The sequence below is a fragment of the Vigna unguiculata genome, chromosome 3, assembly GCF_037176805.1.
Source record: "Vigna unguiculata cultivar grain cowpea cultivar isolate G323 ecotype 2 chromosome 3, ASM3717680v1, whole genome shotgun sequence".
NCBI classification, from domain to species: domain Eukaryota; kingdom Viridiplantae; phylum Streptophyta; class Magnoliopsida; order Fabales; family Fabaceae; genus Vigna; species Vigna unguiculata.
Window position 1 is genome coordinate 67,317,702 of NC_140794.1, and position 72,089 is coordinate 67,389,790.

General features: G+C 28.1%; 6 protein-coding genes and 2 non-coding genes across 8 annotated transcripts; 7 read left to right on the top strand and 1 right to left on the bottom strand.

Annotated features, from left to right (window-relative positions):
- The first annotated feature begins 287 nt into the window (after positions 1-287).
- On the top strand, positions 288-4,294 carry LOC114174914 (UPF0481 protein At3g47200-like). Its single transcript, XM_028059646.2, has 2 exons — positions 288-427; positions 1,810-4,294. Exon 2 carries the CDS (start codon positions 1,852-1,854, stop codon positions 3,094-3,096), a length of 1,245 nt encoding a protein of 414 aa, XP_027915447.2. The 5' UTR covers positions 288-427; positions 1,810-1,851; the 3' UTR covers positions 3,097-4,294.
- A 394-nt stretch (positions 4,295-4,688) lies between these two features.
- UBC32 (ubiquitin-conjugating enzyme 32) lies at positions 4,689-6,959 on the bottom strand. The gene is made up of 5 exons (XM_028060201.2): positions 6,732-6,959; positions 6,106-6,237; positions 5,911-5,995; positions 5,498-5,661; positions 4,689-5,349 (listed from the first exon to the last, which is right to left on the bottom strand). Exons 1-5 carry the CDS (start codon positions 6,837-6,839, stop codon positions 4,909-4,911), a joined length of 930 nt encoding a protein of 309 aa, XP_027916002.1. The 5' UTR covers positions 6,840-6,959; the 3' UTR covers positions 4,689-4,908.
- A 4,650-nt stretch (positions 6,960-11,609) lies between these two features.
- LOC114175843 (heme oxygenase-like, multi-helical) lies at positions 11,610-13,324 on the top strand. Its single transcript, XM_028060672.2, has 3 exons — positions 11,610-11,886; positions 12,186-12,403; positions 12,757-13,324. The coding sequence occupies exons 1-3, from the start codon at positions 11,731-11,733 to the stop codon at positions 13,070-13,072; spliced, it is 690 nt and encodes a 229-aa protein (XP_027916473.1). The 5' UTR covers positions 11,610-11,730; the 3' UTR covers positions 13,073-13,324.
- Positions 13,325-14,469: 1,145 nt separating this feature from the next.
- On the top strand, positions 14,470-14,541 carry TRNAH-GUG (transfer RNA histidin (anticodon GUG)). The gene has a single exon. It is a non-coding gene; the product is annotated as a tRNA-His (tRNA).
- A 1,799-nt stretch (positions 14,542-16,340) lies between these two features.
- TRNAH-GUG (transfer RNA histidin (anticodon GUG)) lies at positions 16,341-16,412 on the top strand. The gene has a single exon. It is a non-coding gene; the product is annotated as a tRNA-His (tRNA).
- Positions 16,413-16,765: 353 nt separating this feature from the next.
- On the top strand, positions 16,766-17,226 carry LOC114176733 (uncharacterized). The gene has a single exon (XM_028061867.2). The coding sequence runs from the start codon at positions 16,834-16,836 to the stop codon at positions 17,095-17,097; it is 264 nt and encodes an 87-aa protein (XP_027917668.1). The 5' UTR covers positions 16,766-16,833; the 3' UTR covers positions 17,098-17,226.
- A 2,013-nt stretch (positions 17,227-19,239) lies between these two features.
- On the top strand, positions 19,240-19,890 carry LOC146888029 (uncharacterized). Its single transcript, XM_085671075.1, has one exon. It carries the CDS (start codon positions 19,322-19,324, stop codon positions 19,649-19,651), a length of 330 nt encoding a protein of 109 aa, XP_085527201.1. The 5' UTR covers positions 19,240-19,321; the 3' UTR covers positions 19,652-19,890.
- Positions 19,891-43,682: 23,792 nt separating this feature from the next.
- On the top strand, positions 43,683-44,246 carry LOC114179293 (uncharacterized). Its single transcript, XM_028065579.2, has one exon. The coding sequence runs from the start codon at positions 43,759-43,761 to the stop codon at positions 44,068-44,070; it is 312 nt and encodes a 103-aa protein (XP_027921380.2). The 5' UTR covers positions 43,683-43,758; the 3' UTR covers positions 44,071-44,246.
- The last annotated feature ends 27,843 nt before the right edge of the window (positions 44,247-72,089 follow it).

The window sequence follows — 72,089 nt, forward strand, 5'->3', positions numbered from 1 at the left end:
GATGCAAGGGTTGATATGCTGACTCCTATAATTAGTGTGAACAATTCTTAAACTATATCTTAAGTAATTACTAATAGGTTTCTGCTTTACCTTCAGCAGGTTGTGCTTTCTTTTTGTTTTGTACAGTTCAGAATGTACGTGACTAGTTTTGTTCCCCCTTTCCTTATTCATTGGTTTTTCCATTTCCTTTCTGTTACCACACTTCTCAAGTTATCTAGGATTCTAACAAGTTTTGATCAATCTATGTATATATAGTAGCAGTAGCCTCGGTAGTTCCGAAACTATTATTGCTTTCGGGGCTGTTAAGATATCGATTAATGCAGCATTCTTGCATTGCCTTCAGAGGTAGACAAAGCCAGAAACAGAGATACAGATTGGGAAGAAACAAATATTCAGATAATTGATATAAGAGCTCACAGATATACAGGTCTAAGTTTTTCTTTTTGTTTCTTTTCTAGTTTTTTTATCAAGTTTTTTCCAATATTTTTTCGTAATTAATTTAGTACCAGTTCTCCAGCAATGGGTAACTGGAACTATTAAAAAAATGTATAGCAAGATTGTTGAAGTTAAGAAACAAAAATTTGGGAATGGGGTTGCTGATTTAATTTTCAGAGTTAACTTTCTGTTCATGTGGTTTGATTGATATTTATGTCATTCATAATAATTTTAAGGACACAGAATGTAATATTATTCAAGCAAAATACAGATTATGGGATGATGTTAGCTTACACGGAAGTGAAGACTTAACTTATAAATGGCCAAACTATAGTTAAACTATTTGTGTGAAGATAAATTGGATTTCTGAAAATATAATTTAAAAATAAAGTAAATTTAAATTCATAGAATGTGAGTGCAAGTACATACAAAAAAAAAAAGAGTAAAAAGTGTATTTAGTATTAAAATGTGAGAAATATCATTTTTTAATATTTTAATACCAAAATATACAATGAATATAAAACTAAGATGTGTGTTTATAAACATCAAAATATTTTTAGTGGAGTTGGACGAGCTTTTTTCTTTTTTAAAAAATATCATAATTTATTAAAAAAATAAAAAAGGGAAATACAAGTAAGAATATAAAATATTTTATAATCTTATGGGGTTGGACAAGCTTTTATTCTTTTTTAAAAAAGTATCATAATTTATTTAAAAAAAATAAATATGAATAAAAATATAAAACATTATATATATATATATACATATATATATATACATATATATATATATATATATATATATATATATATATATATATAGTAAACCAGAGTTTATATGTTTTTAATTCATATCTATTTAATGTTTATAAGTTTATGTAAATTTAATATAATATTAAAAAAAAAATCACATCAATACATTCCAAATCTGTTAATCTTTTTATGTTATAACCTTTTTATTTAATGTGTAATATTCTAAATATTTATTTATCTTTAATTTTGAATTTAGATTATTTTTATAAAAATATCATCTTTAAAATCAAAATCAAACCCAAACCCATTTGTGAACAACAAAATTTTGTGTTTAGAAAATATAGATATAACTTGCAACTGAATTATGGAATTTCCCCCCTCCCTGATTTCCCCTAGCTCTTATCTTTTGCCTTGTACTTTAGGTTTGCAAATTTAATCGAAATTACTTCCTTCTTCTTTTCTTTCAAATTTGAATTTGACACGACCCTCTTTTGGTGCCTCATGTATATTCGAGAGAAGCATGTGCATTTGCATCTTCAATTTTTTTTTTCTTAATAAAACATGTAATATGCAAGTAAGGATTATTGTATGAATGACACAATCTCTTTTTTTACTCCGACAGTGGATTTGATAAAGAGAAAGAACACTTTTCCGCTATCTTGTAATGGAAACAATCACTGACAAATCCAGGGATCAGTTAGGAAACACGGATCATAACCCTGTTTCAGGTGAGACACAAGCAGATAAAGATCTTGTATCATCGATCAAAGAGAAGCTTGAAGCGGTTTCATCTTTGAAATCCATCTTCAGAGTCCCATTGAAACTCGTAGAAGCAAACGAGAACATGTACATCCCTGGCACAGTTTCTATTGGTCCTCTCCATCATGGCAAGGATGGTCTAAAGTACATGGAAGATCGCAAGTGGCATTACCTGTTCACACTGCTGAATCGACAACCAAACCAGTTAGAGTCAAGTTTGCACGAATGTGTGAATGCACTGAGCGATTTAGAGAAGCCAGCACGGAATTTTTATGCAGAAGAACTGAACCTGAGAAGCAACCAGTTCATCGAGATGATGCTAGTTGATGGGTGTTTCATCATTGAGCTTCTCTTGAAATATGCTCTAAAGGGTATAAGACGTGGTGGTGACCCCATATTTGTCACGCCAGGGTTGCTCAATAGGGTGAGGTGTGACCTTGTATTGTTAGAAAACCAAATACCATTCCTCGTTCTTCAAAGGTTGTTTCAAATTGTACTTGTTCAAGTACAACATGACCAGACCCTGACCCTCTCCGAACTTACCTTTCGATTCTTCAGAAGAATGTTGCCGGGGGATAGGGAATTTGTGAACGGGAAGTTTAGCCAAGAGGGTTACCATTTTCTTGATCTGATTCGCCAGTGTTACCTTCCAAACTATGCAAGAGTAGTGTCCAAGAAAAGTGTGTCTCAAGGTGATCTTGAGTCAGCAACAAAGCTCAAGAAGGATGGGATTAGGTTCAAGAGATCCAAAGCCAAGTGCTTACTAAACTTGAAATTTGCAAATGGGGTGCTTGAAGTTCCTCCCTTCACACCCCATCATTTCACGGAAATGCTATTTTCCAATATGATAGCATTGGAGCAGCACCAAAATGATAGTCAACCTTTCACATCTTATGCCCTTCTGATGCAAGCCATGGTGTGCACTGAAAATGATGCCAAGTTGTTCCACAAACTAAGGATCCTGATCATGAATAGTTACCCTGAGAAAGAAGTTTGTGATCTGTTGAAGAGGCTTTGCAGAAAAGTGGATTACGAGGAGGATAAATTCTATTTTGCAGGACTGATTGAACAAATTTTGGAGTATAAACGAGCCCCGAAATCATGGAGGAAGATATTGAAATGCAATTGGCTTAAAACTCGTACTACATGAATCACATGTTGCAAATTTGGAGGGCGTTGGTTTTTACTTGCATATATCAATCAATATGTTGCATTATATCTTGGAGTGCTAATGCGGATAATGTCTTCTGAGGTTTTCAAAGAGATGCCTAAAGTTAAATAAATATTTCTTTTTCGATTACCGAAAACAACATATACTTGAAAATAGATACCCTTAAACAAATATATAAAGAACCAGAGTTAATGTCAAATATAATTGTAATTGTAAGCAAACACATAAAAGTTAATAAGCACGCACGTCCACGCCCCATTTGAAATAGATGCTTTCAATCTTTATATCTTTGTGAAACTTGACTTTGGTTTCCCTACTTTCAAGGTAATAAATTTAATACTTTTCATTTTTGTTAATAATCTAGTATTTAATTTTTTAAAAGATGTATTGATTAGTATTTATTTTTTTGCAAGCTTTTCCGAGGTGAGGAGAAAATGTATCAGAACCAAGAGAAGTGCCACCTGTCCCAGTTCATCCATTCCATCCAAATATGAAAGTAGGAAGAGGGATCTTAGCACGGAGTATGCTGATGCAATGCAGCAGTTTTTTTTTTTTTTTTTTCTCTTGAATTAATGGTCATGGTAAAAAGTACAATGTTGTTTCCTTCTCGTTCAATGTAACGATAGCTGTGGATGTTCTTAAAACAGTTAAATCGCACCACTTCTCAAGTGTCATCAAGTGTGGCGAATTTAAGCTCTAAATAAGACGTTCTTGGTTAGGGATGATTTTGAAACGAGGACAGAGAGTACAAATTATTTCGTGTTTCGATTGAATAGATTTTGTTTGTTACTCAATGTTGTTGAATGTGTGATGATTTCTCATTTGTGTTGTTTATTTTGTTTTTAATTAATATTGCAGTGTAGTTGGTTTTGTTAGTTATCACTAACCATACAGTGGATGAACTCTAGTTTGAGCATAAACAATTTTTGAAAACGGTTTGTTTCCTTTTTTTTTCTGTGTGTTCATATATTTGATTTTTGTGCCTCTTCTTACAAGGTAATTGTCTTCTATTTGGTATATCCTTATCTTGCTGGCTGATCCGCTGCTATAGAAGCTTCTAAAAGTTAAGCCATTGATGGAAATTCTTGGTGGATTTAGGGTTGCATTTTACTATGAGAGAAAAAGAGTAGGTATCACGTCACGTGTGGCTAATGGTGACTATTTCAGAGTTACCTTGGTTAGCTTTGGAAAACAAGCTGAGAACAAGAATGTGATGGAAACAATGGTTGTTTCTGCTAGATTAGGAAATGGGAACAAGCCGTGATTCCGAGAATCACCTACTCTGTAGTGTGAAAGTGGTTGTTTCTTGACCATGTAAAGCAAAGATTATCGATAGTGTTCCTTTTACCTAACCTAATTGTCTATTTAGACATGTAAGCTGGGTTCTTTTCAATTGCTGCATAGAAAAGAAGATAAGCCTATTGGCTTATAACCAGTTTAGAAAAAGAGGACATTATCGATAATCCTTCTCTAAAGGAGTCATTAGGAAATACAATAAAGCATGAACATGTTTATCCAACGTTGTCACTGATGAGTACTTTTACGTCAGTATGCATAAACTAGGATAGTCATAACCAAACAATAAAGCATCATTAACTACCACATCGTAGACCTTTGCTCACGAACTCAAAGCTGTAGTATGTACTTATATTTATATTACAACAGTTACAAGAGATACGTACACATGAAAGATCATAAAATATCATTTCAGTAAATAAATGCTAGACTTCCCTGTAAACTACCATCGCGCCAAGAATCTTGATCTTTAAGCCAACATGAGCAATAATTCATCTAAGATTCATCCATGAAAACAGCACCATGTCCTGTAGATTTAACGAACTTCTTCAGCAAAAGAACCACAATTGCTATAGTAAGTCCAATAGCAGCCAGTGTGAACAATCGGTCGTCTGGTTTTGGAGCCCTTGTCTCTGGTTTCAGATTTTGAACCGTTGCATCTGACTTTTGGAGCAACTGGTTTCTTGGGACACTAGATGTATTCTCCATTGAAACTTCAACTCCTGCAAGGTTAGGATTAGCATTGACAGGGTGTTCTTGTTCTTCAACTATTCTGTCACCTGCTTTATCTGGAATCCCCTCTCCTGCAGGTAAAGGCTCAGGATTTTTCAAATTCACCAGGGTCTCAGCCTCCTCTATGATGGATTGTCCCTCAGAAACTTGTGAGGGACCACCTTCTGGAACAGGGGATGATTTGCTTAGCATATACTCGTGTATCTGGGATAGAAGTGTGCTGAATCAGTACAAGATATATTACAGAAAGTATGCACCAGAAATAGACAACATGCAACATTTTACCTAGTACTACCAGAATAAAATAGCAATGCAAAAATGCACCGGACAAGAAAAATGAACAACATTTTACCTCATCAATCAGTTTTTGACGTTCAGGAGTCCCAAATTTTGGAGGTGCTTCACGGGATTTAATGGCTAGGGCACGCCTGTCTTCTTTCTTGTAGTTTAATGAGCCCAGCGCGCCATTTGGGTTGGAAGGCATGAATGCAATCAGCGCAACTAGCGCAGTCCTCACTGCCAATATAGATTTGCATCAACTCGGTGAGAACATTCTTCCATAAAAAGCAAAGAATGAAGCTCCAATATTTCAAATCAATGGCTTTTAACAAGGATTACAAGATATGTTTTAGATGATGGGAGGAAGAGAAGCAAAATTATGTTCCCTCCCTCAATTTTCGTTCCTGTTGGAATTAGCAACAACAAACAAAGAAACAAAGAAACAAACAAACTCTAGTTTAAGGAGGGGGAAGAAATAAAACTTACCACTCCATGAAGGTTGCCAGTGCTCAGGGTGATGATTTGATATGCTCAAGCAAATCTTGGTTTGGGTCTCAAAACGACCACTGGGCTGAAATGATAACATTGTGAAATTTGGTTTCATGTCAGCAAATCAAACAAATTTAGATAAACATTTCAACGTAAGAATCAACTAAGTACAAAAGGAAACAAACATCTTACTGTCAACAACATAAATGAAGGAGGTTTGAAGGGATATTCTGAAGGCAACTGAATCCGTCCATGATAAATACCACCCTCAAATTCAGTGTCACGAGGTCCCCTAATCGCAAATTGCCATTCAAATATATTTTCCTGAAGAAAACACCACACTGAAGTTGCTCAGAAAACACTTTCAATGGAATAAACCCCTTGGTAACCTAATTTGATATACGAGTTGATTTTTGTTTATGAAAAGAACTCATTTTATTTTTCTAATTCTTTTTTTTTTCTCATAAAAATATTTATGAAACAAAATATCCTTACAAGTTTGTTTCTTTTTCAAAAAATGGTCCCTCTCTTTGTCTTTTCAAAAAGGACCACAGGTCAAATTGTTCACAATTATCCGATCCGAAAAAAAGAAAAATTCACAATTATCCGATCCCAAAAAATTATCTGTTCACAATTACAAAACCAAAATTTCAACAATATTTTTAATTAAATTGCAACTGGTAGCAAAATGACCTGATCCTGCCGTCAAACAATTTTTTGAACTGAATACCGAAAAGTAGAGACGATGCAATGGAAAACCCTAAGAACAATTGAACAAAAGGGGAATGAATGAAAAATTGAAAAGGGAAAAAGAGAACCTCGAGAGGGAGACTGATGTAGTCATCTGAAGGGTTTGATTGCATCTCTTTCAACTCTTGCAAAATCCTTTTGACGGCTGGATTCTTGAGGTTGTGTTTGTCGGCCATGGCGTACACCCAATTCTTCTGTGAAATCGAACAACAACAAACGGCAGTGCTACGGGAAATATACTATGGTCTATTGTCTTGTGTTGTTTTGTTTTTTATATGTGATTAGGAGAAAATATCAGAATGGATATTGCAGATGAGAAACTTTGGTTGGCTCCTTGGGGACACGTCATGATCTCTGTATTTTTCCTACGTGGCACTCTTTCATTGGATTTGATGGAACTGATGTGTATATTCTCTTCTGTTGACTTCGGAACCCCAAAAGTCTTTCAAAATTAACTAAACATGAACTCACAAAAACAATTAATAATTTTTTAATCAGTTTATGTAACTTAAAATCAAATCAAATTTGGAAATGGTATTACGAATAATTTGTATAAAGTAATTCTAGTTTATAAAAGCCTATTTTTGTTTTTCAAGTTTAATCTCATTTCTTTTCTTGATCATAAAATCTGATCAGCAACGATTTTGGTAATCAGTGCACTTCGGTTTTAAAATGATTTTTTTTATTGTAGCTTTTTAATTTGGTGTTTAAGTGTGAATATATATATATATATATATATATATATATATATATATATAAGTGTGTAAATTTAAATATTATGAGAATTTGTAAATGTAAAACTATTTGAACTCATCAATGTTCATAATTATATTTGCGAATTCTCACAAATTAATATTAATAATTTTTTTCTTTATGGAATAAAAAAAACTTATAATTATAAAACAGTGGTTGAGATCTCTTGTCAAAATTATAGATATCTAAGTCATATACAAAATACAAATATATTTTCAAAAAACTTAAGTATTTGTGAATTTATATACATTTGTATATTTTTTGTTAATCGCATTTAAAAATGTTTATATAAGTACTGACATGTATTTATATGAAAAAAAACTTGTTGAATAAGAAATTAAAATTACTATGATATCATAAATTATAATCCTAACAACCCGGTAAGATAGGATTTATTACAGAAGTTTTTGAATCTAGAAAAATAATTTTATCACTGATGATGATCCTACATAGCTTCCATAAATTTGCCTGGTGGAAAATATAATAATATAGCAAAAAGGTTGTAAAATGGAGGAAAATTGTCATCAATTAGCAAACATGATCTATAACTTAAGGATCCAGTAAAAGATGGGCTTATAGGTAAGGTTGACTTTGAAAATTGAGGCCCCAAACAATGGAACTACTTGGGCCTTAATCAGCGGGTGTGTGTGAAATAAAATTATTAAGTCCATTTAGTTTGTTATTATTTTTCAGAAGTTATTTTTAAAATATATCAAAATTTAGAAAAATAAAAATAGTAATTGTTTTTAAGAAAAGAAAATCCTACTACTTCCTAGTTTTCTCTGTTAGCTAAAAACTTATTTAACTTTATAAACAATTTATTGAGTTTACAATATTTCTAACATTCTTCTAATAAAACCTTAGTTCTAAGTTTATAACTTTTTATATTTGCTTATTTATAATTTTTTTTAAATTAGGCAGGTCTTATTATTGCGTAATACATATAAATCAACACCAAAGTATCAGCTTTACTTAGTGATACAATTTTCTTAAAACTTAGTTAAAAACATTTTAAGACATTGCGTAAGAATATTAATATAAAAATACAACATAATTGTAACATCCCATTTTAGCAGCTTAAAACTAATAAAATAGGATATTCTACCTTAGTGTTTAAAACATATAAGCAAATGTATAAAGTATATTAATAAGTCTTACAAATGATCAGACTATATAAATATATCAACTATACATACCAAACATTTCTAACTCTAAACAAGGGCTAACTACTTACAACAACTTCCCATTGAGAGGTGTCTCTGAAACTGCATCCACCAGTGCTCCCACCTAATAGATAGGGGTGGCAATGCGGGCCGGCCCACCCAGTTTAGGCCCGCCCCGCATAAGGCCCGCACACCGCGGGTCGGCCCGCCCTGCCCCGCACATTTTATGCGGGCCGCATACTCTGGCCCGCTGGCCCGCTTTTTTTTTTAATTTTTATTTTTTTTATGATAAAACTTTCAATGTTTAAAAATTGGGAAACTTTAAGAAGTTCACAAAATTAAGTAAAGACTTTGGAGAATTAGATGATAAATTGATAATTCAACATTTTCATCATATTCATACTATGACATACACAATGTATTCTTTAAATTTTAGCACATTAAAAGTTACATAATACTTGTCTTTTCCAGTTATACAAGAATTTGAAATGTTAATGCAAGAGTCCATAAAAGAAGTAATTAATATACAAAAGTGCAAGTTTTTTTTTTTTAAATTTTATGCGGGCTTGCGGGCCGGCCCGTGCGGGCCGCAGGCCTATGCGGGCCGAGCCCACGAGGGCTTGCGGGCTCACTATCTTGGCTCGCCCCGTGTTTTTTCTGCGGGCCTGCGGGCCAGGCCCTAATTGCCATCCCTACTAATAGGTGATCATCGTAAAAGGAAAACATACAACACAAGATAAAAACACAGAAGAAAGGTAAGCTAATGACTTTCAAAGAATTTTCTTAAACCATATAATATTGATATATCTAACAACTACAAACAAACATATATTCACACACACATATTTCTAAACTACGTCTCAACTAATCCGGATACATGCATTGAGGTCGGATCCAGTCAGTTATGCACTTGTAGTGGCATCTCATGCTCTGCAGAGCGACAAATTAAGAGTCAAAACTCTACCACATACAAGGTCAGTCTGTTAGCACCTATGGTCAAGGAAAAACCCTAGGCTAGGACCTCTTGCTCCTCTCACCACATACCCCATTCCTCTCTACTTGAGAATTAGAATGGTTATTAGAGCGTCAAGATAACTGCCAAGACAATCCCCACCTCAATGCATACACTACCACAATCACTGCTAATCCTCCTTGGGTTAGCATTAACCAATCTCAACTTAGTATCATATAAACAATCTCATATCATATACTCATCATTCATAATAATTACAAAGCTTCTATGATAACTAAAATACCACCCAATTTAACTCAAAAATACAAGTTTAAGGTTCTGACTCACTCGCCCAGCTAGTAACACTTGTCCAACCACTGGCTCACGCTCGCCCAGCTAGTACCACTCCCCCAACCATTGGTCCAGGTCTGAAAGTTTCTGACTTGGAAATTCGCCCAACAAGTAGCACTAGCCCAGCCACTGACCCATGCTAGCCCAACGAGTAGCACTCGCCCAGCGAGTGTGCGAATCTGCATAATTCTGTAGATCAGTGTTCTGCATAATTCTGCAGATCAATTCATTTGCCCAGCGAGTAAGCAAATCTACATAATTCTACATAAACTAATTTAAGCAGAATTATACCTATTAAACCAATCCATACAACTCCAAAACCTCCACCAAAGACCATTTGAGTATCGAACATTAATTCTATCAAAATATTCACACCAATTGCATCCAATTGCACCCATATCATACAATTATTCTCAAACAACAGATAAAACCTAAGTATTTATCGTTTTCAAACATCACAACTCAATTCACATATCAAATACACAAGTCAATTACATAATAATTATATAATAACATTCCTAACAAGTTTGTGAGACATAAAAGACATTAGCTTCCCTTACCCAGGATCCTGCTTAAACAATTCTATAAACGTCAAACGTTTCTAACTCCACAGGATGCTCTATCTACATATAGAAACATCACAAGAACGAATAGGACATACTATTATGATCACTGATTAGCAAAGACTCATATTGATAAATAAAACGGCACATGCAAATGGTAGAGTGATTACATGCAACAAAAAACAGAAAAAGACCATAAAGACAACGAAAACTTAACTCACACGAACAGAGAAACTGATATGTCCAAATTGAAGAGCTCACTGAGAGGATCAATCCTACTGTCTCGGTTCTTCAATCAGACGACCGAAAAAATAGAACTTTTATAGAGAAGTCAAAGAGCTCTAAAAAAGTGGTTTCTAGAAAAATAATGTGTTTTAAAATAATAAAACTCGTTTATAACAATTCTATTTATACTAAAACCTTTTTAATATTACAATAATCGAGTTTTATTATTTTTAAACCACCATCACTTCTAAAATACTTTGAGATTTTACAATAACGATATTAAAAATAATAATAAAGAATATAATCGAAATAATTTGAATGTTAAAATATTTTTAAACTAATTAAACATAATATAATACCTCGAAATACAATTTTATCAATTACAAAAGATCAAATATGATATAAAATGACATTTAAATATGTCCAGTTTTACAATTTTACTTTTACATGCAATAAGTTAATTTCAGTCTTCAACTTTGAACTAACTTTCTAACTGTTTTTATTGACACGTATATAACGCATGCAAAATTTAAGCTTTTATGAAGAAACTATTGTTTTCTTTTTGTCACAGATTAGACGAGCAAAATTGATTTTCAGCAATAGTTAATAGTTTTTCTTCCACTTTTAACCCAACCGCCACCGTTTAGATAATCGGTTCTATCTATCCCATTTTTGAGTGTACCTGAATCGGTGTGGAAAGTACTAACATTTCCAAAACTTTGGACACTTGTAAAGGCTAAGCCCATCAACATTGCCAGACGTACTTCTGCATGCCCTTCATCTTGCTTCAAGCCCCACGTGGCACCAAAAGTTTTTGCAATATAAAGTTAATAATTCAAAGTGCCATGCTATTTTTCTCAAAATAATTTTCTACGATGTTAATACAAAACTCTAATTTCAACATAAACATACACACCATGTTTGGTTTTAGGAATTTGTCGATTTCAACAAAGAAACTAATTTTAATCAAACAATATTATATCATATATTTTTTGTCCTCAAATTGTTGGAAGCTTATAAATGTGAGTTAGTAGTGAAACAAGAGTGAGAAATCGATAAGATGGAGGAAAAGGCAAAAGGGGAGGAGAAGAAGGTCGGTGTGATTGAGACATGGTTGAGGAAGCACCGTCTTCTCTTCAACGGAGCCACAAGGCACCCTCTTATTCTTAGCATTCGCGATGGTTCCATCAACATAGCTTCCTTCAAATCATGGCTGGTTAGTAATACTTCACCCTTTTTTTTTCCTTGCTTTGTTTTTCTTTTGGGAGTTACAAATGTAATTTCTTTTGGCAGATTACTGGTTTCTGATTTATATAGTTCAGGTTCCTGACATTATATTATTTACTACAATTTTGAGTAGCCCTGTCAAAAATTGTTTCGCAATTTGTGCAATGTCAGCACAATTTTGTGTTTTATCAATGAACTCGGTTTCAGAATACCTAATTTTGAATGAATTTTAGTTGATAACAAAATTTGTGTCGGAAGAAGTTTGTTGTTTATAGTTGTTGTATGCAGGCACAAGATTACTTGTTCGTTCGGGCTTTTGTCCCATTTGTGGCCAGTGTGTTGATAAAAGCTTGGAAGGAATCAGATGAGAGTGGTGACATGGAAGTAATATTGGGGGGCGTGGCTTCCCTGGAGGATGAGATATCATGGTTTAAGAGAGAAGCTAGCAAGTGGGGTATTTCACTCTCTGAAGTTGTTCCTCAGCAGGCAAACAAAAAATACTGTGGGTAGGTTTGGTAATCTTTTGTCATCATATTCAACTCATGTTCTGATCAATCTATTGTAGGCAACAAAATTTTGTCACAATTTCTGTGGGAGATTTGAGAAATGATTGAATTTTAAAATGGTCAATTATGCCAATGTTTAAATTTAATGCACTGTAGGCTAGATTTTACGGTTTAGATCCTTTCCTAGGTGTTTCCTAGGTGTACTCTAATGTAATGAAACAAAAACCTCTCCTAGACATGGATACATAGAATCTTAGACAAAACAGACATGGATACATGGAATCTTAGACAAATGTTTTGGTACTCTGGTCTCTTAGGTTGTTTGTATTGTAACGTATGAAACACTGTGACAGGTTGCTGGAAAGTCTAATGAGTCCGGACGTGGAATATAGTGTGGCTATCACAGCATTTTGGGCTATTGAAGCAGTGTATCAGGAGAGCTTTGCTCACTGCATTGGAGAAGGTTCCAAAACTCCGGAAGAACTGAAGGGGACTTGTGAAAGGTGGGGCAATGAGGCTTTTGCTAAGTATTGCCTATCCCTGCAGAACATTGCCGAACGGCGCTTGCAAAAGGCTTCTGATGAAGAACTCAAAAAGGCTGAAGCTATGTTCCTAAATGTTCTGGAGTACGAGGTTGATTTCTGGAACATGAGCCGGGGAAATGTCTGATTTTGTTCAAGAATCCATGGTATATTCATATGCTAAAATAATCAAAGCCTAGGAAAATGCTACATATGTTCTTGGGTTGGACCATTTCACATCTCAAAGTACTGCATGCAATGTTTATTTTCTAGAAAAATAGTTGTTAGCAAAATCTCAAGCATATGAATGTAGCATGAGTTTGGAATCTTACATTTTGTTCAAGTTTTTTGTCCCCCATTTATCTCAAGTTAAAAGAAGGAAAGAGGCTTTGTTTCTGAATGCTTTAGTTGGAAAACCATCACTAAACAAAAAACCAAGTTAATTTTAAAGATCGGGGTTAGGAAATTGCATATTTCAGTAGTTTGTATCAGTGTACTTTCATATTTTTTAACAGTTAAAAACTAATATATTCATAGCATGTACATAATAACCTCTCGTTTGAGTTATCAGACATGCTACTTCTCAATAACATTTTCAACAAGGGAATGAATTATTTGACAAATTTCTAACCAGCATTATAGAATTAGATCGGTTAGAAACTGCTGTGACAGTGATTAGCATTACAGTGGTAGTCCCGAAGTTGAAACAACTACACTTGTAGCAGAAAGAACATGAAGAGCGCTAATTTTTCTGGGACAAAGATATTTTTCTAATTTTCTGGGACAGATATTTTTGACTACTTATTGAAAAAAATGGATAATCATGAGATCTTATTTTATATGGATAATGATATCTGATTTTATATGGATAATCATGAAATCTTATTTTATATTATAAGACAAACTCGTCAAAATTTGAATCGCAGAAACAATTAAGCTACTTTTACTTTTTTAAGATGAGTTTAAGCATGAATTAAGAATGTATTTTGAACAAGGATCATGGATTTCTTCTATAAGAGAGTAGAGATTGCCAACAGAGTAAAGCTTTGACGGCCAAATTCTTCTCAATCAAGCTCAAATATGCGAGGAGATCGGTAGATATAATCGATTAACTTTTATAATCTAATAAATAGACTAATAAACAAACAATGAACATAGTTTCAATCAAATACTTGAATCTCGGGAACTATTTTTCGGACCAATTGCAAGTTAAACGGGATACTGTATATGGAGTTAATTTGTACCTTATCTTTTATCAGAAAAAATAAACTTGTATTTCATTTCTAAGAAATTAAATTTGAAATGTATTACAGCCACATGAAAAAAAAAACTGTATGTTTGACAGTCGAATAGAATGGTGTCGTTGCAATATTTTTTTAAACGAAATATGTTTTAAAGTGAATGAATTTTTAAAAGAATTATTTAGTACCAGATTCAACTGTATTAGTTACTATAAGGATTTTTATACTGGTTAAATATAAGATTAAACCTATTGATTTCAGTCTAGTAGAGATATTATCTTTGTAGAACCTTGCGACCAACAAAGTGGCTGTAGTTTAGTGGTAAGAATTCCACGTTGTGGCCGTGGAGACCTGGGCTTGAATCCCAGCAGCCACATTGAAATTTATTTTTCAAATTCCTAGGAATCAAATCCCTCGTATTTTTATTGGTCTCATTTTTGTAAATTAGTATCAAATCCCTCGTATTTGTATTTTTGTAAATTTAATTTTTTTATAAATGTAATGATGATACTTTTATCAAGTGATATTTCTATTACATATTTTTAACAACATTTAATTTATTTAAATTTATATTTTACATTAAACTTTATTTAAATTTTATTTTAAAATTATAAATATATAAATTAATAAATTTATATTATAATATTCAATATCAACAATATTTTAGAGTTGGCTTAAAAATAACAATTTTATAAATTCAAATTTAAAATTTTAAAATAATTTTATAAAAAATTAAAATAAATATATTTAAAATTTTAATATTAAATATAATTAATATTATTAAAATATTTAATAAAAATATCAATTTTAATAAAAATAATCATAACATTATATAAAAGTAAAATTTGGTCTAAATTTGGATTGCCCGAAACTGAAATTTTTTTAAAAAAGTTGGGACTCAAATCAAATCAATTTAACAAATATGAGGACCAAATTGAGATTCATACATTAATTTGACACGTGTCACCATATTAGATTGACACGTGACACATCACAGAAGTGACACGTGGCATAAATATTTTTTTAAAAAAAATTAAAAAAATTCAAAAAAACGAGGAGTTGACACGTGGCACCTACTTAACGGTTTTAGTTCTCTACTAACGGAAAGGACCTAATTGATACTAATTTACAAAAATGAGGACCTAATTGAGACTAATAAAAATACAAGGACCAAATTGAGATTCTGCAACAAAAACGAGGACCAACGGAGTATTTTAACCTTTAAAAAAACTATCGAGAGTTTGTTTCTAATAAATTTAGAATAAACATAAACATTCTTAGTATTACTGTTATGGTTTTAAAACAAATTTTATCTCATTAAACACGGTTTAAATTTTAAATATATTTAATTTATATAATCTATAACAATATATAAAGGAGATTCCCTTTTTGTGTCTACTTTTCAAAATACCGATTTTACTCTTTAAATATAACAATTTATTAAATTTTTAAAAATTGACCGTTAAAATCAGATGTCTCTACCTCTTCTCTTCTTTATTTATTAATGATTATTTTTTTTATTTGTTCTGATATATTTCATTTTATTTTTAATAAATATAATTTTAATATATATATATATATATATATATATATATATATATATATATATATATATATATATATTAACTTAATAACATAATATTATCACCTACTAATATAATATCACGCATATTTAAAAAATACATACATACAAGTTATCTAATATCACGCATATTTAAAAAATATATATATACAGGTTATCGCGTCTGTGTTACGCTAGTATAAAATAAAGGAAATTTTCTTAAGTATATTTTATTTTTTTTTTCTATTTATTTGATGTATTTTTATTTCTTTTTTCTATTTATTTGATGTTTGGTGCGTGAGAGATTGAAAGATAAAAAATCGGTCAAAACCAAACATTGGAATTGATTCCTAAAACATTTTACAGAATATTCTCAATTAATGTTTTCTAAGAAATATAATTTTCAGCTTATATAAACTTTTTACATATTTATTATTAACTAATTGAGTGGAATAATTAATTGACAAAACCTGCAAAATATATATTCAGTAAAAGCTTCTAGTAAATCGTATTATCACTAGCAAACCATAAAAACAAAAAAAAAATGCACCAAAAAAATTAGTTAACTAAAAATTATATATATATTTTATTTCAAAGGACATTTGCATCAACGAGTGGCTGTAGTTTAGTGGTGAGAATTCCACGTTGTGGCCGTGGAGACCTGGGCTCGAATCCCAGCAGCCACAATCACTTTTTTCAATTTTTTAGACAGCTTCATCAACCTTGCCATTCTCTTACACTTTTGTTTTTTCGTCCAAAACGCGTTATTATATGAATATATGCTTTCCGAATAAATAAGAAGAAAGGCCAACAAATTCAAACCGCATCTGTTATATCAAGAACAGGAAGAAGATGCTTAGGTGTTGGAAATTCTTTTTGATAAAAACAACATTCCATCAAACGGAACCTTATACTCCACCAAGAATATATAACTTTATCTGAGAGATTATTCATTAATTCCACTAACAAAGTGCATGCTTCTGCATTAAGTTTCAGAACAACCGTTCCTCCTTTTCATAGTGCATATATATAAAGGACTCTCTGTGATGCATTCTGACAAATAAATCAACACCTGAAAGAGAGAAATATCATACGTAAAATTTTGATATGGCAGACCTTCAACAAAAAATCGAAGCTCTGAAGGGTCTTGTTGATGTGCTAAATAGCATGGATGACGGCGAAAGTGGTCAGAACCCAACGCCACCGAACAGCGACGGTGGTTCTGCGGCAGCAGGAACAGGAAGGAAGGGGCGTTCTGTTGGAAAATTCAGGAACACCGGCGATCAGAAGATTAAAGGTCTCAGTAACCAAACTGGCTTCACCGAAGGGAACGCTAATGGAGCTATCAACTTTGGAGATTTGGAGGCTTAAGTCACTGAGATTGAAGGAATAAGGAATGTATAACCTACGCGATTATATATATGTATGAACTATGAAAGTCTTCTGAAATACGTAAATAATAAATAATAAGAATTTCGCAGTTTGCGTGTGGTTCCAATATTTTCATGATGTGTTCTTAATTAGGTTAACGGAAATCATGATCAGTTTCAAATAGCCAGAGTCTGCGACTGCCACCAACTCAACTATATCTTAATAGAATAAGCTGATATTTATAATTTTATTATTACTATTATTATTATTATTATTACTAATGTTATTTATTTTTTAAGAAAATAATATGTTTACTACATTATATGATGTATGGTATAATCACCGATATTGACTAATAATTTTAGAAATAAAAATAATGTATTTAAATTAAATATATAATTTTAATAAAAAATACTGTTCATTATTTATCAGTTGTAAGTGAACAAGTTTTTCTTTTATCATCTTTACCTTGCCCGTATAGCAAGTATAATATGGAACAATTATATTTCTTTATTCATTAACAATATTGACTCCTAATTCTATTCTTAAATTAATTTAAAAATATAAGATTTAATAAATGATATTGGAAACCAAGACTAAGCTTCGCCACCACCATGCTTGATTTTTTTTTCTTAGTTGTTATATGAAAATAAAAAAATTCTTGTTGCAAAATAAAATAATTTGTAAATTATATGAATTTTTTTAAAGACAACTTTTGACTTTAAATAGTAAGCATTAATAAAATATAATAATTCTTGAAAGTTCACATTATAACTAAATATCATACAAGTATATTAGATAAGTGATCTCACCTTTACAAACTGATTTTAACTGATTTTATGAGATTTAAAATTTATTTTCTAACATAATGTCAGAGTTATTGTTAGAGTATATATTATGATTAATTGTATGTTAGGCATGTTACTCCATTCCTTAACACCTTAAAACAAAATGAAAATCATGGTGAACATAATTCTTATATAGCACACACGTTAAAGACTTCAAATTCTTATAAATGTAGAAATCATAATTTCTAAAACGAAAATAAGTGTATTTAAATACGGTAAAAACTTATAAAAAAGTTGTAAGAGTTGTTTTTAAAATAACGTGAATAGAAGATATCCTAATGATAAAATTTCATAATATCATACTACGACTAGTATAATACCTAAAAGATTAAACTCATGAGTTATACATTTATAAAAAAAAAAAACATAAAATTCTAATCACCTGCAAATTTAGTTAACATATTTGCGAGCATCTATTGAAAATGTTCTATCTGAATTTGAAATTCATAATTCTTTTAATAAACACGTACCTAACACAAAAAGATTTTGTAGAAGAACTTGTTTTGAGAAATTAAGAACATTCATAAGTGAAAGAAATACTTTTCATAATATATATAAAAGTTAGAAATCAAAGTTTAAGGCACTTAGTTGATGAGTAGTCCATCAATATACTATGCTTTTATGATACGTGTAGTTACATCAGAAGACTCAATCTCTAAGTTCATCAAATTTATAGGTAAGCATATGATTCTTGGCTCCTACATCAAAAGAATCAATCTCTCAAAATATTATCAAAAAATATTGATAGGACAAGTACATATTCAAGCATATATATATATATATATATATATATATATATATATATTTTGGGAAAATTTCTGAGAATCATCTTATTAATAGAAAAATAAAATAAATACAAAAAAACACCTAAACAATACATCTATACCCTTTGATCTCGAGTACACTCGCACTCTCCAAAGCAATAATTTAACCCAAACTTCATCAAGTTCTTATTACAAGAGTATTAACAAATAAGAAGAGTCAAATATAAGTTTGAAGTTTCTTTGACTCGGAACAAGTAACATCATGGACTTAGAGCCCATTATATAATCAGTAACACCCACTTCTTTAATTGTCGACTTTTCAAGACATGTTATTTTCATCGGCCCACCAATATATCACAATAATTTATTAATCTTTATTTTTAACAGGTAAAGCTTGGAATGACTTCTCCCCACCATGGATCACATCAAATAATGTGGACAAACATAGAGAAACAATAATTGAAGTGAATATATTGTGGTCACTAAAATGTTATTCTCCCCGAGAGTATAAAAATGCCACCCATTCCTCTAGAGCTATCTATATTCAAGCCCAATTGGCTGAAAATAAACTTTCAGAAGCTTTGAGTTTTCGGGGTTTCGTTCACGATTTCAATGGCAGGTATTGCATTTGGAGTCAACAAGCTTGCCGGTGGCCCAGGTGATGCTCGACGCCGATCACTACAACCTCAAACTACTCCAGACACCGACAACACCGACGCCAACAACCCCGACACCAACAAAACTGATACCAACAACAACGACACCAACAAAACCGACAGTAACAGTAACAGTGACTCTTCTGAAGAGTTCATCAGTTATGTGAATTCTTCGAAGCAAGATATCAAAGGTCTTACCAACCTAACTGGATATGTTAAAGGCAACGCCAACGGGGTCATCAACTTTGGCAACTTGACTGCCTCCGATCCTAGTGTCCAACCATGAACATCCATAAATATATTTATACATAAATATATATATATATATATATAAAATCTGCATGCAACTTAAATAAGGATAACCTATGCTGCTGATGGTGCCTATAGATTGTTTTCATATGTTTTACACGTCAAAACCATCATTATAAGAATAAAAAAGGAGTATGGGTGTACGACTATTATCAAAGTTCAAAAGATGTTGTTATTCAATAAAATAAATTAAAAGGAGGTTTGCATAATTGTGTACATGATATTTCTTTTATCAGAATATATATATATATATATATATATATATATATATATATATATATATATATATATATATATATATAAAATCATAATCAAAACTGAGCATAATCACATTAAGCATGATTACATCAAAGATAATTACTATTTTTAACTCAAAATTTTAAACTATTAAATTTATAATTTTTTTATATTATAAAATACTCAGTTTTTCATTTATAACAAATATGAAATTTAGATTAACACTTATTTTCAACAACATGGTAATATATGACAAATTTCATATTATGCCATGAGTAATCCTTCTGAAAATTCATCATGAGCATGATGATATATAATAACATTTATGTAAACATTTAATGATCAAAATATTTTTTGTTTTAATTTTATTGTAGATTGTGTCACTTGGAAATTGTAAAATTGTAATATATTAATTTTCATCTCTTTAATTATATCTCACTTTGATCCCTTTAAGCACATTTTTTGCGACTGCTTACCTTATGATTCCTCATGGACTTTCACAAACAGTAAAATATATAAAAGACGTTAAGAATCTCCTTATCTTAATTGTGAACTTCTTAGATGGATTCCTATTATCCAAGATCGATTTTTAGTTAATTTTGGACAATCTTTCATCCAGTTAGTCCAATTACATTTAAATCCTAATCTTTCCAATATATTGTAGAGAGAAAAAAATCCCATGTGACAGAATGATACACATTTTTTAGAATTTCAGATAATTTGTATCGACTATTTGTAATTACTTTTAAAATATAAATAATAAGACTAATTTTTCATCAAATTTGAAGAGTCAAAACAGGTTGCTTCATTTTTCCATTTTCAGTTTGAATTTTCTTCGGTTTATACTTTATATGTTTGTGAATAGTGGTCTGAGATATTTATCGTGTTTTCATTGCAGAAATTTCATTTACATTCATCTTCTTTTTTTTTTTTGAGTGATTGATTTCTTCTAAGTCACAAGCAGAGACTTCTCATTCATCTCTACTCAATCAATTTCTCCCATGTTAATTTATTTTTTCTACTAGGTTCCTTTCATTAATAGGACTTACTTTCGTTAAGTGATGGCTTTTATATACATATATATACTGTAGTTTCTTGCTGATGAAAAAAGATCAGTAAATAATTATGCAAAGCTGCTATATATTTATTTTATTGAATAGCAAGATTTGTAACATTGTGATCATAGATAATAGTGGTACACCCATACTCCTGTGTTATTCCTAATAGGATGGTTTTGAGAAGTGAAACATACGAAAACAACAGAGACAACATGAGCAGCAGAGATTATTTAGTTAATTATTAAGTTGGGTGCAGCTATGTATATATATTATGAGAGAATTGACGTTCATGGATCGAAAGGAATATAGGCTACCGAAGGAAATTTCCCCTTTACGCTGTCCGTGAGACCTTTGACACGCTGCTTCGCAGATTCTGCATTCAACATTTCAGAAACCTCGCTCTTCTTGTTACTGTCGTTGTTGGGTTTGGTGATGTCGGTGTTCTTGGTGTCTGGAGTGGTTTGAGGTTGTTGTGATCCGGATTGAGCCTCACCTGCCATTGGAATCTTGAAGCAAAAACTCTACCTTCTGAACTTGTATAAGAGTTGAAGATGGATATGGGTAGGAGAAATGGGTGGCACCTTTTTATACTCTCTGGGAGAATAACATTTTAGTGAGAGATGTGATTGGAAAAGATAGTGATCAGAATATTTTCACTTCAATTACACCTTCTCTATGCTTTTCCACATTGTTTGATGTGATCCAATATTGGGGATGAGTCATTCCAAACTTTACCTGTTATTCCATCAACTTAATTACATAGGGATATATGCATTCCCGAGAAAGTGAGAAGAAAATGTTACTGAAGAATTAATTCTGTTACGTAACTCACTTGAAATATTATAATGGTTTAATTGTGATTTAATAAAATATAAGGACCTATTAGTTATTATAAAAAGTCGTAATAAAATAAAATAAAACTCAGTCCAATTTGATAGACGTTGACTTATAAAAGGATATTAGGGTTCCATCTCTGGTCATAAGGTTCTCTCACAATAAGCCATCAAGAAAGAAAGTGTGAGAGGAGTAATAAAGGCAAAAAGATAGATTGGAAAAAGGAGGTTGAAGAACAAAGATTGAAGAGCTCATTATTATTGGATCTTTCATGGATCAAGATTAGTATCCTATTATGATTTATGAGCATGAATGTGTGATTATCTGCGTGAACATGTGAGAATAATGAATCTAATAATAGTTTTCTATAATGTATTATTACATGGAAACTACAAAATAATTTACATGTGGTATCAGAGCAAGTGTTATTAGATTTATGATTCTCCAGTTATGATGTTTTTCCCAAATTGTGTTCTCCTAAAGTTATTATACACTCTAATTATGAATTTAGGGATTTTATGAAAGTATAAATCCTAATTATGAATTTAGGAATTTTATGCTATAGTAAACCCTAATTATGATTTAGGGATTGTGGGATATTGTAAACCCTGATTATGTTTGTAGGGATTTTTGAAATTAAGATAAGTCTTAATTATGGATTTAGGGATTTTGAAATTTATTTTCTTTCCCAATTTTATGAACCTTAATTATAACAATTAAATGTATATTTATTTACTTGAGATCAACTATGATAAATTTTGTTAGTCACCAAAGTGACCAAAATTTTAAAGTTTTTTTTTTTTATTTCAAATTATTAATGATTTTATTTCAATTACTCGTAGTATGGATGCTAAATTATAAATAATTGATTTATGAGTTAATTGAAGTTCATTATTATAAGGCATTTCAGGATTGTCCAAAGGTTGATTAATTATTCTTATAACTAATGAGCATTATGGTAGATAATTTTGTATGTTTCACTAGTTTTATTTATTATTTATATATCTAAAGGTAGTAGGTGATTCTAGTTGATGCATATTTTAATTATCAAGAATGTTATATAATATGATCAGCATCATTATGTTTATGTTTGTGTATTAGTGGATCTCCCAAAGGAGAACATTACTATGCATAAAGTGGTTATTTATGTCTAAATCTGTATTTAGTTTAGTTTTATGACTCAAAGCATTAATGTTAGGCATGTCATAATTGAAGTCTACATTTCGGTATTTTTATATGTTTGTTCTAGTCTTCAATGGGTCGAATTTCCTTGACTAGATTTTATCTAAATGTTTATGCGAATGAGCATAACAAGCAACATTAAGGTTGCTCTTCCCAAGATTGATAATGTGAAAGAGTTTAAGAAATTTGTGGAAGAGCGCTCTGAAACTGTTGATAAGTCCCTTGTTGGGATATTGATGAGTACATTGACCACCATGAAGTTTGACTGTTCGCAGACTATGCACGAGCATGTGATCGAGATGACATATATCGTAGTAAGACTTAAGTCTCTAAGATAGAAGTGGATGAAAGTTTTCTCGGGTGTTCATTATGTGTAGAATCAAGGAGTTTGAGAGAAAGTTGTAAATAAACATGGAAATGGTAAAGGACTAGTAAAGATTGACGAGTCCTCAACCAAAATCTAGAAGAAAAATGACAAATGTCATTTCTAAGAAAAGTCTGGATATTTCCAGAAGAATTGCGTAAAGCGTAGAATTTGGTTCAAAAAGAAAGGTGAGCATAATGCTCACGTATATTTTGAATCAAACTTAATTGAAGTTCCCTATAATGCTTGGTGGATTGATTCTGGATGTATAATTCATGTTTCTAATGTGATGTAGGAATTTCTTTCAACCTGAACCATAACCCAAACCCATCCCATATCTCATCCTCGTAAAAAAAATTCATCCCCATCACTACCCAAACCCAACGGGTATCAAACTTTTGTCTCATCTCCATCCCACCGGGTAACGGGTATAATCTCGTACCTATACCTGTACCTGTTTTCTAACTACTTCAATATTAATTTTTATAAAAGAAAAAAAAATTACGGTAAAGAAAATATAATATTATCAAATATTTAATATTAGGATGATGATTGTTTCTTCCATATCAAATACTTTGAAATAAATTATAATTGTTTACATTTTATATTAGAATACCAAATAAAATTTTATGAGAACCAAAACATTTATTAAATTTTCAAACTACAAACATTAATGAAACTTAGTTGATAAAATTAAAAAATATTTAAAAAAAATATAAAAGGAAAACAAATATTCAAATTAAAATATATTTTAAATGTTTGTTTACTTCAATTTTTTAAATTCTAATGAATCTCTTTTTTATATACTAATAACTAATAAAATTTATAATACATCACTTGATCAACATAACACAAAGAACAAATAATAAAAACATAATAATAAAATTTTGACATAGATTTTATATCTTTTGAACTCCAATATATGTTGGATAGTGACAAAAAATATTCATGACAATTATATTAAATTTTTATATTGTAGTAAATAAAAGTTATTTATACAATTAAAGTAAAAAAATTATAGTATGATTGCTAATGAATTAGAAAATAAAAAATAATTAGATAGAATATATTGAAATATTATTCTACATGATGGAAATAAACAATAAATAAAAATATTAAAAAGTTAACAAATGTGTGTCTTAGAAATAATTTGAGAGACTATTAAAAGAAATTGCACAAAGAAAATTAAATGTATAATTAAGGATAATGATAAGATGAAAAATACCTTAGAGATCTAAGAAAACTTTTCAAATATCAATATACATACTCAATGGTTGAAAAATAACGAAAATTATTTTAACAAAACAAAAGAGTTCTTCAAATTAAACAAAAAATAATAATAATAAGTAAATAATTTTTTTTATATTACCTTAAATCAGTGGCGGAACTTGGACTAAAATTGTGAGGGGGTCAAATTAGATTTGTTATATATAATTTTTCTTTAGAAGAAAAACTATTCATTTTTTTCTCTTCATTTCCTCTTCTTATAACAAACACACATAATAGTAGAATTTAAAAAAATATTACTATCATTCGCTATTATATCATGATACCAATTCATGAATACCATTTTAGATAAGTCATTCGTATCTCATCAATTTGATTTGGTGGTATTGTCAAATTTGATGTCGTTTTTCCCATATCACGTTCTAATGAATTGTTAAATTTATGTAACTCTGAGAACTTTAGAGATTTGTTTTATATTGTCTTAAATTTTTGGTTCTTATTAAATTTCTCAAGTTTAGTTAATGTGGCATTTCTTTTTCATCTTCATCACAAACCTTCCTCTTTGAAAGAAAGGAATCAATTTTTTTACTTTTTATTATAATTCTAATATAAATTTATCACCTCTTACCTATGTAGAAAAAATAAAATTTATATTCACAAATCACAATTATCACAATGCAAAACATAACAAAACTCATACTACTTTAATTAAATAAGCAATACTATATAAATTCAAAACTTAAATTTTTTTTTTTTACCATAGGTAGCGAAAAACACAAAATCCCTAAATTTCATAATTAAGGATTATAATATGAATCTCAATCTATGTGTTTCTAACTTCTATTTCCCAACCTATATCTTTGTATTTATCTCTCTTCACACACTTTCATGATAATTTACATGGTGGAAAGCTCTTATAGTCAGAAAAAAAAAACTCTAATCTCTTTTATAAATTAATATCTCTATTAAATTTTTTTATTTTATCTTTCATTATAATTTTCCATAATATAATTTTAATATAAATAATATATAATATAATTTTAAAAAATATATAAATATATATAAAAAAAATTCAAAAAAAAAATAAAAAATGGGGGAGCCGTGGCTCCCCCTGTCATATCCTAGTTCCGCCACTGCCTTAAATTGAGAGTATTAAACATTTTCATGTGAAAGGAAAATATATAACAAATAAAAATATTAAAAAATAATAGAAATATTCAAATGTGAGGCATAATTTTTTTTAATTGACATACATTATTTTAATATAATTACATAAAGGTTATGATAAGATGAACAATATATTGGAGATGCAAATTGTGACACCCCGACTACTATACTAAATAATTATTATTTGATAAAAAGATATGGAATTAATTGTTTTTTTTTTTTTACCATAAGATTATCCTTGAGAGAACATTAATAATAACATAACTTCATATTTATATATATAGTTTACATCTCTATAACTGTTCATGAAATATTACAAAAATATATATTTGTAAAATATTAAGAGTTCTACTTCAGAATAGAAGATTATCTATATTTTTAATATCTCCTAAATAGAAATTATCCATGAGTCAATCTTCAGAAGATCCACCAATAATATCCCGAACAACCCTCACTGAGCAGGTTCCTCTTCTGCTTATGCAACAGGTACATATGAAAGAAAAATATGAAAGGAGTGAGGTCTTTATAAGCCTTAAATATCAATCTCAATAAACTCAACAAACAGTGCAGACACCGGGGGCTAGATTTGGACCTATAACCACAAAACTTGATCTTGTTTTACCAGACATATGGATCCATATTTCACTTCTGATGATCCAATCTGAACATCAAAAGTTACTTTGGGAAGTGATTAGGTAGTTGAGTATTTCTCATAAAATATTGGTACAATCATAATTATTTCTTTCTCGAGAATACTAGCCATTCATCGGCTCACAAAAGAGATATATACTCACTACCTAACCTTGGCGATGCCGAGCAGGTATCGGATAGTTCCAAGTTTGGCCTATGAATATCCTAGTCCAGGGCGCTATTCTGAACTATCCAGATATTCACCTACTTGGTAAAACTTCCTTAGACCCCACCATGGTCTCTGCCTTTCATCCCGCAGTGTACCAAACTGTGACTTCCCAAATACAAACACTTTGACACTAGTTTAATCTCAACTTATTGTAACCAGACTTAACTTTTACTTAACCGACATATTCTTGGATATTTTCAAAGGTCATTAAATGTGATGACTATCAATTCATGTCATCGTATAAACTATACAAAGAATATAAAACAACGATAAAATGTACATACAATTTTCTTATATCCAAGCTCACTAAATAAAATAATATATACTTTCACTTCACATTATTTTTTTTAATTGTAAAAATAATGATAAAATAAGAATCAAAGCAAGAACTTTAAATAAATAATTAGATAAGGGTAAGAACGTTATAAATAAACAAAAATATAAATTAAACAGGAGCAGTACGTAATTGGAGATTAAATAAAATAAATAAACAGAACCAGTGCATAACTGAAGATAAATTAAATTAAATAAAATAAATAAATAGGATCAGTGCGTAACTGGAGATAAATAAAATAAACTAAATAAACAGGACCAGTGCGTAACTGGAGATAAATAAAATAAAATAAAATAAATAAACAGGATCAGTGAGTAACTGGAGATAAATAAAAATAAAATAAATAAATAGGACCAGTGCATAATTGGAGATAAAAATAAAATAAAATAAATAAATAGGACCAGTGCGTAACTGGAGATAAATAAAAAATAAAATAAATAAATAGGACCAATGCGTAACTGGAGATAAAAATAAAATAAAATAAATAAATAGGACCAGTGCGTAACTAGAGATAAATAAAATAAAATAAATAAATAGGACCAGTGCGTAACTAAAGATTAAATAAAATAAATAAACAGGATCAATACATATTTGGAGATTAAATAAAATAAATAAATAAACAGGATCAGTATATAATTGGAGATTAAATAAAATAAATATAAGAGGATAATAAATGAAAATAAGTTAAATGAAAGTAAAAAGAATAATATATGAGTCAAAATTAATAAAAGATTAATATAAAAACCATGAGCTTATCAAGATTAATATATAAGAGCTTAACCTCACTCCCCCCTTACCTTATTGATTGAAGGGCACAATAATATTTGAAGAGGACTAGGATCTCTTTGAATCTTTGCTCTAAACTTTTTTTTTTCTCTATTTTCTCTTTCCCTCTCTTCTTTCTCTTTCTCTTTCTCTTTCTCTCTCTTCTTTCTTTCTTTCTCTTTCTCTTTTCTTTCTCTCTCATTTCTTTCTTTCTCACTTTTTCTCACTTCTCCCGTAACTTCTCATTTCATACATATATATAAGCTTATACATGTGCTTATCTTTCTCATCATTACCTACATTAATGAATGTTTATCTCTTAGGTTTTTTTTTTTTTTTTCTTTCCTTCTTATCTTTTCTCATCTTATCTTCTTTTTTTTTTTTCTTTTCTTCTTATCTTTTCTTCTTATCTTCTTATCTCTTATTTTTTTTTCTATATATTTTATTTATCTCTTTTAAAAGATTCTTCATATATATATATATATATATATATATTATATTTGTTTAATATATATATTATATTTGTTTTGTTCTTATTGTTATTTTCAATAAGTAAAAATTACATCATAATAAAATATATTTTTAATGTTTAAACTACATAAAATATAAAACATTAGTAAACATAGAAGATTTTCTAAGTGTTTTATTTAAAATAAATAATACAGTTTATTAAAAAAAAGGAATGTTACATTTCTCCCCTCCTTTTAGGAATTTCGTCCCCGAAATTCACGTGGTTGCAAAAAGATGGCGATACATCTCTCTCATATTACTTTCTAATTCCCAAGTTGCATCACCTTCACCTTGTTGACTCCACAATACCTTTACCAAAGGTATGTCCTTTCCCCGAAGTTGTTTAATCCTTCGATCTCCAATCCTTACAGGAAGCACATCATAAGTAAGGTTTTCTCGTATTTGTACTACATCAGGTTCTATCACATGAAAAGGGTCATGAATATATTTACGAAGTTGAGACACATGAAAAATATTGTGAAGTTTTGAAATGTTTGGAGGTAAAGCAATTTGGTATGCGACAGAACCAATTCTTTTAAGAATTTGATAAGGACCTATGAATTTGGGTGTAAGTTTTCTAGATTTGAGAGCTCTACCAACCCCAGTTACAGGTGTAACTTTCAAGAAAACATGATCTCCTTCTTCAAACTCAATGGGTTTTCTTCGTTTGTCATAGTAACTTTTCTGCCTATCTTGAGAAGTTTTCATCTTTTCCCTGATCATTTTAATCTTCTCAGTTGCTTGTTGAATTACCTCTGGACCCAAAACTAAGGAATTTCCATTCTCATACCAACACAACGGGGTTCTACACCTTCTCCCATATAGAGCCTTATATGGAGCCATTCCTATGCTTGAGTGGAAACTGTTGTTATAAGTGAACTCTATAAGTGGTAGAAATTTCTCCCAACTTTCAGTTTGTTCTAAAACACAGGCTCTCAACAAGTCTTCTAAGGATTGGATAGTCCTTTCTGATTGTCCATCAGTTTGAGGGTGATAAGCTGAACTGAGCCTAACTTTTGTTCCCAAGGCTTTTTGTAAGTTATCCCAAAATCTAGATGTGAAACGAGGGTCTCTATCAGAAATTATACTAGAAGGTACTCCATGCAGCTTGATAATTTCTTTTATGTACAAATGAGCTAACTTTTCTAAGGAAAATCTAATGTTAATAGGTAGAAAGTGAGCAGATTTTGTTAACCTATCCACAATGACCCAAATTGCATCATGACCTGACACAGTCTTTGGTAAACCTGTCACAAAATCCATGGATATGCTTTCCCATTTCCATTCTGGGACATCTAAGGATTGTAGTTCCCCATAAGGCTTTCTATGTTCAACTTTTGTTTTCTGACACACTAGACAACGTGCAACAAACTCCACCACTTCTTTCTTCATCCCAGACCACCAAAACATTTTCTTTAAGTCTTGATACATCTTTGTAGTACCCGGATGAATACTTAAGCTACTCTTATGAGCTTCCTCCATTATCAACTTTCTCAACTATTCTTTTGCAGGTATGCAAATTCTATCTCTAAACTTGATGATTCCATTTGAATCCTTGTGAAATTCTAATTCCTTTCCTTCAACTTTTGCTATCAACTTTTCTTGCAAAAATTGATCTCTTTCTTTAGCTCTCTTTATTTCTTCTAAGAATTCACTTGATATTTTTAACATTCCTAAGCATATGCTATTGGGTCTAAGTTTTACAGCTAAGTTCAAGTCTCTGAATGATTCTATCAAATCCAATTCCTTCACCATCATCATGGATGCATGTATAGACTTTCGACTCAAAGCATCAGCAACAACATTTGCTTTCCCAGGGTGATATTGCAGCTCAAAGTCATAATCCTTAAGAAATTCCATCCATCTACGTTGTCTCATGTTTAGTTCTTTCTGATCAAAAAGGTACTTCAAACTTTTATGGTCACTAAAAACTTCAAACCTTGCCCCATACAAGTAATGTCTCCATATTTTCAATGCAAACACCACTGCAGCTAATTCCAAATCATGTGTAGGATAATTAAGCTCATGTTGCTTGAGTTGTCGTGAAGCATAAGCTGCAACTTTTCTTTCTTGCATCAACACACATCCTAATCCTTGTCCGCATGCATCACAATATACCTCAAAATTTTTTGTAGGGTCAGGAAGGATTAAAACAGGTGCAGATGTTAATTTTTTCTTCAATTCTTGAAAACTAAACTCACATGCTTCATTCCATTCGAAAGGTTTTCCCTTACGTGTTAACTTAGTCAAAGGCAATGCTAATTTAGAAAATCCTTCAATGAATTTTCTATAGTAGCCTGCTAATCCTAAGAAACTACGTATTTCTGTGATATTCTTTGGTTGTTCCCAAAGCAATACCGCTTGAACCTTTGAGGGGTCAACTGCAATGCCATTTTGTGATATCACATGTCCTAAAAATTGAACTTCTTTCAACCAGAATTCACACTTCGACCATTTTCCATACAATTGTCTCTCTCTTAGAATTTGTAACACAATCCTCAAATGTCTCTCATGTTCTTCATGATTTTTGGAATAAATTAAAATGTCGTCAATGAAAACAACCACAAATTTATCCAAAAATTCATGAAAAATACGGTTCATATAATCCATGAAAATGGCAGGAGCATTGGTCACACCAAAAGGCATTACCAAGTACTCATAATGACCGTATCTTGTCCTAAATGCTGTCTTTTGAATATCTTCCGCCTTGACTCGAATCTGATGATAGCCAGATTTTAAGTCAATTTTGGAATATACCACAGCTCCTCTCAATTGATCCATCAAATCATCAATCCTTGGTAGAGGGTATTTATTCTTAATGGTGATTTTGTTAAGCTGACGATAATCCACACACAACCTCATAGTGCCATCCTTTTTCTTAACTAACAATACTGGCGCATCCCATGGAGAAACACTAGGTCTGATGAATTGTTTATCCAACAATTCTTCTATTTGTTTTTTCAACTCTGCTAACTCTAGAGGTGACATCCTATAAGGGGCTATAGACACAAGTCTTGATCCTGGTACCAAGTCTATAGTGAATTCTATTTCTCTTTGTGGAGGTAACCCAGGAACATCCTCAGGGAAAACATCAAGATACTCACAAACAACAGGAAACTTAATAATGTCTGGAATTTCCTTGACTTTTAAAGAAGTTAAGATCACGTATACTTGAGATCCTTTTGGGATTTCATTGTGGTTGGTAGTACTTTCTTTTAAATCTTTTGAGTCAAAAACTTCACCTATGTGTGATTCAAAAATTAAAGTCTTATCGTGACAGTTTAGGAGAACATGGTTGGAAGATAACCAGTCCATTCCAAGAACAATATCCAAATGAGACAAGGGTAGACATATAAGATTTACAGAAAATTTTCTATTCCCTATAGAAATATGACAATTTGTGCATGTAAGTGAAGTGGTGACTGGAACATTGGTAGGAGTAGACACAGTTAAATCATATGGTAATAAAGAGACAGGTAACTTTAAATGTTTGACACACTCATGTGATATGAAAGAATGAGTAGCACCTGAATCATATAGTACATTAACGAGGTGACCATTTATGATGCATTTACCTTGGATTAGATCTTCAGATTGAACAACTTCAGTACCATTCATCGTGAAGACTCTCCCGGTTGTCTTTGGTCTTCCAAGTTGATTATTTCCTTTGTTGTTGCTTCTCCCACTTCCTTGCTCCTTAATTAACTCTTTGCATTCATTACGATAATGACCCAATTTCCCACAATTAAAGCAAGTTACAGTCCTTATGGTGCAGTTTCTTGACAAATGAGATCCTCCACAGTGGAAACATTTGATAAGGTTGGTTATGCTTGAATTATTGGCAGCAGAGGAATGTCTTTGTCCTGAAGAATTCCACGAAGTATGAGATGGACGTTGGTAGGGTTTCTTATTATTAAAATCATTTCTTTTGTGCCTCAAAGGCCCTCCTTGTCTCCACTGAGTTTGTCTTGCCTTAGTATCATCCTTATAAATCCTACAACGATTTACAAGAGTGGGAAAAGAAGAAATCTCTAAATAACCAACTGCTTGTTTAATATCAGGTATTAGTCCACTTTCAAACTTGGAACAACGGGAGCGTTCATCAACTCTATCATGAAAGTAAGGACAAAACTTTGACAACTCGTCAAACTTTGCTGCATATTCTCCTACAGACATGATTCCTTGACGAAGATTAAGGAATTCAACTTCTTTCCTCCTCCGAAGATCCTCTGGAAAATATTTTTCTAGAAACTTTTGTTTAAAGACTTCCCAATTAATTTCTCTCCCTTCATCCTCCAATTGTTGTTTTGTAAATCTCCACCAGTTTTCAGCTTCTTCAACGAGCATAAATGTAGCAAATGTGACTCTATTTGCATCTGCACACGTCATTGCGATAAAAATTTTCTCAATTTCTGCTATCCATGATTGAGCACCTTCAGGATTAAATCCCCCTTTAAATTTTTGTGGATTATTCCTGCGAAAGGTTTCTAATCCTTGATTTTCCATGGGTTCAACATTTTGTTTTTGGCTCATATTTTCCAGGACAATTGTCATTCTTTCCAACAACTCATTGGTAATGTTTGGTCCGTTATCCATCTTTTCCTGAAAGAATGAACAATTTCCTTAGTTTTCTTTAGATTTCTTCTTCTTCTTTTTTAACTATTGTTAAAACTTATCCTTACTACAAGTATTAATTGTTGTTATTACTTACTTTTATTAATCTAATTATCTTGCATTTCTCCTTTACAAGAAAAATGTAAGAACAAACAACTTGCACCTCTACTTACTAGTAGAGACTACAAACATGGAAGACACCATACCCAAGGTCTTGACAGAAGGAACTGCTCTGATACCACTCAATGTGACACCCCGACTACTATACTAAATAATTATTATTTGATAAAAAGATATGGAATTAATTGTTTTTTTTTTTACCATAAGATTATCCTTGAGAGAACATTAATAATAACATAACTTCATATTTATATATATAGTTTACATCTCTATAATTGTTCATGAAATATTACAAAAATATATATTTGTAAAATATTAAGAGTTCTACTTCAGAATAGAAGATTATCTATATTTTTAATATCTCCTAAATAGAAATTATCCATGAGTCAATCTTCAGAAGATCCACCAATAATATCCCGAACAACCCTCACTGAGCAGGTTCCTCTTCTGCTTATGCAACAGGTACATATGAAAGAAAAATATGAAAGGAGTGAGGTCTTTATAAGCCTTAAATATCAATCTTAATAAACTCAACAAACAATGCAGACACCGGGGGCCTAGATTTGGACCTATAACCACAAAACTTGATCTTGTTTTACCAGACATATGGATCCATATTTCACTTTTGATGATCCAATCTGAACATCAAAAGTTACTTTGGGAAGTGATTAGGTAGTTGAGTATTTCTCATAAAATATTGGTACAATCATAATTATTTCTTTCTCGAGAATACTAGCCATTCATCGGCTCACAAAAGAGATATATACTCACTACCTAACCTTGGCGATGCCGAGCAGGTATCAGATAGTTCCAAGTTTGGCCTATGAATATCCTAGTCCAGGGCGCTATTCTGAACTATCCAGATATTCACCTACTTGGTAAAACTTCCTTAGACCCCACCATGGTCCCTGCCTTTCATCCCGCAGTGTACCAAACTGTGACTTCCCAAATACAAACACTTTGACACTAGTTTAATCTCAACTTATTGTAACCAGACTTAACTCTTACTTAACCGACATATTCTTGGATATTTTCAAAGATCATTAAATGTGATGACTATCAATTCATGTCATCGTATAAACTATACAAAGAATATAAAACAATGATAAAATGTACATACAATTTTCTTATATCCAAGCTCACTAAATAAAATAATATATACTTTCACTTCACATTTATTTATTTTTAATTATAAAAATAATGATAAAATAAGAATCAAAGCAAGAACTTTAAATAAATAATTAGATAAGGGTAAGAACGTTATAAATAAACAAAAATATAAATTAAACAGGAGCAGTACGTAATTGGAGATTAAATAAAATAAATAAACAGAACCCGTGCATAACTGAAGATAAATTAAATTAAATAAAATAAATAAATAGGATCAGTGCGTAACTGGAGATAAATAAAATAAACTAAATAAACAGGACCAGTGCGTAACTGGAGATAAATAAAATAAAATAAATAAACAGGACCAGTGAGTAACTGAAGATAAATAAAAATAAAATAAATAAATAGGACCAGTGCGTAACTGGAGATAAAAATAAAATAAAATAAATAAATAGGACCAGTGCGTAACTGGAGATAAATAAAAAATAAAATAAATAAATAGGACCAGTGCGTAACTGGAGATAAAAATAAAATAAAATAAATAAATAGGACCAGTGCGTAACTAGAGATAAATAAAATAAAATAAATAAATAGGACCAGTGCGTAACTAAAGATTAAATAAAATAAATAAACAGGATCAATACATATTTGGAGATTAAATAAAATAAATAAATAAACAGGATCACTATATAATTGGAGATTAAATAAAATAAATATAAGAGGATAATAAATGAAAATAAATTAAATGAAAGTAAAAAGAATAATATATGAGTCAAAATAAATAAAAGATTAATATAAAAACCATGAGCTTATCAAGATTAATATATAAGAGCTTAACCTCACTCCCCACTTACCTTATTGATTGAAGGGCACAATAATATTTGAAGAGGACTAGGATCTCTTTGAATCTTTGCTCTAAACTTTTTTTTTTCTCTATTTTCTCTTTCCCTCTCTTCTTTCTCTCTCTTCTTTCTTTCTTTCTCTTTCTCTTTTCTTTCTCTCTCCTTTCTTTCTTTCTCAATTTTTCTCACTTCTCCCGTAACTTCTCATTTCATACATATATATATATAAGCTTATACATGTGCTTATCTTTCTCATCATTACCTACATTAATGAATGTTTATCTCTTAGGTTTTTTTTTTTTTCTTTCCTTCTTATCTTTTCTCATCTTATCTTCTTCTTTTTTTCTTTTCTTCTTATCTTTTCTTCTTATCTTCTTATCTCTTCTTTTTTTTTTCTATATATTTTTTTATCTCTTTTAAAAGATTCTTCATATATATATATATATATATATATATATATATATATTATATTTGTTTTGTTCTTATTGTTATTTTCAATAAGTAAAAATTACATCATAATAAAATATATTTTTAATGTTTAAACTACATAAAATATAAAACATTAGTAAACATAGAAGATTTTCTAAGTGTTTTATTTAAAATAAATAATACAGTTTATTAAAAAAAAGGAATGTTACACAAATGAGTTTCATGACAAACCAAATAATTAGAAGAAATAAAAAATAGAAAGTATATATATATATATATATATATATATATATATATATATATTTATATATAGGATTACTTAATTGATTGTAAATATTTTAATAATTTAAACGGGGAGACGGGTATTATGGTGGGGATATGTACATCCCCATACCCAATTGAAAAAGTCGAGGATTCCCCATACCCATACCTATACTCAGTCAATGTAGGGATTCCCTATCAAAACGAGGACGAGTTCAAGCAATACTCACGAAAACAAGTTTATTTGTCATCCAAGTTCATCCAATTTACCCTATCAAGATTGGTCCAAGTTCAATTAAGTCGGTTGGACCAAGGTCAAACTAAGTAAGCTCGGGCCTAGGTCGAGATAAACCTGAGACTTGGTAGTTGTGTCAGTTTGGGTCCAAGTCAAACCGAGTAAGCCTAATCCAAGTCGACAGTTAGGCTGGCCCAGATCACAATGAGTCTACCCTAGTCCATGTTTGTGTAAGTTCACCAATCAAAGTCGAGGTGAGTCGACTCTTGCCTGGATCAAGTTGGATCGTCCTAGATTCAAGTTAAACTTAGTCGAACAAGGTTTCAAGTCAAGGAAAGTTGGGTTGATCCCATTGAGTTAATCCTATGTTGAATTTAATAAATCTAGATTTAATCTGATTTAATTTAGATTAAAAATCCATATTAATGTTTATTTTATATCTTATCCATATTAATTGTAGTTAAGTAATGGTTGTCCTACTTTTAGCTAATTATGAGTCTTTGTTGGATGGTATGCGTATATCTATGTGCAACTAGAGATGCGGTCCGGTTTGAGTTTTTTTTTTCTCTTAATTTGATGTTAGTTTGACCTTGAAGTCAAGTGTTGCATTGCGGTACAGGTTTAACATTTAAAAAAAAAAAAAAAGAATTAGAGCACCTCGATGCTCTTCTATTATTTATTTTATTTTTTGTTGATAAATTTTTTATCAAATCTGAATTTTGAAAATTTCGTTCCATATGTTCGGCTCTGTTCCGCAAATTGTTAAAATTTGGTTTGTACAATTTTATGAAAAATCATAATGTTGTTTAGCTTAAGGGAAATTTTGTCCAAACCATAAAACCTTTCCAAATGTTAAAATTTAGATGATTTCAAAAATTTAGCTTTACAAAATAAATCTATTAAGAACAGAAAGCAAAATATAGAATTATAAAAGGATGGAGTAATTTCATCCCAAAGTTACCCTTTAGAGAAGTTCAAAATTCTAGTTTTGAAAAAGAAATCTATTAAGAACCAAAAGCAAAAATAAAATGATAAGGATGAAGTAATCTAAGAGTATAAATTGAAACTATTTTATTAATTAAATTAAAAATATATAAAAAGAAATATTAATTATTTACATTTCATTTTATAAAAATCGTTATACTTTTAGAACTAATTGTTTTCAATATTTATCTAATATTCTAAGTTAAATATTTATCATTTTCAACAATCTAATTGATTTTAGTAAAGTTGATAAATAGTGAAATATATCCTTCTGATTAGATTTTGTGTTTAATTTTTTTTTTGTTAGTGTTTTCTATAATATTATACGGTGTATTGTTTACATGCTCATGGGTATATACTTGCATATATATATATATATATATATATATATATACTGTAGTTTCTTGCTGATGAAAAAAGATCAGTAAATAATTATGCAAAGCTGCTATATATTTATTTTATTGAATAGCAAGATTTGTAACATTGTGATCATAGATAATAGTGGTACACCCATACTCCTGTTTTATTCCTAGTATGATGGTTTTGAGAAGTGAAACATACGAAAACAACATAGAGGCAACATGAGCAGCAGAGGTTATTTAGTTAATTATTAAGTTTGCTGCAGCTATATATATTATGAGAGAATTGACGTTCATGGATCGAAAGGAATATAGGCTACTGAAGGAAATGTCCCCTTTACGCTGTCGGTGAGACCTTTGACACGCTGCTTCGCAGATTCTGCATTCAGCATTTCAGAAACCTCGCTCTTCTTGTTACTGTCGTTGTTGGGTTTGGTGATGTCGGTGTTTTTGGTATCTGGAGTGGTTTGAGGTTGTTGTGATCCGGATTGAGCCTCACCTGCCATTGGAATCTTGAAGCAAAAACTCTACCTTCTGAACTTTGTATAAGAGTTGAAGATGGATATCGGTAGGAGAAATGGGTGGCACATTTTTATACTATCGGGGAGAATAACATTTTAGTGAGAGATGTGATTGGAAAAGACAGCAATCAGAATAATCATATAGAACCACAATCTCTCAGTGATTATGCCATAATCGATAACTATAACCATAATCCATATATGAAAAAATATATAACCTACTAATGGTATCAGAGCCAGGTTCGGAGTGACTGACCGCATAACCATAACCAAAGGGATCACTCATACACCTGAGGAAAATATATCATATGAGAAAAAAAGAAAAAAAACAAGGGACTCACTTTTGAGGGGAGATTATTGGAAAAAGTCCAAGTGTGAGTCAAAAAGTCCCACATTGGATAGAAAAGACAAAGTTAAACACTATATAAGAATAAAAGCTCATAACAACATTACCTTAAGATTTTGGTGTAAAAGTGGTGTCTAAAGTCTTATATGTGTAAAACTAATAACTATGTCATAGATGACTATAACCATAACTCATATATAAAAAAATATATAACCTATCAGTTTGATTTGATCCGATATTGGGGATGAGTCATTCCAAACTTTACCTGTTATTCCATCAACTTAATTACATATATAGGGATATGCATTCCCCAGAAAGTAAGAAGAAAATTCTCAATTCAGTTATATTATATTTAACAATAGGTTTAAAATGATATTATTTCTTGTTACCTTGTTTCTGGGAGTGGAAACAGAACCCATGTTAGTTATATATTCATCACACGTCGAATAAGATGTTCGGATCGGAGAACAAATGCAAAGTTGATAGAATTATATTGTTTCCCTTTGTACATTTTGTTAGCTTCTTTTCAGAATCGTTTTATTTCTTTCCATTTATGCACCATTATTTTCTGCAGATTTTTTAGAGGTTTGTTCGGGATAATGTTTATGGGAAATCATGCGGTTGATTTAGCTTAATGGAATTAGCATGATGCTTGTCACTGGGGTTAACCGGGTCGCATGATTATTTTATATGTATTCAATGGTTTCTTGATGATAAATAGAGAGGAATTAAAATAATATATTTAAAATTTATATATATTCTAAATATGTAATATAAAACTCTTACCATACATTATTTAAATCTTTAGAAAAACAGATTATGATTTATTTCTAATCCAACAATTAAATCATAATATCATTTTTCAAAATAAGTAAAAAATTTAAAATATGAAAAAAAAATTGTCTTGTTTTTATTATTTGTAAAAATTAAATTTTTTGTTTTGTTTTTTGTTCATATATTTTTTTTTAAGTTTAAATTTTTTAATTTTTTTTATCAAAAGCTGATAAGAAATTGAGAGACTTAATTATCACATTATCAGATGTGCAGGGGACTTCATTGTTGTAGCTAGAGGTGTCACACACAAGTCCGGTCACTAATATAGAAAGATATCAGAAAGTTTTATCCATTTCGTTAATGTAAAAGTAATACAGTTTTCTCAACTGTAAAGACAAAAAGGAATATATATAGACAATGAAGCTTATGTCTCATCTCTGTCAACATTTACATGCTTAGAATTTTCATGTTTACATGTCTATCTATACTACCAGTGTGCGGAGTCACGAAGGAGCGGGTGGAGTCCAACCTCTTTAACTTATTTTTTTTAAGTTTTATGTGTTTAAAACTTTTTAAATTATATGTATTTTTAAATTTTTTAAATTATGTATATCATTTTAAATTAGATAGTAATCCACCAAAAATTAATAAAAATCAAATTAGATATTTTTTTATTTCTTTTATAAAGTATAATATTTAATATTAATAAATAGTACAATATAAAATTAAATATAATAAAGAAAAAAATTGTTAAAATAATTTTTATTTTTCTTCACAATATATTTTGTGTTTTTTTACATATTGTATTCATCTCTTACTCTTGATTTCTTTTGTTATTAAGAAAAAAGAAGAAGTTAAACATAAACTCATTATTTTTGTCCTCATCTTTTTCATATCTTCTCTTATTCTTAAAAGAAAATAAATCACTTAGTAGTACAATACTTGTTTAATATTTAGCCCTATTTTTTTTTATCTTATTACCCTTTTATATATTCATGAATATAGAAGAGCAAATAATGTATTATGTGATCTTGTATAGAGGGTTTTTAATTGTAACTTGATTATCATAATTTTTTTTAGTAATTTATTTCTCTCAATTTTTGATTAGATTATAATAAATTATTTTTTAGTCTTAAACTTGTTTTATAAATAGGTATGTTGATAAAAAAAAATAAAACAATAAATTTATTTTTTAAAATTGATAAAAAAGAAATGAAGATGAGAACAAAACAATAAGGTTGTATCGTATAATTAGGGATGGCAACCGGGCGGGGCGGGGCGGGGACGGGTTTCGCTATCCCATACCCATCCCCGCATAAAAAATTCATCCCATCCCCATACCCAAACCCAACGGGTATCAAACTTTTTTCCCATCCCCATCCCCAGCGGATAACGGGTATAATCTCGTACTCATACCCGTACCCGTGTTCTAACTACTTCAATATTAATTTTTATAAAAGAAAAAAATTACAGTAAAAAAACATAATATTATGAAATATTCAATATTAGAAGGATTTTCTTCGATGCCAAATACCTTAAAATAAATTATAATTGTTTACATTTTATATTAGAATACCAAATAAAATTTCATGTGAACCAAAACATTTATTAAATTTGCAAACTACAACATTGATGAACTTAGTTGATAAAATTAAAAAATATTTCAAAAAAATATAAAAGGAAAACAAATATTCAAATTAAAATATATTTTAAATGTTTGTTTACTTCAATTTTTTAAACTCTAATGAATCTCTTTTTTATACACTAATAAAATTTATAATATATCACTTGATCAAAATGACACAAAGAACAAATAATAAACATAATAATAAAAGGAAAACAAATATTCAAATTAAAATATATTTTAAATGTTTGTTTATTTCAATTTTTTAAATTATAATGAATCTCTTTTTTATACACTAATAAAAGTTATAATACATCACTTGATCAAAATGACACAAAGAACAAATAATAAACATAATAATAAAATTTTGACATAGATTTTGTATCTTTTGAACTTCAATATATGTTGGATAGTAACAAAAAAATATTCATAGCAATTACATTAAATTTTTATATTGTAGTAAATAAAAGTTATTTATACAATTAAAGTGAAAAAAAAAATTACAGTAATAATAGTGAGTTATAAAATAACAAATAATTAGATAGAATATATCGAAATATTATTCTACATAATGAAAATAAACAACAAATAAAAATATTAAAAAACTAACAAATGTGTGTTTTAGAAATAATTTGAGAGACTATCGAAAGAAATCGCACAAAGAAAATCAAATGTATAATTAAGGTATGATAAAATGAAAAATACCTCAGAGAACTAATTATTAAATTATGTTTGAAGTGGTTAAAATTAAATAGAAATATCATTAGTGACCAAAAAATTTGTCATTAAATTACAAATAAATTAGTAATTAAATTGGTCACTAAATCAAGTACCGATTCGATCATTGAATCGGTCACTAATTTAGTCATTGATTCAGACAATAAATCAACTACTACCACCAATGACAAAAAATAGTGACTGATATGGGTTACTGATATGATTAATAATGAGTTATAAAATAAAAAATAATTAGATAGAATATATCGAAATATTATTCTACATGATGAAAATAAAAACAATAAATAAAAATATTAAAAAACTAACAAATGTGTGTTTTAGAAATAATTTGAGAGACTGTCGAAAAAAATCAAATCAAATGTATAAGTAAGGTATGATAAGACGAAAAATATCTTAGAGAATTAAGAAAACTTTTCAAATATCAACATATATACTTAATGGTTGAAAAATAACGAAAATTATTTTAATGAAACAAATGAGTTCTTCAAATTAAACAAAAATTAATAATAATAATAAGTAAATAATTTTTTTATATTACCTTAAATTGAGAGTATAAACATTCTCATGTGAAAGGAAAATTTATAATAAATAAAAATATTAAAAAATAATATAAATATTCAAATGTGAGGCATAATTTTTTTTTAATTAACATACATCATTTTAACATAATTACATAAAGGTTATGATAAGATAAAAAATATATTGGAGATAAGAATGAGTTTCATGACAAATGAAATAATTAAAAGAAATAAAAATAGAATATATATATATATATATATATATATATATAGGGGTTACTTGATTAATTGTGAATATTTTAATAATTTAAACGAGAATGGAGATATGGCGGGGACAGGTATTATGACGGGTATATGTACATCCCCATACCCACCCCCATACCCAATTCAAAAAGTCGGGGATTCCCCATACCCATACCCATACCCAGTCAATGCGGGGATTCTCCGTCAAAACGGGGACGGGTTCGGGCAATACCCGCGGGGACGAGTTTATTTGCCATCTCTAAGTATAATCATAACAATGATCAAATGAAAGATTGTGATGACTTTTGAATTGATATGTGCATATTAGTTTTTTAAAATAATAATCAAATGTGGTTTTTTAAAATATTTATTTTTCCCAAAAATAATAATAAATGAATTTACAAAAGAAACAAAAATATTTTTTTAATTTTTTGGGTCCGATGAGGATTAATCCTTGCTCGTACTTGTCTCCATGTTTTTTCTTTTAATTTATTTTTATCAATTTTTATTACATTTTTTTAAATCATCAAATTTTCCCATTTCTTTGGTGTCTGTTCGACCGCTCATTTAGACTTTCGTTCTTTTTTTTTTCTTTGGTGTCAAGTTAAACTTTGTTTACTCTTTAATATACTTCTACTTTTAAATAACTAAAAAAAATATGAAAAATTCTGTAAGACGACATGTACTCATATCATACCGGTTTGCCAAGTCAATATAATCACTCCAGATAAGATAAATTCAAGATTATGTTTTTGCTTTGTCATCAGATCCCTTATATATCATTAGGGGTGGCAAAATGAGTCAGTCCGATCCGTTTTGGCTCGGCCCGTCAAACAGAAACGGGTCAATAATTACAACATGTCCTGTATAGTACGGGCTAACGGCCCGAGCCGGGTTGGCTTGTCCAATTTTTTTTTCTTTTTGTTTTAATTTTTTAAAAGTTTTTTAATTTATTTTCAAATTTTTTAATTTGTTTTATTTTTTAAATTTGTTTATATATAAATTATTAAAGTCATATTTAGTCAAATAAAATATTTTTTTAACTTTTAATTGATTAGTTAATGTTTTTAATTAGATAAGTTAAAATAATTATTAAATTTACATATTAAATTATTCAATTATAACTAATAATTCAAACTTAATTTGTAGGTATTAATGATTTAAATTACAATACTATTATATATTTATACATTTAAAATATATAATATAAAAAATTAATCTTTTTAATTACTTTTATTTTATTTTATTATTTTTAAAACGAGCCAACGGGCCAAGACGGGTTGGCTCATACTTTGGCCCGTCAAGTTGACGAGTTAGACGGAACAGATCAGAACGGGTTGACGGGTTGAAATCTTTAATCTAACCCGTTCCTTTTAACACGGGCTGACAGACTGAACCGTTAAACTCAACTCATTTTATTTGTGACTAGAAAACAACCATGGATCCCTAAAACTTACTTAGAAGATTTTACAGAATATCTTTCGACCTTCGTTCGTACATATATATATATATATATATATATATATATATATATATATATATATATATATATATATATATATATATATATATATATATATATATGATAACAATTTATTAATTTTTATTTTTAGCAGGTAAAGCTTGGAATGACTTCTCCCCGCCATCGATGACATCAAATAATGTGGACAAACATACAAAACCAGTAATTGAAGTGAATATATTCTGATCACTAAAATGTTCTTCTCCCGAATTATAAAATGCCACCCATTCCTCCAAAGCTATCTCTATCTTCAAGTTTAATTGGCCGAAAAGAAATTCAGAAGCTAGAGTTTTCTTTCAATATTTCAATGGCAGGTATTCCATCTGGAATCAGCAAGCTTGCCGTTGGCTCAGATGATGCTCGCCGCCGATCACTGCAACCTCAAACTACTCCAGACACCAACAACACCGACACCGACAAAACCGACACCAACAAACCTGATACCAAAACCGACAGTAACAGTAACAGTGAAACTTCTGAAGAGTTCATCAGTTATGTGAATTCTGCGAAGCAAGATATCAAAGGTCTTACCAACCTAACTGGATATGTGAAAGGCAACGCCAATGGAGTCATCAACTTTGGCACGTTGACAGCCTCCGATCCCAGTGTCCAACCATGAACAACAATCCTCTCATAAACCTATGATCATGATGTTGCCTATATATTGTTTTCATATATGTTTTACACGTCAAAACCATAGTAGCATATAAAAGGAGTTTCGGTGTATGACTATTATCTAAGTTCAAAAGATGTTGTTCTTCACAAAAATAAATAAAATGCTTTAGATTGTGTTCATCTCGTTTTGATAGGTGATTTGTTATGTTGAGGCTATAATGCAAAATTTTTGTATCTACATATACAGGTTCTGTACCTTTTTATAAGGGTTAGAATACCTTAACGGGTTTTCTTTAATTATTTTTAATTTTTGCTGATAAAATAAAAATAAGAAGGTGGTTTGCATAATTGTTTACGATATTTTCTTTTTTTCAGCAAGAAAATATAGTGTATAGAAAGCATTTAGAAAGTCCAATCCAAGACCTTGAGGAACAATCAAAAACAAAAAAAAGTATCATCTAATCCACTTTTAAATCCTAATCTTCCAACATATAATAAAGAAAATCTCATCTGATAGAGTCATACTTCAATTCATCATAATCTAACTTTATTGTGATTTGTCAAAAAAATCATTTTTGATAATCTTAGTAACATATGCATTTTAATCTAATAAAAAGTACTTTTGAGATGATCTTGTACATAAAGTTTAAACTTACTCAAACATCATCAAACTAATTAAAGGTATTATACTGTGACTCTAGACTATAGATATTCATCTTTATCAAACCCCATATACAAGTATCTATGTAAACAATCCAACATGCAACCATTAAAGAGAAACTTATTCTAAACATAAATATAAATTATAAATATATTTTCTTCTATTTGCTAGCTTTACTAAAATAAACTCGATTCTTAAAAAATGATGAATCATTAACTTTAGAATCTTAGAAAAAAATATACATTAAAATTTACTAAAGTGATAATAATTTTTATAAAATAAAGTTTGAATAATTAATATTTCTAATCATAAACTTTTTAATTTAAGTAATAAAATATTTATATTTTATCTTGATTTGGTCACTTATACTCTTATATCAAATTATTCTATATATCCTTATAAATTTTATATTGCTTTTGGTTCTTTATAAAGTTACCGTTTAAAGCTAAAATCATGAACTTCTAAATTTAATTTTCTTTTGGAATGGTTGTATAGTTGGACGAAATTCCCTTAAGCTAAAACAACCGCGTGATCTTTTATAAAATTATACTGAAAGAAAATTTAACAAATTCTGCGGAAAAAAGAATAATGCATATATGAAAAGAGATAGCGATTTTGAAAACGAAATAAAGAAAAGCTAACATGATGTGCAAAGGAAACAGTATAATTGTATCACCTTTGCATTGGTTCTCTTATCCATACATCTTTATTCGACGCGTGAATGAATATATAACCTCATCCCTTTTTCCACACCCTCGCACAAGGTACAAGAAACAATATAATTTGAAAACTATAATTAAATAAATATAACTGATAATAAAAAATAATTTTTCATTATTATTATAGATATTATTATTATTAAATTAAATATAAATAATTTTTATAATTTTATAGTAAGTATTTTTTATTTATTTTATATGTATTTTTATAATTAAACTTTGACAGGTTAAGTTGAAAAAAAAGGTAAAATAGATAAAATAATTATTTTAATTTTAAAAATACATTTAAAGGATAAATTTGGAAAATAAATATAGACAAAAGAAGAAGAATCCCTTTCTATGTAGTTATATAACTATCGTGGAAACAACAATGACATAATGACGAAGCTTTCATTATCTCATTTCTAACTTCGAAGTAAGAATACGTATATATTGATATCTATAATGTGCTAATAATTTAATTTGGGTTATCTATATGTGTATCTGTGTTTTTGATACTTGAAAATATTTTATCAATACTTAATAATAAATTATATAAAAAAGTAATATTTTTATAATAATAATAATTTATAATTTTTTATTGATAACTTTAATATATAATTTTAATTTAAATTTACAGAATAATAATAATATATTTATCAAAATTTTAAAAATTATTGTATACTCTTCGAAATATAATATATATATATATATATATATATATATATATATTATAGTAATTTAATAGATATTTTAGTAAATTTAAACCAGGATACAAATGAAAATGGGGATGGTAGTTGAAATTAAGACGAGACGAATATACACAGATTTATTTCCGTTTTCATACCCAATTAAAAATTTGGATATTACTTATATTCATTTTTGTTTTCGTTCAATTTGAGATTCTTCATTAAAATGCAAATGAACAATTACAAATCTTTTTGGTAACGAAAAGGGCTTGGCACCCTAGACTGTTTTAATGTATAAATAAATAAAAGTAATAATTTTTAATTATGATAAACTATTTGACACCTTCAAAAATTTTATAATTACAAAAAAAAAAAAAATTGACTCCTAAATATGTTCTTTGAAGATCCATCAATCTAAACAAATTTGAAAAATACTCTGAGATGATTCTACTTGTCATCTTAGATAATCATATTGTTGGAAATAGTTTAAGTGTGAGTTAAAATTCTTATATTAGATAGAATGGATACAGTTAAACACTATATAAGAATAAAGGTATATAACACCATTGTTTGAAGATTTTGGAATAAAAGTGGTATCAAATGCCTTATAAGTATAAAACTAATGTCATATAATATAGAATCACAATATCTCAATAACTATAATTCATATATGAAAATATATATAAACCCAACAGTAACCATACGATGAAAAAAAAAAAACAACAATATTAAAGACTCACTATTCTTATAGAAAAACATAATTCCTCAAACAAAAATAATGTATTTAAATGCGGTGAAAAGATATAATAAAGTTGTAAGAGATGTTTTCTAAATAACGTGAATAAAAGATCTCCAACATGATAAAATTTGATAATATCATACTTCCACCAATCTTTTATTTTTATTGAAAATGTTCTATTTTAATTTGGAATTCATAATTTTTTTGATAAATTCCTGCTTAACATAAACAAATTTTGTACGAGAAGAACTTTTGTTGTGTTGAGAAATTCAGAACATTCATAAGTAGAAGGAATATTTTTCATAATATAAAATTTAGAAATCCAAGTTTAAGCCACTACTCGATGAGCATACCATCAATATACTATGGTACGTGTAGATACATCAGAATCGATCTTTAAGTTCATCAAATTTACAGGTAAGCATATGATTCTTGGCTTCCTAGATATGAATATCTTATAAAATTTTAATACGGATCGATGAAGTTATTAAAAATTCAAATGTGAATTTAAATTTTACATTAATTAAAAATGAGAAAGTATAATATCATTATATAAGTAAAAAAACACATAAATTTATTTTCTTAAGATTTTGAATTGAAAATAATATTAATGCATGATTAAAATCGACTGAGACTATTGGATTCCAAATCTCATTAATAGTATGTCTCTCCAATAAACTTGCTCTAAAGACCTAAGTATCTCTCAAAATATTTAAAAAATTATAGACAGGACAAATGCAAAAACTGAAGCCTATATATTATTTTTTTAAAGATAATAATTTTAAAAGGTAAAGTTTGAAATGACTCATCCCAAATATTAGATGACATAAAAAAATGTGGAAAAGCATAGAGAAGGTGTAATTGAAGTGAAAATATTCTGATCACTATCTTTTGCGGTCACATCTCTCACTAAAATGTTCTTCTCCCTAAGAGTATAAAAGGTGTCACCCATTCTTCCATAGCTATATCCATCTTCAACTCTAATACAAACTTCAAGATTCCAATGGCAGGTGAGGCTCAATCCGGATCACAACAACCTCAAACCACTCCAGACACCAAGAACACCGACACCAACAAACCCAACAACGACAGTAACAAGAAGAGCGAGGTTTCTGAAATGTTGAATGCAGAATCTGCGAAGCAGCGTGTCAAAGGTCTCACCGACAGTGTAAAGGGGACATTTCCTTCTGTAGCCTATATTCCTTACGAACCATGAACGTCAATTCTCTCACAATATATATATATATATATATATATATATATATATATATATATATATATATATATATATATATATATATATATCTGCAGCCAACTTAATAATCAACTAAATAACCTCTGCTGCTCATGTTGTCTCTATGTTGTTTTCGTATGTTTTCATTTCACTTGTCAAAACCATCTTCTAGGAATAAAACAAAACAGGAGATGGGTGTACCACTGTTATCTAAGATCAAAATGTTGCAAATGTTGCTATTCAATAAAATAAATACATAGCAGCCTTGCATAACTATTTTCTGATCTTTTTATATCACGAAGAAAATACAAAAGTATTTAAGTTTAATTATTTCGATGGTTCCCATTTTAATATGAGTGTTTGTATCCGCTTTTAAACAAGTGTTTCTCATATCAACTTTTGGAAAAGTACGTCAATTAAGTTTTTTTCAGACAAAAAAATATTGTGTGAAACATGTCAATATTCTTTTATTAGCTTGGATCATATTATATTTTTAGGTTAAAATACTCATTTGGTCCATATTTTTGTTGAAAAATCTCAAATAGGTCCTAAGATTTTTTTTAGTCTCAATTAGGTCCATATTTTTTAAAATGTGTAACAATTAGGCCCATTCCGTTAGTATAGAATTAACAGTGTTAAAGATGTGCCACGTGTCAGCTCCACATTTTTTTGAATTTTTTAAAAAAAAATTTAATTTTTTTTAATTTTTTTTCTAATTTTTTTTAATTTTTTGAATTTTTTTTTTGAAAATTATTCATGCCACGTGTCACGTCAGTATTGTGCCACGTGTCAAGTCAATAAGGTGACACGTGTCAAATCATTGTATGAATCTCAATTTGGTCCATATATTTGTTATTTTTATTACATTTCAGTCCATTTTTTTTAAATTTTTTAAATATATTTATTTTAACTTTTTACAAAATTATTTTAAAATTTTATATTTAAATTTATAAAATTTTTAATTTTAAACCAACTCTAACATTTGTATATAAATTATTTAAAACAATTTTGTAACAAGTTAAAATAAATATTTTAAAATTTTAAAACAAAATATAAAATAAACTTAATATTATTAAAATGTTTAATAAAAATATCATTATAAAATTTATATAAAAGTTAAATTTGATCTCAATTTGGAAATGATGAAATTGAAAATTAAAAAAAAAATGGACTGAAATATAATTAAAATAACAAATATATGGACCAAATTGAGATTCAAATAATAACTTGACACATGTCACCTTACTGACTTGACACGTGGCACAATATTGATGTGACACGTGGCATGAATAATTTTCAAAAAAAAAATTAAAAAATTTTAAAAAAAATTTAAAAAAATTTTAAAAATAAAAATAAAAAATTCAAAAAAATGAGAAGCTGACACGTGGCATATCCTTAACACCGTTAACTCTATACTAATGGAATGGGCCTAATTGTTACACATTTTCAAAAATATGGACCTAATTGAAACTAAAAAAAATCTTAGGACCTATTTGAGATTTTTCAACAAAAACATGGACGAAGGGAGTATTTTAACCTATATTTTTATCAAGAGTAGAATTAATCTTCTCCTTGTTATCATGAGTTTGAGAATCATAATTATCTTTATCACTAACTATTTCTCTTCGCCTATTGTTGCTACATATATCTAGATTGATATTATCTTGTTCATTTAAAGAGCACTCACATTTATTTTCTAATTTATTTATTTTTATCTACTTTTAAAAATTCATTTATAACTTACAACCTCAATTCTTTTCTTCTTCTAGATTTTTGAATAATCTGATTCAAATTTTCTAGTTCACATCTATATATTTTAATATGAAATAAAAAATTATAATATATAACACTATTAAAGATAAGTATATATTCTTAAGATAATAAAATTTGATTTTGGTTGTGAGTAAAATAAACTCGATAGTACACTTGTAGTGTCTTGAAGTATCAAGTCTCTCTCTCCTTCTCAAGTATAAACCTTTTTCCAACCAACAAACTTTGTTTTAAGATTAATCATTAACAAAAATAATTTTAAAAAAATTATTGTTATTCTCAATTCGATAATTGACCTTTTTTTTTTCTTTCTAAAGTTGAATTATCTTTCTACAAAAAACTCAATTTAAATTATGATCCAATTAATCTATTATCCATCATAAAAAGTCTAAACCTTAATCTAATTAATTGTTTTGTAGAAAAATTTCACTTCCTCATCAAGACATATGCAAAAAACTCTCGAAACCCATAAATCTAAAAGTACAAAAAAATAAAGCTGAGCAAAAGAAATACATTTCTAATTTTAATAAAAATCTAACAAACAAAATAAAACAACAATACAGACATAAAGAAAAAACATACTAACCAAAAATGAAGATGAAAAAAATGGTTGACACGAGTAATATGAAATTCAAGTAATATAATATGTCAAAACCCTAAAAAGAGGACCATATAACAAAGAAAACATGAAGAGGCAAGAGAAGTCACTTAGAGATAAAATAAGAAAATAGAATCAAGATTGATTATAAGAAAATAAAGATAACTAATAATTCTCTCTTTCATAAACAAAATTATAATCAAAAAAAGGTTTTAACTCATCAAATATCATTTTTCATACTAATAAAAATTAACATACACTAATAACTATTTAATTGTGTTATTCTCTATATAAACTTATGTTAATTTAATAGAACTATATTAGAAATAAAATATTCGTTTTGAGGCCTAATATTTTTAGGTATATTAGTACTAAAATAAATTTGAGAATTTTTTTCTTAAATATAATATTATAATTAATTTAATAGAAAAATATTAGTTGAAACAAATATTTTTTTAGACATCCTTTATTTGAAGACTTAAAGCGATTGTTTTATTTGTTTTACCCTTTAGCCGATCAACTAAGTTCATAGCATGTTATTAGACATCAAATCATGAAATTTCTTTTATAGGATGGTATAAAAATACTACTAAGAAAAATGATACTATGACTCCTATGACTCTCATTTTTTAACTCCTATCTTTTACTTCTTAATGTGATTCAGTGTGGACCATTAATTCTTTCAAAATAAAAAAAGATAGTGGTACATTAATCAATGATTCACACAAAGTCACGTCAAGAAATAAATTATGGGAATAAAAAATAGTTCAAGTATATTTTTTATAAAATCAATTTTTGGTATATTTAAACTTCAATTTTGTTATGTTTGGATCTCACTAAAAATTAAGGAGGACCTAATGAAATTAGACATGTTAAGATCATTAAATGAAAATTTCATATTGCATATCCATATCATGATTCATGTTTTTTATTTGTATTAATATAGAGGTAACACTACGTACAATGTTTAGGTTTTGTTTACTCTTCATCCCTATAGACATATATCCAAAGTTTTGCTTAAGGTCACCTACATTTGAAAGATCACATACTTTGTGATTAATCTCATCATCCACATCATTTTTAATGACTAACTCACGTGCATCTCTACATTCTTCTTTATCATGAATTATATTATGTGAGTTCTAAAAAATAATATATAATTATGTTATGTATTTTAAATCTTGATGAGTAAAAACATGTGATTAGGCACAATTGTTAGCTTTGATAAAAGAATGATTCGACTGAGAAAAGATACATTGATAAAATATAATTATAAAGTTACATAATCTGGATTCTTGGATCCTTATTCTAACTGTTGGAAGTTCCATGTCAATTAGAGATAAGACCAATTCATAGTATATAAGTGAGGTGGAAACCTCACCTTACAAGCCTGTTTTGTGAGGTTGAGTTAAGCTTAAAACCCACTTTTAACATGATATCAAAGTCAGCTTAAAAAGTATATCCTAACGAACTTTCTTGAACATTATATTCCATCCGATTTCGGGCCGCTAACGGACCACCCACTAATTTGTTGTTCCACGCACGAGATGAATATACCTCGGCGTGGGATCTTATATATGAATAATTATATATTAAAGATGTTACGGAAAACTATTATTACTAATATATTATGCCAAATTGAAAGTGGGTAAATGGAAATATTAAAGGACAATTTTATTTCTCTAAATACGGTAAATCCCCACATTACAGTATTTATCTGTTATTTTTATTCATGACATTTCATTATTACAAAGATTTAGTTAAAGAGTTCTATCAAGAGAATATATATGATTATCTAAAAGGCCAAATCGCTCATCTCTCTTATCATTATAAATTCGAATATCAGGATAATTTTTCATCAAATACTTGGTTTATATTGGTTTCTAACAACTTATATACTCTTATATGAAATTACTGCATGTGGTAGTTTTATTTGCTTTCGGTTAGTTACTTTTTAAAGCTAAAATCTTGAACTTCTCTAAGTTTTAACATTTGTTTGGAAAGGTTGTACAATTGAACAAAAATTCCATCAAGCTAAAACAACCGCATGATTTCCAATAAACATTATCCCGAACAATTTTTAACAAATCTGCGGAAAATAGTGGTGCATAAATGGAAAGAAATAAACCGATTCTGGAAAAGAAATGAAAAAAGCTAACAAAATGTACAAAGGGAAACAATATAATTCTATCAACTTTGCATTGGTTTTCTGATCCAGACATCTTATTCGACGTGTGAATGAATATATAACTAACATCGGTTCTGTTTCCACTCCCAGAAACAAGATAACAAGAAAAAATATCATTTTAAACCTATTGTTAAATATAGGTATAATCACAGGGTTTTCGTTTTCGTTATAAAATTTCAATTGGATTTTTGACTTTAAAGTTATCTCAATTGGATTTTATTTTTTAAAAATTTGTTTCTATTTGGTTCTTTTCTATTAGGGCATAATCGACGACGTTAAGTGTGTCTCACGTGTCAACTCGTGATTTTTTTAATTTTTTTAAGTTTTTTTAAATTTTTTTTGATTTTTTTTAACTTTTTTTTTCTTGAATTGTGATTTTTTTTATTTTTTATTTTTAAAATTTTAAAAAAAATTACCACGTGTTAAAATATGATTCTGCCACGTGTTAATTATTTATGTGAAAAATTTCGATTTGGTCCCTATATTTGTTATTTTGTCTCAATCTAGTCGTAATATATCTTTCTAAACTGAAGTAATTTCATCTTTTCTAAATTGAGACCAAATTTAACTTTTATATCAATATTATAATAATATTTTTATTATAATAGATATTTTTAACAAAATTAATTTTATTTAAATTTAAATTTTGCAATGAACTTTATTTAAAAAATTTGTTTTAATAATTTCTAAACAACTATATAAATTCAAATGTAAGTTGTTTAGAAATTATTAAATAAATTGAAATATCATTTGGTTAAAAATTTAAATAAAATCAAGAAAAATATCATTATAATAGTGATATAAAAGTTAAATTTGGTCTCAATTTGGAAGAGATGAAATTACTTTAGTTTAAAAAGAGATTAGGATTAAATTGAGACAAAATAATAAATATAGGAACCAAATCGAGATTTTTCACATAAAGAATTGACAGAATCATATTGACACCTTACACTTTTTTAATTTAAAAAATTAAAAATTAAAAAACTCACAAGCTGACACATGGGAAAATCCTAATTTAACACATGTCAACTGTTTTTCCAAGAAAAAAAAGTAAACATATTAAAATTAAAAGAAAATTAAAAAAATTAAAAGAGTCACGAAGTAACACATGACATACACTTAATAGAAATGATATCCTAACAGAAATGACCAAACTAAAACAAATTTTTAAAAAAATAGGACCTAATTAAAATAACTTTAAAGTTGAGGACCAGTTGATATTTTGTAAGGAAAACAAAATCTATGATTAAACCTTAAATATAATATAACTGAATTGAGAATTTTCTTCTCACTTTCTGGGGAATAATGCATATCCCTATATATGTAATTAAGTTGATGGAATAACAGGTAAAGTTTAGAATGACTCATCCCCAATATTGGATCAAATCAAACAATGTGGAAAAGCACAGAGAAAGTGTAATTGAAGTGAAAATATTCTGATCGCTATCTTTTCCAATGACATCTCTCACTAAAATGTTATTCTCCCAGAGAGTATAAAAAGGTGCCACCCATTTCTCCTACCCATATCCATCTTCAACTCTTATACAAAGTTCAGAAGGTACAGTTTTTGCTTCAAGATTCCAATGGCAGGGGAGGCTCAATCCGGATCACAACAACCTCAAACCACTCCAGACACCAAGAACACCGACATCACCAAACCCAACAACGACAGTAACAAGAAGAGCGAGGTTTCTGAAATGTTGAATGCAGAATCTGCGAAGCAGCGTGTCAAGGGTCTCACCGACAGTGTAAAGGGGACATTTCCTTCGGTAGCCTATATTCCTTTCGATCCATGAACGTCAATTCTCTCACAATATATATACATAGCTGCAGCCAACTTAATAATTAACTAAATAACCTCTGCTGCTCATGTTGCCTCTATGTTGTTTTCGTATGTTTTCATTTCACTTGTCAAAACCATCTTCTAGGAATAAAACAAAACAGGAGATGGGTGTACCACTGTTATCTAAGATCACAATGTTACAAATGTTGCTATTCAATAAAATAAATATATAGCAGCTTTGCATAATTATTTACTGATCTTTTTATATCACGAAGAAACTACAGTATATATATATATATATATATATATATATGCAAGTATATACCCATGAGCATGTAAACAATACAACGTATAATATTATAGAAAAAACTAACAAAAAAAATTAAACACAAAATCTAATCAGAAGGATATATTTCACTATTTATCAACTTTACTAAAATCAATTAGATTGTTGAAAATGATAAATATTTAACTTAGAATATTAGATAAATATTGAAAACAATTAGTTCTAAAAGTATAACGATTTTTCTAAAATGAAATGTAAATAATTAATATTTCTTTTTATATATTTTTAATTTAATTAATAAAATAGTTTCAATTTATACTCTTAGATTACTTCATCCTTATCATTTTATTTTTGCTTTTGGTTCTTAATAGATTTTTTTTTTCAAAACTAGAATTTTGAACTTCTCTAAAGGGTAACTTTGGGATGAAATTACTCCATCCTTTTATAATTCTATATTTTGCTTTCTGTTCTTAATAGATTTATTTTGTAAAGCTAAATTTTTGAAATCATCTAAATTTTAACATTTGGAAAAGTTTTATGGTTTGGACAAAATTTCCCTTAAGCTAAACAACATTATGATTTTTCATAAAATTGTACAAACCAAATTTTAACAATTTGCGGAACAGAGCCGAACATATGGAACGAAATTTTCAAAATTCAGATTTGATAAAAAATTTATCAACAAAAAATAAAATAAATAATAGAAGAGCATCGAGGTGCTCTAATTCTTTTTAAAAAAAATGTTAAACCTGTACCGCAATACAACACTTGACTTCAAGGTCAAACTAACATCAAATTAAGAGAAAAAAAAAACTCAACAGATACGCATACCATCCAACAAAGACTCATAATTAGCTAAAATTAGGACAACCATTACTTAACTACAATTAATATGGATAAGATAACTATAAACATTAATATGGATTTTAAATCTAAATTAAATCAGATTAAATCTAGATTTATTAAATTCAACATAGGATTAACTCAATGGGATCAACCCAACTTTCCTTGACTTGAAACCTTGTTGGACTAAGTTTAACTTGAATCTAGGACGATCCAACTTGATCCAGGCAAGAGTCGACTCACCTCGACTTGGATGGGTGAACTTACACAAACATGGACTAGGTAAGACTCATTGTGATCTGGGCCAGCCTAACTGTCGACTTGGATTAGGCTTACTCGGTTTGACTTGGACCCAAACTGACACAACTACCAAGTCTCAGGCTTATCTCGACCTAGGCCCGAGCTTACTTAGTTTGACCTTGGCCCAACCGACTTAATTGAACTTGGACCAATGTTGATAGGGTAAATTGGATGAACTTGGATGATAAATAAACTTGTTTTCGTGAGTATTGTCTCAACTCGTCATCGTTTTGATGGAGAATCCCCACATTGACTGAGTATGGGTATGGGTATGGAAAATCCTCGACTTTTTCAATTGGGTACGAGGATGTACATATCCCCACCATAATATTCGTCTCCCCGTTTAAATTATTAAAATATTTACAATCAATTAAGTAATCCTATATATATAAATATATATATATATATATATATATATATATACTTTCTATTTTTTATTTCTTCTAATTATTTGGTTTGTCATAAAACTCATTTGCACTTCCAATATATTTTTCATCTTATCATAACCTTTATGTAATTATATTAAAATGATGTATGTCAATTAAAAAAAATTATGCCTCACATTTGAATATTTCTATTATTTTTTAAATATTTTTATTTGTTATATATTTTTCTTTCACATGAAAATGTTTAATACTCTCAATTTAAGGCAGTGGCAGAACTAGGATATGACAGGGGGAGCCACGGCTCCCCCATTTTTTTTTTTTGAAATTTTTTTATATATATTTATATATTTTTTAAAATTATATTATATATTATTTATATTAAAATTATATTATGGAAAATTATAATTAAAGATAAAATAAAAAATTTTAATAGAGACATTAATTTATAAAAGAGATTAGGGTTTTTTTTTCTGACTATTAGATCTTTCCACCATGTAAATTATCATGAAAGTGTGTGAAAAGAGATAAATACAAAGAGATAGGTCGGGAAATAGAGGTTGGAAACACATAGATTGAGATTCATATTATAATCCTTAATTATGAAATTTAGGGATTTTGTGTTTTTCGCTACCTATGGTAAATTTTTTTTTTTTAGGTTTTGAATTTATATAGTATTGCTTATTTAATTAAAGTAGTATGAGTTTTGTTATGTTTTGCATAGTGATAATTGTGATTTGTGAATATAAATTTTATTTTTTCTAAATAGGTAAGAGGTGATAAATTTATATTAGAAAGATTATGATAAAAAGTAAAAAAATTGATTCTTTTTTTTCAAAGAGGAAGGTTTGTGATGAAGATGAAAAAGAAATGCATTTACGTTAACTAAACTTGAGAAATTTAATAAGAACCAATAATTTAAGACAATATAAAACAAATCTCTAAAGTTCTCAGAGTTACATATAATGAATTTAACAATTTATTAAACGTGATACGGGAAAAATGACATCAAATTTGACAATACCACCAAATTAAATTGATGAGATACGAATGACTTATCTAAAATGGTATTCATGAATTAGTATCATGATATAATAGCGAATGATAGTAATATTTTTTTGAATTCTACTATTATGTGTGTTTGTTAAAAGAAGAGGAAATGAAGAGAAAAAAATGAATAGTTTTTCTTCTAAAGAAAAACTATATATAACAAATCTAATTTGGCCCCCTATAATTTTAGTCCAAGTTCCGCCACTGATTTAAGGTAATATAAAAAAAATTATTTACTTATTATTATTTTTTGTTTAATTTGAAGAACTCTTTTGTTTTGTTAAAATAATTTTTGTTATTTTTTAATCATTGAGTATGTATGTTGATATTTGAAAAGTTTTCTTAGATCTCTAAGGTATTTTTCATCTTTTCATTATCCTTAATTATACATTTAATTTTCTTTGTGCAATTTCTTTTAATAGTCTCTCAAATTATTTCTAAGACACACATTTGTTAACTTTTTAATATTTTTATTTATTGTTTATTTCTATCATGTAGAATAATATCTCAATATATTCTATATAATTATTTTTTATTTTCTAACTCATTATCAATCATACTATAATTTTTTTACTTTAATTGTATAAATAATTTTTATTTACTATAATATAAAAATTTAATATAATTGCCATGAATATGTTTTTGTCACTATCCAACATATATTGGAGTTCAAAAGATACAAAATCTATGTCAAAATTTTATTATTATGTTTTTATTATTTGTTCTTTGTGTTATGTTGATCAAGTGATGTATTATAAATTTTATTAGTTATTAGTATATAAAAAAGAGATTCATTAGAATTTAAAAAAATTGAAGTAAACAAACATTTAAAATATATTTTAATTTCAATATTTGTTTTCCTTTTATATTTTTTTTAAATATTTTTTAATTTTATCAACTAAGTTTCATTAATGTTTATAGTTTGAAAATTTAATAAATGTTTTGGTTCTTATAAAATTTTATTTGGTATTCTAATATAAAATGTAAACAATTATAATTTATTTCAAAGTATTTGATATGGAAGAAACAATCATCATCCTAATATTGAATATTTGATAATATTATATTTTCTTTACCGTAATTTTTTTCTTTTATAAAAATTAATATTGAAGTAGTTAGAAAACAGGTACATGTATGGGTATGAGATTATACCCGTTACCCGGTGGGATGGGGATGAAACAAAAGTTTGATAGTCGTTGGATTTGGGTAGGGATGGGAATGAATTTTTTTTACGGGGATGGGGTATGGGATGGGTTTGGGTTATGGTTCAGGTTGAAAGAAATCCCTACATCACATTAGAAACATGAATCATACATCCAGAATCAATCCACCAAGCATTATGGGAAACTTCAATTAAGTTTGATTCAAAACATACGTGAGCATTATGCTCACCTTTCTTTTTGAACCAAATTCTACGCTTTGCGCAATTCTTCTGGAAATATCCAGACTTTTCTTAGAAATGACATTTGTCATTTTTCTTCTAGATTTTGGTTGAGGACTCGTCAATCTTTACTAGTCCTTTACCATTTCCATGTTTATTTACAATTTTCTCTCAAAATCCTTGATTCTACACATAATGAACACCCGAGAAAACTTTCATCCACTTTTATTCTTAGAGACTTAAGTCTTACTACGATATATGTCATCTCGATCACATGCTCGTGCATAGTCCGCGAACAGTCAAACTTCATGGTGGTCAATGTACTCATCAATATCCCAACAAAGGACTTATCAACAGTTTCAGAGCGCTCTTCCATAAATTTCTTAAACTCTTTCACATTATCAATCTTGGGAAGAGCAACCTTAATGTTGCTTGTTATGCTCATTCGCATAAACATTTAGATAAAATCTAGTCAAGGAAATTCAACCTATTGAAGACTAGAACAAACATATAAAAATACTGAAATGTAGACTTCAATTATCACATGCCTAACATTAATGCTTTGAGTCATAAAACTAAACTAAATACAGATTCAGACATAAATAACCACTTTATATGCATAGTAATGTTCTCCTTTGGGAGATCCACTAATACACAAACATAAACATAATGATGCTGATCATATTATATAATATTCTTGATAATTAAAATATGCATCAACTAGAATCACCTACTACCTTTAGATATATAAATAATAAATAAAACTAGTGACACATACAAAATTATCTACCATAATGCTCATTAGTTATAAGAACAATTAATCAACCTTTAGGCAATCCTGAAATTCCTTATAATAATGAACTTCAATTAACTCATAAATCAATTATTCATAATTTAGCATCCATACTACGAGTAATTGAAATAAAATCATTAATAATTTGAAATAAAAAAAAAAACTTTAAAATTTTGGTCACTTTGGTGACTAACAAAATTTATCATAGTTGATCTCAAGTAAATAAATATACATTTAATTGTTATAAATGATACATAGCATTCTCATTAATCTTAATTTAACAATAACAAAACATACACATTATTGTAAATTAAAAATACATTATTCATATAATAAAAATATTAACGTTAATTGGTGACACAATTCAATCATATCACCCCACTTGATCCATGAAAAACAAAAAATTAATCCAACAATAATTGATTCATGGAATTTGCAATTCAAACATTCAATATTTTTAATTCAATAATTTCTCATAATAATCCAAACCTCTTTTTATTTTTTTTGCAATTAAAGCACAGCGGAAACAAACAATATAATTGCACATTAAATATTTGCTTGATCCATAATTAAACTTGATGCCCATGGAGGACATGTAACCAACAAGAACTTTCATCATCATGTCATTGAATTCAATTAAAGCATAAAAGAAAGACTTTAAAAAAACAAAAACATAACAGTGCAATTCTCCAATTAACAATAAATCCCTAAAACTTATAATTAAGGTTCATAGAATTGGGAAAGAAAATAAATTTCAAAATCCCTAAATCCATAATTAGGACTTATCTTAATTTCAAAAATCCCTACAAACATAATCAGGGTTTACAATATCCCACAATCCCTAAATCATAATTAGGGTTGATTATAGCATAAAATTCCTAAATTCATAATTAGGATTTATACTTTCATAAAATCCCTAAATTCATAATTATGGTGTATAATAATTTTAGGAGAACACAATTTGGGAAAAACATCATAACTGGAGAATCATAAATCTAATAACACTTGCTCTAATACCACATGTAAATTATTTTGTAGTTTCCATGTAATAATACATTATAGAAAACTACTATTAGATCTTAAGATTCATTATTCTCACATGTTCACGCAGATAATCACACATTCATGCTCATAAATCATAATAGGATACTAATCTTGATCCATGAAAGATTCAATAATAATGCGCTCTTCAATCTTTGTTCTTCAACCTCCTTTTTTCAATCTATCTTTTTGCCTTTGTTACTCCTCTCACACTCTCTTTCTTGATGGCTTATTGTGAGAGAACCTTATGACCAGAGATAGAACTCTAATATCCTTTTTTAAGTTAACCTCTATCAAGTTGGACTGAGCTTTATTTTATTTTATTACGACTTCTCATAATAACCAATAGATCCTTATATTTTATAAAATCACAATTGGACCATCATAATATTTCAAGTTAGTTACGTAATAGAATCAATTCTTCATTTAATTCTATCATTTTCTTCTCACTTTCTCGAGAATGCATATATCCCTATGTAATTAAGTTGATGGAATAACAGGTAAAGTTTGGAATGACTCATCCCCAATATTGGATCACATCAAACAATGTGGAAAAGCATAGAGAAGGTGTAATTGAAGTGAAAATATTCTGATCACTATCTTTTCCAATGACATCTCTCACTAAAATGTTATTCTCCCAGAGAGTATAAAAAGGTGCCACCCATTTCTCCTACCCATATCCATCTTCAACTCTTATACAAAGTTCAGAAGGTACAGTTTTTGCTTCAAGATTCCAATGGCAGGGGAGGCTCAATCCGGATCACAACAACCTCAAACCACTCCAGACACCAAGAACACCGACATCACCAAACCCAACAACGACAGTAACAAGAAGAGCGAGGTTTCTGAAATGTTGAATGAAGAATCTGCGAAGCAGCGTGTCAAGGGTCTCACCGACAGTGTAAAGGGGACATTTCCTTCGGTAGCCTATATTCCTTTCGATCCATGAACGTCAATTCTCTCACAATATATATACATAGCTGCAGCCAACTTAATAATTAACTAAATAACCTCTGCTGCTCATGTTGCCTCTATGTTGTTTTCGTATGTTTTCATTTCACTTGTCAAAACCATCTTCTAGGAATAAAACAAAACAGGAGATGGGTGTACCACTGTTATCTAAGATCACAATGTTACAAATGTTGCTATTCAATAAAATAAATATATAGCAGCTTTGCATAATTATTTACTGATCTTTTTATATCACGAAGAAACTACAGTATATATATATATATATATATATATATATATATATATATATATATATATATATATATATATATATATATATATATATATATATATATATATATATATATATATGCAAGTATATACCCATGAGCATGTAAACAATACAACGTATAATATTATAGAAAAAACTAACAAAAAAAATTAAACACAAAATCTAATCAGAAGGATATATTTCACTATTTATCAACTTTACTAAAATCAATTAGATTGTTGAAAATGATAAATATTTAACTTAGAATATTAGATAAATATTGAAAACAATTAGTTCTAAAAGTATAACGATTTTTATAAAATGAAATGTAAATAATTAATATTTCTTTTTATATATTTTTAATTTAATTAATAAAATAGTTTCAATTTATACTCTTAGATTACTTCATCCTTATCATTTTATTTTTGCTTTTGGTTCTTAATAGATTTCTTTTTCAAAACTAGAATTTTGAACTTCTCTAAAGGGTAACTTTGGGATGAAATTACTCCATCCTTTTATAATTCTATATTTTGCTTTCTGTTCTTAATAGATTTATTTTGTAAAGCTAAATTTTTTGAAATCATCTAAATTTTAACATTTGGAAAGGTTGTATGTGGTTTGGACAAAATTTCCCTTAAGCTAAATAACATTATGATTTTTCATAAATTTGTACAAACCAAATTTTAACAATTTGCGGAACAGAGCCGAATATATGGAATGAAATTTTCAAAATTCAGATTCGATAAAAAGAAATTATCAACAAAAAATAAAATAAATAATAGAAGAACATCGAGGTGGTCTAACCCTTTTAAGAAAAATGCTAAACTTGTAGTGCAATGTAACACTTGCCTTCAAGGTCAAACTAACATCAAACTAGGAGAAAAAAAAAAACTCAACAGATACAGGTACCACCCAACAAAGACCTATAATTAGCTAAAAGTAGGAGAACCATTACTTAACTACAATTAATATGGATAAGATAACTATACATTAATATGGATTTTTAATCTAAATTAAATCAGATTAAATCTAGATTTATTAAATTCAACATAGGATTAACCGAATGGGATCAACCCAACTTTCCTTAATTTGAAACCTTGTTCGACTAAATTTAACTTGAATCTAGGACGATCGAACTTGATCCAGGCAAGAGTCGACTCACCTCGATTTGGATTGGTCAACTTACAGAAACATGGACTAGGGCAGACTAATTGTGATATGGTCAACCTAACTTAGGTTGACTTGGATTACGCTTACTCGGTTTGACTTGGCCGAAGTTGACACAACTACCAAGTCTCAGGCAATGGCGGAGCTCTTTAAGAGCAGGCGGGGGCTACGGCCCCCCCAAATTTTTCAATTTTTTTAAAAAATTTTCCATTTTTTTAAAATTCTATATTTAAAATTTTTAAAATTATGTATATTATTAAATTTTTTAAATTTTGTCTATTTTTTTAAATTAGGTAATAGTATATTAAAAAACTAATAAAAGTTAAGTTAGGTATTTTTTATTTTTTTAAAGTATAATATTTAATGTTAATAAATAGTAAAAATATAAAATCAAATATAATAAAGAAAAAAATTATTAAGATAATTCTTATTTTCTTTCTTGTCTTTTGAGTTTTTCATATATTGTACTCCTATCTTATTTTTACCTAATTTTTTTTTTGTTATCGAAGAAAAAAAAAGTTAAAAAGAAATTCATTATTTTTATCCTCATTTTTTAATCTTTTCTTTCCATTTTTAAAGAAAAGAGAAAGTAACTCTCTCTTGTCTCATTTGGTAGTGAAATACCTGTTTAATATTTAACACTATTTTTTTTATCTTATGACATTTTGTATATTATTTATTTTTTATGAATATAGAAGAGTAAGTAATGTATTATGTGATTTTTTATAGACAATTTTTAAGTGGACTCGATTATCATAATTTTTTATAGTAGTTATGTCTCTTAATGTTTGATTAGATTATGATAAATTATTTTTAATATTAAATTTATTTTTTAAATAGGTATATTGATGAAAAACAAAAGAATAAATTCATTTTTTAAAATTGATAAAAGAAAATTGAAGATCAAAACAAGACAATATCGTTACTCATCGCATAACAATGAAATGAAATGTTTGTGATGACTTTTGAATCGATATGTGCACATTAGTAAAAGGCAAAATGAATATTTTGTAGATAATATGGTTATTTAAAAAAAATAGCTGAAAAATGTAGTTATGATTGAATCATTTGATAAGTTCTAGAATATAAAAAAATGATGGACAATATTTAGATATGTTCAATTTTGTTTATAGTTATAACTATACTAAATTATATATTATTTTTATTGAATTAATATTAAATATATAAATTTTAAATATATTATTTTGGCTCCCCCAGAAATTTTGGTCAAGATCCGCCACTAGTCTCAGGCTTATCTCAACCTAGGTCTGAGCTTACTCAGTATGACCTTGGTCCAACCGACTTAATTGAATATGGACCGGTCTTGATAGGGTAAATTGGATGAATTTGGATTCACTTTGACTCGACTAGATGTGAAATCATCCTAACTTAGCTTGACTTGAATTGTGATCGACTTGAATGAATCACCTTGATTAAACCTGGATTGAAATCGATTCATTTATTCTTTTACCACTTATCTTAATTAATTTACCATAGATATTTTATGATTTTAATAATATTCAACATAATTATACTTCTATCATATTACATTCTATTAAATTTATTATAGCACACTATCCATCCGAAACATAGTTATTCTCACACTTGTGTGTCTCCATTTTTTAATTGATATTAAATATTTTAAATATTTGTATTATAACACATGTTATTAATATTTGTAATTGATAGTGTCACTACTATAATTTTTTATATTACATGGGATTTTTCTTACAAATTTGTTAAAAAAATTTGCAAGAAAGGACTTTCTTTTATGTCATTTTTTCAAAGAATTTTAATTGGCAGGTAATTCCTTTGTGATAATTATTTTCCACAAAATTATAAAATTCACAATTATTTCCTACAAAAACTTTTGCGAAAAGTGTTTTACACAAAATATTTTGCAAAAAACAAAATTGGTAGCAATTTCTTACAAATTTTTTTTCATAACAAAATTTGTAAGTATTTCCTATGAATTTTTTTTTTAAAATAAAATTGATAGGAAATATAAGTTTTTTTAGTAGTGTGTGGGTGTGGGTGCATGCAGGTGCATTCATGTGTGGGCATGTGTGTGTGGATGCATTCGTGCGTGCAATGGCGGATCTTCACCAAAATTTTTTGGGGAGCCAAAATAATATACTCAAAATTTATATATTTAATATTGTTGTGACTAATTCAATAAAAATAATACACAATCTATTATATTTATAATTATCAAAGAAATTACACATATCTAAAGGAATATCTATCGTTTTTTCATATTTTTAAACTCATGGTAACTGAAATATAATTAAATTTTTCAGTTAACTTTTTTCGATGTAAATAATCATATTTTCTGTAAAATATTCATCTTCCATTTTATTAACATGCATTTGATTTAAAAAATATTAACAAGTTTTCATTTCATTGTTATGCGATAAATAATCACATTATCATGTTTTCATCTTCACCAGTAGTTTTTCTATCAATTTTAAAAAATAAATTTATTTTTTTCATTAATATACCTATTTAAAAAATAAGTTTAAGACTAAAAAATAATTTATCATAATCTAATCAAAAGTTGAGAGACATAATTACTAAAAAAAACTATGATAATCAAGTTACAATTAAAAATCGACTATGAAAAATCACATAGTACATTGTTTCTTCTTCCATATTAATAAAAAATGAATATACAAAAAGGTCATGAGATAAAAGATAATGCTAAATGTTAAACAAATAGTTTACTATCAAGTGAGATAAGAAAAAGTTACTTTATTTAATTGTTTAATAATGAAAGAGAAAATATGAAAAAATGAAAATAAAAATATTGAGTTTATGTCTAACTTTTTTTAATAACAAAAGAAAATAAATAAGTACGAGAGAAGAATACAACATATAAAAAAACTCAAGACAATGAAAGAGAAAATAAAAAATATCTTAATAATTTTATTTCTTTATATATTTAATTTTATATTTTATTATTGTACTTTATAAAATAAATAAAAAAATACTTAATTTAATTTTTATTAATTTTGAATCTAATATTATTTAATTTAAAAAAATATAAATGGTTAAAAAAATTTAAAAAGATATACAATTTTAAAAAAATTAAATAAAATATAATGAAAAATATATTAAAAAAATTGGGGGAGGGAGGCCGTGGCCCTGCCTGCCCCTTCCATGTTGTGCGTGTGCGTGTTGTTAAAAAGAAAGTATGAACTAGTATCATAGATTTGCATCATGAATGTGTGTTCACATTTTTAAATATTTGTATTATAATAAGTTATTAGTAATTTTTAATTGTTAATATGGGTGTGGGTAGGTGTCTGGGTAGATATTTGTGTGTGTGGGTGTGTTCATGCATGTCTGCATATATATATATATATATATATATATATATATATATATATATATATATATATTATTGTAATACAAATATGAGTTGTGTACAAAAAAAAGGAATCCTCTTATATAGTTATAGAATTTCTTTTTGCCTTTTTATTTAGATTTTATTTTATAAATTTAAAAAAAATTAATATTTATGTTTATCCAATGACATAAGAGCTAGAATCTCTTTGAGTTCAACATAAGTCCCAAAGAACCTGCATACACATTGGTATCATATGCGATAATGCCCATATCATCAACATACATCCCATGACTGTAACATCCTTACTTTTAATAAACTGTATTATTTATTTTAAATAAAACACTTAGAAAATCTTTTACTTTTACTAATGTTTCGTATTCTATTTTGATGTAGTTTAAACATTAAAAATGTATTTTATCATGATGTAGTTTCTACTTATTGAAAATAACAATAAGAAGAAAACAAAATTAATAAAATATATATATATATATTAAAAAAATATTAGGTAAAAATATATTATTTAAAATATTATTAGATAGGTGTGTGTCTTAAAAAAAATCTTCTAAAGAAATAAGAAGATAAGGAGAGAAGATAAGAAAAAAAAAAAAAAAGAGAAAAAGAAGAAGAAGATAAGATAAAGAGATAAACATTATCTCTTCATTAATGTAAAAGAAAAAAAATGAACACATGCATGGCTTGCTTTTATATATATATATATATATATATATATATATATATATATATATATATATATATATATATATATATATTCAAGGAAAATCTTTTTATCAAATAATAATTATTTAATATAGTACTCGGACATCACAACGACCCTTCCAATTATACTGTCGTATACAACCTAATTAACGGCAGTGACAAGCATCAAGATGATGTTGGCTTTCGTACTCCTTAAAGGTACCACCCGATTCACCAAAACATGAATACCATGATCCAGATTGAAAGTCTTAGTATTCATCATTGTTAGTGTTACCAGAATCGCCTCATGTAAGTAACCGAGAATAATGGTAGAAAGTATAAAGAGGAGCATTATTGAAAGGAAAAAATAACTAGTATCATAGATTTACATCATCAATGTGTGTTCACATTTTTTAAATATTTGTATTATAACATAAGTTCTTAGTATTTGTAAATTGATAATATGGGTGCGTATTTGTGTAGGTGAATGTTTGAATGAGTGTGTGCGAGTGTGTGCGTATATATATATTATAATACAAATATGAATTGTGTACATAAAAGAGGGAAGTTCTCTTCTCATATAATTTTAGATTTTTTTTTTATTTTTTTTTATAGATTTATAAATTTTAAAAAAAAAATATTTACAAGTATGCAGGCGGAACTTAGTGTCCTTGGGGACATGGCCCCCTAGATTTTTTTTATATAATATATATTATATTAATATAAATTAAATTAAGTAAAATTTTATTTCTTTTATAAAATATTACAATATATATATATATATATATATATATATATATATTGTGGTGTATTTTCTAAATATATATGATAGTATATTAGTAGGTAATAATATTATAATATTATTAGATTGATATAGAAAGTAAATTTACGATTATTAAAAACAGAATGGAACAAAGGGAGAAAAGAAAATAAAACAACTCTTAATGAATATAAAAGAATAAAATAGTTGTTAGAATAGTTGTATAGAAAACATGGAAATAACTTTTAATGATTAAAAAAAAATAATTATATTGTAAATGGTAGATCAGGAAGAAGTAATTGCGGACATAAGAGAGAATCATCTTTATACATAATTATAGATAACATTTAATGTTAATAAATAATAAAACATAAAATTAAATATAATAAATAAATTATTGAGATATTTTTTATATTCTCTTTTATTATATATGAGTTTCTCACATATTCTACTATGACATGTTTTTTTTTTGTTTTTTAAGAAAAATATGAATTTAGACACAAACTCATTCTTTCTATTTTTGTTTGTCTATATTCTATAAGATAGAAGGAATAACTCTCTATTTGTCTCACATGTGAAATATTAATTTAATACATAATATTTTTCATTTCATGAGTTTTGTATAGATTTAAATTTTTATGAATATAAAAGGAAAAGTCATGTCTTATATATTTTTTTATGACTATGTTAATTGTCACTTGATTATCATAAATTTTTCTTTTAATAATTAAGTATCTTCACTTCTTATTAATTTTTGATAAAAAAAATAAAAAATTTAAACTTAAAAAAAGTACATAGATAAAGAAAAAAAATAAATAATTTTTTTAAAAATAGTAAAAAGAAAGATACTGATAAAGATAACAAGACAAATTTACTTTTTTTTCATATTTTAAATTTTTCACCTATTTTGAAAAATGATAGTTACCAACAACTTCTAACGAATCTGAAGAAAATAATGGTGCATATATGGAAAGAAATAAACGATTATGAAAAAAGCTAAAAAAATGTACAAAGGAAAACAATATAATTCTATCAGCTTTGCATTGGTTTTCTGACCGGACATCTTATTCGACGTGTGAATGAATATATAACTAACATGGGTTCTGTTTCCACTCCCAGAAACAAGGTAACAAGAAATAATATCATTTTAAACCTATTGTTAAATATGATATAACTGAATTGAGAATTTTCTTCTCACTTTCTGGGGAATGCATATATCCCTATGTAATTAAGTTGATGGAATAACAGGTAAAGTTTGGAATGACTCATCCCCAATATTGGATCACATCAAACAATGTGGAAAAGCATAGAGAAGGTGTAATTGAAGTGAAAATATTCTGATCACTATCTTTTCCAATCACATCTCTCACTAAAATGTTATTCTCCCAGAGAGTATAAAAAGGTGCCACCCATTTCTCCTACCCATATCCATCTTCAACTCTTATACAAGTTCAGAAGGTAGAGTTTTTGCTTCAAGATTCCAATGGCAGGTGAGGCTCAATCCGGATCACAACAACCTCAAACCACTCCAGACACCAAGAACACCGACATCACCAAACCCAACACCGACAGTAAGAAGAAGAGCGAGGTTTCTGAAATGTTGAATGCAGAATCTGCGAAGCAGCGTGTCAAAGGTCTCACCGACAGTGTAAAGGGGACATTTCCTTCGGTAGCCTATATTCCTTTCGATCCATGAACGTCAATTCTCTCATAATATATATACATAGCTGCAGCCAACTTAATAATTAACTAAATAACCTCTGCTGCTCATGTTGTCTCTGTTGTTTTAGTATGTTTCACTTCTCAAAACCATCCTACTAGGAATAAAACAAAACAGGAGTATGGGTGTACCACTATTATCTATGATCACAATGTTACAAATCTTGCTATTCAATAAAATTTAGCTTTGCATCATTATTTAAACATACTTTTTTATCAGCATAAAAAAACAACATATGTATAATAATAATAATAATAATAATAATAATAATAATAATAATAATAATAATAATAATAATAATAACCTTATGTTTTAATCCACCTAAATTCTTGCATATCTCATTGGAAATCTCCGCATTGACTGGTATGGGTATGGGTATGGGGAATCCCTGACTTTTTCAGTTGGATATGGGGATGGGTATGGGGATGTACATATCCCCGCCATAATACCCGTCCCCGCCATATCTCTATTCTCGTTTAAATTATTAAAATATCTATAATTAATTAAGTAACTATATATATATATATATATATATATATTCTATTTTTTATTTCTTTTAATTATTTGGTTTGTCATGAAACTTATTCACATTTCCAAAATAATTTTTATCTTATCATAACCTTTATGTAATTATGTTAAAATGATGTATATTAATTAAAAAAATTTATGCTCACAATATTTCTATTATTTTTTTAATATGTTTATTTATTATATATTTTTCTTTCACATGAGAATGTTTATACTCTCAATTTAAGGTAATATAAAAAAAATTCTTTACTTATTATTATTATTATTATTAATTTTTGTTTAATTTGAATAACTCTTTTGTTTCATTAAAATAATTTTCGTTTTTTTTCAACCACTGAGTATATATATGTTGATATTTGAAAATTTTTCTTGGTTCTCTAAGATATTTTTCATTTTATCATACCTTAATTATACATTTGATTTCCTTTGTGCAATTTCTTTCGATAGTCTCTAAAATTATTTCTAAAACACACATTTGTTAGTTTTTTAATATTTTTATTTATTGTTTATTATTTTCATCATGTAGAATAATATTTCGATATATTCTATCTAATTATTTTTTATTTTATAACTCATTATTAATCATACTGTAATTTTTTCACTTTAAATTATGTTTGAAGTGGTTAAAATTATAAATATATATATATATATATATATAATATATATATATATATATAATGATATTTAGGAATAGTATATGATAATTCACTATAAGAAAAACATGAAATAGTGACTGATTTAGTCATTAACCCATATCAGTCACTATTTTTCGTCATTGGTGGTAGTAGTTGATTTATTGTCTGAATTAGTGATTAAATTAGTGACCGATTCAATGATCGAATCGGTACTTGATTTAGTGACCAATTTAATTACTAATTTATTTGTAATTTGATGACAACTTTTTTGGTCACTAATGATATTTCTATTTAATTTTAACCACTTCAAACATAATTTAATATTTAGTTCTCTAAGGTATTTTTCATCTTATCACATCTTAATTATACATTTGATTTCCTTTGTGCGATTTCTTTCAATAGTCTCTCAAATTATTTCTAAAACACACATTTGTTAGTTTTTTAATATTTTTATTTATTGTTTATTTTCATCATGTAGAATAATATTTCGATATATTCTATCTAATTATTTTTATTTTATAACTCATTATTAATCATACTGTAATTTTTTCACTTTAAATTATGTTTGAAGTAGTTAAAATTATATATATATATATATATATATATATATATATATATATATATATATAATGATATTTAAGAATAGTATATGATAATTCACTACAAGAAAAACATAAAATAGTGACTAATTTATTCATTAACCCATATCAGTCACTATTTTTCGTCATTGGTGGTAGTAGTTGATTTATTGTCTGAATTAATGATTAAATTAGTGACCTATTCAATGATCGAATCGGTACTTGATTTAGTGACCAATTTAATTACTAATTTATTTGTAATTTGATGACAATTTTTTTGGTCACTAATGATATTTCTATTTAATTTTAACCACTTCAAAAATAATTTAATAATTAGTTCTCTAAGGTATTTTTCATCTTATCACATCTTAATTATACATTTGATTTCCTTTGTGCGATTTCTTTCAATAGTCTCTCAAATTATTTCTAAAACACACATTTGTTAGTTTTTTAATATTTTTATTTATTGTTTATTTTCATCATGTAGAATAATATTTCGATATATTCTATCTAATTATTTTTATTTTATAACTCATTATTAATCATACTGTAATTTTTTCACTTTAAATTATGTTTGAAGTAGTTAAAATTATATATATATATATATATATATATATATATATATATATATATATATATATAATGATATTTAGGAATAGTATATGATAATTCACTACAAGAAAAACATAAAATAGTGACTAATTTATTCATTAACCCATATTAGTCACTATTTTTCGTCATTGGTGGTAGTAGTTGATTTATTGTCTGAATTAATGATTAAATTAGTGACCTATTCAATGATCGAATAGGTACTTGATTTAGTGACCAATTTAATTACTAATTTATTTGTAATTTGATGACAATTTTTTTGGTCACTAATGATATTTCTATTTAATTTTAACCACTTCAAAAATAATTTAATAATTAGTTC

What these genes read in the sequence shown, in the direction of transcription:
- LOC114175843 (XM_028060672.2), top strand. Translation starts at nt 11,731, where the DNA reads ATGGAGGAAAAGGCAAAAGGGGAGGAGAAGAAGGTCGGTGTGATTGAG. An exon ending in CTTCCTTCAAATCATGGCTG is followed by an intron (nt 11,887 to 12,185) that starts GTTAGTAATACT and finishes TGTTGTATGCAG; the next exon opens with GCACAAGATTACTTGTTCGT. An exon ending in GCAAACAAAAAATACTGTGG is followed by an intron (nt 12,404 to 12,756) that starts GTAGGTTTGGTA and finishes ACACTGTGACAG; the next exon opens with GTTGCTGGAAAGTCTAATGA.
- LOC146888029 (XM_085671075.1), top strand. Translation starts at nt 19,322, where the DNA reads ATGGCAGGTATTGCATTTGGAGTCAACAAGCTTGCCGGTGGCCCAGGT.
- LOC114174914 (XM_028059646.2), top strand. Translation starts at nt 1,852, where the DNA reads ATGGAAACAATCACTGACAAATCCAGGGATCAGTTAGGAAACACGGAT.
- LOC114179293 (XM_028065579.2), top strand. Translation starts at nt 43,759, where the DNA reads ATGGCAGGTATTCCATCTGGAATCAGCAAGCTTGCCGTTGGCTCAGAT.
- UBC32 (XM_028060201.2), bottom strand. Translation starts at nt 6,839, where the DNA reads ATGGCCGACAAACACAACCTCAAGAATCCAGCCGTCAAAAGGATTTTG. An exon ending in CTTCATTTATGTTGTTGACA is followed by an intron (nt 5,996 to 6,105) that starts GTAAGATGTTTG and finishes TTATCATTTCAG; the next exon opens with CCCAGTGGTCGTTTTGAGAC. An exon ending in CTGGCAACCTTCATGGAGTG is followed by an intron (nt 5,662 to 5,910) that starts GTAAGTTTTATT and finishes CTATATTGGCAG; the next exon opens with TGAGGACTGCGCTAGTTGCG.
- LOC114176733 (XM_028061867.2), top strand. Translation starts at nt 16,834, where the DNA reads ATGGCAGACCTTCAACAAAAAATCGAAGCTCTGAAGGGTCTTGTTGAT.